The sequence below is a fragment of the Pezoporus flaviventris genome, unplaced genomic scaffold, assembly GCF_033815535.1.
Source record: "Pezoporus flaviventris isolate CSIRO_AGI_PZ_B2104156 unplaced genomic scaffold, CSIRO_AGI_Pfla_v1 ptg000693l, whole genome shotgun sequence".
Taxonomy (NCBI): Eukaryota; Metazoa; Chordata; class Aves; order Psittaciformes; family Psittacidae; genus Pezoporus; species Pezoporus flaviventris.
This window is the reverse complement of record NW_026893238.1, coordinates 1-70,610: the sequence shown is the minus strand read 5'-3', so window position 1 is coordinate 70,610 and position 70,610 is coordinate 1. Positions and strand designations below refer to the sequence as shown.

General features: G+C 61.5%; 3 protein-coding genes across 3 annotated transcripts in view; all 3 read left to right on the top strand.

Annotated features, from left to right (window-relative positions):
- Positions 1-27,893, top strand: part of LOC133264176 (ryanodine receptor 1-like) — a 29,357-nt gene extending 1,464 nt beyond the window's left edge. Inside the window, 20 exon segments of the mRNA XM_061444112.1 lie at positions 1,393-1,521; positions 2,869-2,973; positions 4,532-4,613; positions 6,583-7,889; positions 9,406-9,479; positions 10,474-10,639; positions 11,189-11,275; positions 11,935-12,126; positions 12,882-13,012; positions 14,315-14,357; positions 15,119-15,249; positions 15,961-16,021; positions 16,760-16,906; positions 21,134-21,268; positions 22,758-22,803; positions 22,806-22,913; positions 24,673-24,737; positions 25,470-25,570; positions 25,664-25,715; positions 27,776-27,893. Of these exon segments, the coding sequence (XP_061300096.1) occupies positions 1,393-1,521; positions 2,869-2,973; positions 4,532-4,613; positions 6,583-7,889; positions 9,406-9,479; positions 10,474-10,639; positions 11,189-11,275; positions 11,935-12,126; positions 12,882-13,012; positions 14,315-14,357; positions 15,119-15,249; positions 15,961-16,021; positions 16,760-16,906; positions 21,134-21,268; positions 22,758-22,803; positions 22,806-22,913; positions 24,673-24,737; positions 25,470-25,570; positions 25,664-25,715; positions 27,776-27,871 (3,258 nt within the window). The 3' untranslated portion in view covers positions 27,872-27,893.
- A 1,172-nt stretch (positions 27,894-29,065) lies between these two features.
- EIF3K (eukaryotic translation initiation factor 3 subunit K) lies at positions 29,066-36,016 on the top strand. The gene is given in 9 exon segments (XM_061444113.1): positions 29,066-29,156; positions 30,452-30,550; positions 31,489-31,502; positions 31,505-31,608; positions 34,292-34,366; positions 34,461-34,527; positions 34,901-34,978; positions 35,762-35,887; positions 35,973-36,016. Coding segments are annotated over 9 exon segments (654 nt in total). The 5' UTR covers positions 29,066-29,097; the 3' UTR covers positions 36,005-36,016.
- A 1,401-nt stretch (positions 36,017-37,417) lies between these two features.
- LOC133264178 (alpha-actinin-4-like) lies at positions 37,418-68,955 on the top strand. Its single transcript, XM_061444114.1, has 18 exons — positions 37,418-37,492; positions 45,927-46,041; positions 47,587-47,706; positions 51,799-51,885; positions 52,673-52,760; positions 53,999-54,077; positions 55,222-55,303; positions 57,033-57,118; positions 58,640-58,732; positions 59,734-59,964; positions 62,686-62,833; positions 63,732-63,882; positions 64,809-64,917; positions 65,007-65,147; positions 65,237-65,419; positions 66,558-66,692; positions 67,636-67,815; positions 68,713-68,955. Exons 1-18 carry the CDS (start codon positions 37,424-37,426, stop codon positions 68,953-68,955), a joined length of 2,340 nt encoding a protein of 779 aa, XP_061300098.1. The 5' UTR covers positions 37,418-37,423.
- The last annotated feature ends 1,655 nt before the right edge of the window (positions 68,956-70,610 follow it).

Below are 70,610 nucleotides of genomic sequence, written 5' to 3'. Positions count from 1 at the left end.
CGTGGGGCCCACGGGGACCCATAGGGACCATAGGGACCCATTGGGACCCATAGGGACCCATAGGGACCCATGGAACCCATAGAGACCCATAGAGACCCATGGAACCCATAGAGACCCATAGGGACCATAGTGCCCCATGGTGCCCCATAGCGCCCCATAGCGCCCCATAGAGACCCATGGCACCCATAGAGACGCATGGCACCCATAGAGACCCATGGCACCCATAGAGACCCATAGAGCCCCATAGCGCCCCATAGAGACCCATGGCACCCATAGAGCCCCATAGAGCCCCATAGCGCCCCATAGCACCCCATAGCGCCCCATAGCGCCCCATAGAGACCGATGACACCCATAGGGATGCATGGCACCCATAGAGCCCCATAGAGCCCCATAGCGCCCCATAGAGCTCCATAGCGCCCCATAGCGCCCCATAGAGACCCATGGCACCCATAGAGACGAATGGCACCCATAGAGACGCATGGCACCCATAGAGCCCCATAGCGCCCTATAGCGCCCCATAGCGCCCCATAGCGCCCCATAGAGATCCATGGCACCCATAGAGACGCATGGCACCCATAGAGACGCATGGCACCCATAGAGCCCCATAGCGCCCCATAGAGCCCCATAGCGCCCCATAGCGCCCCATAGAGCCCCATAGCGCCCCATAGCGCCCCATAGAGACCCATGGCACCCATAGAGACAAATGGCACCCATAGTGCCCCATAGCGCCCCATAGCGCCCCATAGCGCCCCATAGAGACCGATGGCACCCATAGAGACGCATGGCACCCATAGCGCCCCATAGCGCCCCATAGCGCCCCATAGCGCCCCATAGAGACCCATGGCACCCATAGAGACCGATGACACCCATAGAGACCCATGGCACCCATAGAGACCGATGACACCCATAGAGACGCATGGCACCCATAGAGACCGATGACACCCATAGAGACGCATGGCACCCATAGCGCCCCATAGCGCCCCATAGTGCCCCATAGCGCCCCATAGTGCCCCATAGTGCCCCATAGAGCCCCATAGCGCCCCATAGTGCCCCATAGTGCCCCATAGCGCCCCATAGAGCCCCATAGCGCCCCATAGCGCCCCATAGAGCCCCATAGCGCCCCATAGCGCCCCATAGTGCCCCATAGTGCCCCATAGAGCCCCATAGCGCCCCATAGTGCCCCATAGTGCCCCATAGCGCCCCATAGAGCCCCATAGAGCCCCATAGCGCCCCATAGAGCCCCATAGCGCCCCATAGCGCCTCATAGCGCCCCATAGCACCCCATAGCGCCCCATAGCACCCCATAGCGCCCCATAGCACCCCATAGCGCCCCATAGCGCCCCATAGCGCCCCATGGCGCCCCATGGCGCTGATGCCCGCTGGGTCCGGCAGGAGTCCATCAGTGATTTCTATTGGTACTACTCGGGCAAGGAGGTCATCGACGAGCACGGGAAGCGGAACTTCTCCAAGGCCATGGCCGTGGCCAAGCAGGTCTTCAACAGCCTCACCGAGTACATCCAGGTGAGCCCCACAGCGCCCCACAGCGACCCATAGAGACCCACAGAGACCCATAGGGACCCATAGGGACCCATAGGGACACATAGGGACCCATAGAGACCCATAGAGACACATAGGGACCCATAGGGACCCATAGAGACCCATAGAGACCCATAGGGACCCATAGGGACCCATAGAGACCCATAGGGACCCATAGGGACCCATAGGGACCCATAGAGACCCACAGCGACCCATAGGGACCCATAGAGACCCATAGAGACCCATAGGGACCCATAGGGACCCATAGGGACCCATAGAGACCCACAGCGACCCATAGGGACCCATAGGGACCCATAGAGACCCACAGCGACCCATAGGGACACATAGGGACCCATCGCGACCCATAGCGACCCATAGAGACTGACCCATAGACACGATGGGACCCAGAGATACCATGGACCCCAGGGGTCCCCAAAGACCTTGGTGGCCCTGGGATGTCCCCCATGTCCCCACTGACCCCCATTGACCCCCATTGCCCCATTGACCCCCATTGACCCCCATTGCCCCATTGACCCCCATTGACCCCCATTGACCCCCATTGACCCCCATTGACCCCCATTGATCCCCATTGACCCCCATTGACCCCCATTGCCCCATTGACCCCCATGTCCCCATTGGCCCCACTGACCCCCATGTCCCCACTGACCCCCATGTCCCCCATTGCCCCCCATGTCCCCACTGACCCCCATGTCCCCCATTGCCCCCCATTGCCCCCCACTGCCCCCCATGTCCCCACTGCCCCCCATGTCCCCATTGCCCCCCATGTCCCCCCTGACCCCCATTGCCCCCCATGTCCCCCATTGCCCCCCATGTCCCCATTGCCCCCCATGTCCCCCCTGACCCCCATTGCCCCCCATGGCCCCCATTGCCCCCCATGTCCCCATTGCCCCCCATGTCCCCATTGCCCCCCATTGCCCCCATTGCCCCCCATTGCCCCCCATTGCCCCCATTGCCCCCCATTGCCCCCCATTGCCCCCATAGCCCCCCATGTCCCCATTGCCCCCCATTGCCCCCCATGTCCCCATAGCCCCCCATGTCCCCATTGCCCCCCATGTCCCCCCTGACCCCCATTGCCCCCCATGTCCCCATTGCCCCCCATGTCCCCCCTGACCCCCATGTCCCCATTGCCCCCCATGCCCCCATTGCCCCCCATGTCCCCATTGCCCCCCATGTCCCCCCTGACCCCCATGTCCCCATTGCCCCCCATGTCCCCATTGCCCCCCATGTCCCCATTGCCCCCCATTGCCCCCCATGTCCCCATTGCCCCCCATGTCCCCCCTGACCCCCATTGCCCCCCGGGCCGCCCCCCAGGGCCCGTGCACGGGGAACCAGCAGAGCCTGGCCCACAGCCGCCTCTGGGACGCCGTCATCGGCTTCCTCCACGTCTTCGCCCACATGATGAAGAAACTGGCCCAGGTGGCAGCGGGGCTATGGGGGGCTATGGGGGGCTATGGGGGGCTATGGGGCTATGGGGGGAATGGGGGGCAATGGGGCTATGGGGGGCTATGGGGGCAATGGGGCTATGGGGCAATGGGGGGCTATGGGGGGCAATGGAGGCAATGGGGCTATGGGGGGCTATGGGGCGCTATGGGGCTATGGGGCGCTATGGGGCTATGGGGCGCTATGGGGCAATGGGGGGGTATGGGGGGAATGGGGGGCAATGGGGCTATGGGGCAATGGGGGGCAATGGGGGCTATGGGGCTATGGGGCAATGGGGGCTATGGGGCTATGGGGGGCTATGGGGGGCTATGGGGCAATGGGGGCAATGGGGGCTATGGGGCTATGGGGCAATGGGGCAATGGGGCTATGGGGCAATGGGGGCTATGGGGGGCTATGGGGCAATGGGGGCAATGGGGGCTATGGGGCTATGGGGCAATGGGGCAATGGGGCTATGGGGCAATGGGGGCTATGGGGGGCTATGGGGCAATGGGGGCAATGGGGGCTATGGGGCGCTATGGGGCAATGGGGGGCAATGGGGCTATGGGGCAATGGGGGGCTATGGGGCAATGGGGTCTATGGGGGGAATGGGGGGCAATGGGGCTATGGGGGGCTATGGGGGGCTATGGGGGCAATGGGGCTATGGGGGTCAATGGGGGGCTATGGGGCTATGGGGCAATGGGGGGCTATGGGGCAATGGGGGGATATGGGGGCTATGGGGGCAATGGGGCTATGGGGGTCAATGGGGGGCTCTGGGGCAATGGGGCTATGGGGGGCTATGGGGGGCAATGGGGCAATGGGGGGCTATGGGGCTATGGGGCTATGGGGGGCTATGGGGCTATGGGGGGCTATGGGGCTGGGGGGGGCTATGGGGGGCTATGGGGCTATGGGGGGCTATGGGGCTGGGGGGGGCTATGGGGGGCTATGGGGCTGGGGGGGGCTATGGGGGGCTATGGGGCGCTATGGGGCAATGGGGGCAATGAGGGCTATGGGGCTATGGGGCAATGGGGGGCTATGGGGCAATGGGGGGCTATGGGGGGAATGGGGGGCAATGGGGCTATGGGGGGCTATGGGGGGCTATGGGGGCAATGGGGCTATGGGGGTCAATGGGGGGCTATGGGGCAATGGGGCTATGGAGCAATGGGGCTATGGGGCTATGGGGCAATGGGGGGCAATGGGGCTATGGGGGGCTATGGGGGGCAATGGGGCTATGGGGGCCTATGGGGGGCTATGGGGCAATGGGGGGATATGGGGGCTATGGGGGCAATGGGGCTATGGGGGTCAATGGGGGGCTCTGGGGCAATGGGGCTATGGGGCAATGGGGGGCAATGGGGGCAATGGGGACATGAGGGGCAATGGGGGGAATGGGGGGCAATGGGGCAATGGGGGCAAAGGGGGGCAATGGGGGGCAATGGGGGCAATGGGGGCTATGGGGCAATGGGGGCAAAGGGGGTCAATGGGGGGCAATGGAGGCAATGGGGCTCAATGGGGTCAATGGCACTCACGGTGCCCCCCATTGCCCCCCATTGCCCCCCAGCACTCCAGCCAGATCGAGCTGCTGAAGGAGCTGCTGGACCTGCAGAAGGACATGGTGGTGATGCTGCTGTCCCTGCTGGAGGGTGCGCCCATGGCTCCGCCCCCTCCCTCCAACAGCCAATGGGCAGGGGGCACCCCGTTCCCATCAGCCATAGCGGGGGGGCAGGCCCCATGGGGCACCCAAAGGGGTCATGGAGCACCCAAGGGGTCATGGAGTACCCAAGGGGTCCATTGAGCACCCAAGGTGTCATTGACCACCCAAGGTGCCCCTTGACCACCCAAGGTCTCATTGACCACCTATGGGATCCCTTGACCACCCAAGCTGTCATTGACCACCCAAGGTGCCCCTTGACCACCCAAGGTCTCATTGACCACCTATGGGATCCCTTGACCACCCAACGTGCCCCTTGACCACCCAGTATGCCCCTTGACCACCCAAGCTGTCATTGGCCACCCAAGGTGCCCCTTGACCACCCAAGCTGTCATTGGCCACCCAAGGTGCCCCTTGACCACCCAAGCTGTCATTGGCCACCCAACGTGCCCCTTGACCACCCAAGGTCTCATTGACCACCCAACGTGCCCCTTGACCACCCAAGCTGTCATTGATCACCTATGGTATCCCTTGACCACCTATGGGATCCCTTGACCACCCAACGTGCCCCTTGACCACCCAAGGTCTCATTGACCACCCAACGTGCCCCTTGACCACCCAAGCTGTCATTGATCACCTATGGTATCCCTTGACCACCCAAGCTGTCATTGACCACCCAAGGTGCCCCTTGACCACCTATGGGATCCCTTGACCACCCAACGTGCCCCTTGACCACCCAAGGTGTCATTGACCACCTATGGGATCCCTTGACCACCCAACGTGCCCCTTGACCACCCAAGCTGTCATTGACCACCCAAGGTGCCCCTTGACCACCTATGGGATCCCTTGACCACCCAATGTGCCCCTTGACCACCCAGCATGCCCCTTGACCACCTATGGGATCCCTTGACCACCCAAGCTGTTGTTGACCACCCAACGTGCCCCTTGACCACCCAAGCTGTCGTTGACCACCCAAGGTGCCCCTTGGCCACCTATGGGATCCCTTGACCACCCAACGTGCCCCTTGACCACCCAGTATGCCCCTTGACCACCCAAGCCGTCATTGACCACCCAACGTGCCCCTTGACCACCCAACATGCCCCTTGACCACCTATGGGATCCCTTGACCACCCAAGCTGTCGTTGACCACCCAAGGTGCCCCTTGACCACCCAAGGTCTCATTGACCACCTATGGGATCCCTTGACCACCCAATGTGCCCCTTGACCACCCAGCATGCCCCTTGACCACCCAAGCTGTCATTGACCACCCAATGTGCCCCTTGACCACCCAACGTGCCCCTTGACCACCCAAGCTGTCATTGACCACCGAAGGTGCCCCTTGACCACCTATGGGATCCCTTGACCACCCAACGTGCCCCTTGACCACCCAAGGTCTCATTGACCACCTATGGGATCCCTTGACCACCCAATGTGCCCCTTGACCACCCAGCATGCCCCTTGACCACCCAACGTGCCCCTTGACCACCCAAGCTGTCATTGACCACCCAAGGTGCCCCTTGACCACCCAACGTGCCCCTTGACCACCGAAGGTGCCCCTTGACCACCTATGGGATCCCTTGACCACCCAACGTGCCCCTTGACCACCCAAGGTCTCATTGACCACCCAAGCTGTCGTTGACCACCCAAGGTGCCCCTTGACCACCCAAGGTCTCATTGACCACCCAAGCTGTCATTGACCACCCAAGGTGCCCCTTGACCACCCAAGGTCTCATTGACCACCCAAGCTGTCATTGACCACCCAAGGTGCCCCTTGACCACCCAAGGTCTCATTGACCACCCAAGCTGTCGTTGACCACCCAAGGTGCCCCTTGCCCCACCAAGGTCTCCCCGCCCCCTCCCCTTTATCCTCTCCCCTCCCTCCTCTTCTCAACCAATGCCCCCCAACCCCCCCCATGCCCTCCTCCATTGATCCCTCACTCTCCGTCCCGTCCCCCCCATAGGCAACGTGGTGAACGGCACCATCGCCCGGCAGATGGTGGACATGCTGGTGGAGTCCTCGGCCAACGTCACCATGATCCTCAAGTTCTTCGACATGTTCCTCAAGCTCCGCGACATCGTGGCCTCGGACGCCTTCCGCGCCTCCGTCACCGACCCGCGGGGCCTCATCTCCAAGAAGGACTTCCAGAAGGCCATGGACAACCAGAAACAGTTCGAAGCCGCCGAGATCCAGTTCCTGCTCTCGTGTTCCGAAGCCGACGAGAACGAGATGATCGACGTGGACGCCTTCGCCGGGCGCTTCCAAGAGCCGGCGCGCGACATCGGCTTCAACGTGGCCGTGCTCCTCACCAACCTGGCCGAGCACGTGCCCCACGACCAACGCCTGCGCACCTTCCTGGAGCAAGCTTCCAGCATCTTGGAGTACTTCCGCCCCTTCTTGGGCCGCATCGAGATCATGGGGGCGGCGCGGCGCATCGAGCGCCTCTACTTCGAGATCAGCGCCGCCAACAAGGCGCAGTGGGAGATGCCGCAGGTCAAGGAGTCCAAGCGGCAGTTCATCTTCGACGTGGTCAACGAGGGCGGCGAGGCCGAGAAGATGGAGCTCTTCGTGAGCTTCTGCGAGGACACCATCTTCGAGATGCAGATCGCCTCGCGGCTCTCCGAGGAGCGCGGCGCCGCGGCGCGCCAGGACCCGGCCGCCGCCGAGGAAGAGGAGGGCGAGGAAGGCGTCGAAGCGACGCGCTCGACGCCGGCCGCCGTCGGCCATCGTTGGTTGAGCGGCGTCTTCGGCTCGGCCGACGCGTGGCGGCGGCGGTTGAGGAGGTGGAAGAGGAGGCCGGGGAGGGAGCTGCTGCGGGCGGTGGGGAGCGGGGCCGGACGCGCGGCGATGGGCACAGCGGGGGCGGCGTGGGGGGCGATGGGAGCCGTGGGGCGGCTGCTGTGGGTCTCGCTCTTCGGTGGGGGGCTGGTGGAAGGGGCGCAGCGCCTGGCGCTGGCCGAGGTGCTGGCCGACATGCCCGACCCCACGCAGGACGCAGTGGGGGGCGCCGGGGGAGGGGGGGGCGGGGAGGATGTGGGGCGAGCCCCCCAAGAACCCGGCCCCATGGAGCAGCGCCAGGAGGTGAAGGAGGAGGAGGAGGAGGAGGAGGAAGGGGACGGGAAGGCCCCGGCGATGCCTTTTGGGGGGCCCAAGGAGCACCCGCGAGCGGCAGCGCTGGAGGCCGCTGGGGGGCTGGGGGACATCGGGGAGCCCCCCGGAGCAGAGCCCCCCACCCCAGAGGGCAGCCCCATGCCGCGCAGGAAGGGGGGGGTAAGTGTGGGGCAAAGGGGGGGGCGATGGGGATTGGGGGGGGGCTATGGGGGGGGGCTATGGGGGGTTGTGGGGTGGGGCTATGGGGGGCTATGGGGGGGGCTATGGGGGGTTGTGGGGGGCTATGGGGTGGGGCTATGGGGGTTGTGGGGTGGGGCTATGGGGGGCTATGGGGTGGGGCTATGGGGGTTGTGGGGTGGGGCTATGGGGGTTGTGGGGTGGGGCTATGGGGGTTGTGGGGTGGGGCTATGGGGGGCTATGGGGTGGGGCTATGGGGGTTGTGGGGGACTATGGGGATGGGGCTATGGGGGTTGTGGGGTGGGGCTATGGGGGGTTGTGGGGTGGGGCTATGGGGGGTTGTGGGATGGGGCTATGGGGGGCTATGGGGAGGGGCTATGGGGGGTTGTGGGGGGCTATGGGGATGGGGCTATGGGGGTTGTGGGGTGGGGCTATGGGGTGGGGCTATGGGGGTTGTGGGGGGCTATGGGGATGGGGCTATGGGGGTTGTGGGGTGGGGCTATGGGGGGCTATGGGGGGGCTAAGGGGGCTATGGGGATGGGGCTACAGGGGTCTATGGGGATGGGGCTATGGGGGGCTATGGGGATGGGGCTATGGGGGATCTATGGGGCTGGGCTCTGGGGTCTCTGGGGATCTATGGGTCAGAGCCGTGGGGCTGGGGGGATGGGGGATCTATGGGGCTGGGTCTATGGGGGATCTATGGGGCTGGGGCTATGGGTACCTATGGGGCTGGGCTCTGGGGTCTATGGGGAATCTATGTGGCAGAGCTGTGGGGCTGGGGCGATGGGGGATCTATGGGGCTGGGTCTATGGGGGATCTATGGGGCTGGGTCTATGGGGGATCTATGGGTCAGAGCTGTGGGGCTGGGGCGATGGGGGATCTATGGGGCTGGGTCTATGGGGGATCTATGGGGCTGGGGCGATGGGGGATCTATGGGGCTGGGTCTATGGGGGATCTATGGGGCTGGGGCTATGGGGGATCTATGGGGCTGGGGCTATGGGGGATCTATGGGGCTGGGTCTATGGGGGATCTATGGGTCAGAGCTGTGGGGCTGGGGCTATGGGGGATCTATGGGGCTGGGTCTATGGGGGATCTATGGGGCTGGGGCTATGGGGGATCTATGGGGCTGGGTCTATGGGGGATCTATGGGTCAGAGCTGTGGGGCTGGGGCTATGGGGGATCTATGGGGCTGGGTCTATGGGGGATCTATGGGGCTGGGGCTATGGGGGATCTATGGGGCTGGGTCTATGGGGGATCTATGGGGCTGGGGCTATGGGGGATCTATGGGGCTGGGTCTATGGGGGATCTATGGGGCTGGGGCTATGGGGGATCTATGGGGCTGGGTCTTTGGGGGATCTATGGGGCTGGGTCTATGGGGGATCTATGGGGCTGGGTCTATGGGGGATCTATGGGGCTGGGGCTATGGGGGATCTATGGGGCTGGGGCTATGGGGGATCTATGGGTCAGAGCTGTGGGGCTGACGCGTGTGGGGCCGCAGGAGGATGGGGAGGAGGAGGTGGAGGAGCCGCAGCAGAAGGAGGAGAAGGAGGAGGCCGAGGAGGAGAAGGGCGAGTGAGTGGGGCAGGGGCAGCAGTGGGGCTCAGTGGGGTGGGGATGGGGGTCCAATGGGTGCCCATGGGTGCAATGGGTGCTCCTGACCCCATTGGGTGCCCATGGGTCCAATGGGTGCTCCTGACCCCATTGGGTGCCCATGGGTCCATTGGGTGCCCTTGGGTCCATTGGGTGCCCCTGACTCCATTGGGTGCCCTTGGGTCCATTGGGTGCCCCTGACCCCATTGGGTGCCCTTGGGTCCATTGGGTGCCCCTGACCCCATTGGGTGCCTCTGACCCCATTGGGTGCCCTTGGGTCCATTGGGTGCCCCTGACCCCATTGGGTGCCCCTGACCCCATTGGGTGCCCCTGACCCCATTGGGTGCCCTTGGGTCCAATGGGTGCCCCTGACCCCATTGGGTGCTCCTGACCCCATTGGGTGCCCTTGGGTCCAATGGGTGCCCTTGGGTCCCTTGGGTGCCTCTGACCCCATTGGGTGCTCCTGACCCCATTGGGTGCCCTTGGGTCCAATGGGTGCTCCTGACCCCATTGGGTGCCCATGGGTCCAATGGGTGCCCTTGGGTCCATTGGGTGCCCTTGGGTCCATTGGGTGCCCCTGACCCCATTGGGTGCCCTTGGGTCCATTGGGTGCCCCTGACCCCATTGGGTGCCTCTGACCCCATTGGGTGCCCTTGGGTCCATTGGGTGCCCCTGACCCCATTGGGTGCCCCTGACCCCATTGGATGCCCATGGCCCCATTGGGTGCTCCTGGCCCCATTGGGTGCCCTTGGGTCCATTGGGTGCTCCTGACCCCATTGGGTGCTCCTGACCCCATTGGATGCCCCTGACCCCATTGGGTGCCCATGGCCCCATTGGGTGCTCCTGACCCCATTGGGTGCCCGTTGCCCCATTGAATCTATGGGGCACCTCCCTACCCCATTCCCATCCCCAGCCCCATTGACCCCATAGATCCCCCCCTCCCCCCCCCTTTAACCACCCCCCCTCTGCCCCATAGCGCCGAGAACGGGGAGAAGGGCGGAGCCGAGGGCGCCGAGGGGGGGCCCGATCCTGCCCCGCCCCCCAAGAGGAGCCAATCAGGGCCGAGGGTGCGCAAGGAGCCCCCCAGCGAGGGAACCTTCGAGCTCTGGGCCGAGCTCGAGGTCCAGAGGGTGAAGTTCCTGGTACGGGACCCACAAGTGTGGGTCTGGGCCCCCAAGTGTGGGGCTGGGACCCACAAGTGTGGGGCAGGGCCCTCCTAGTGTGGGAATGGGACCCCCAAGTGTGGGGTTGGGACCCTCAAGTATGGGACTGGGCCCCCAAAATGTGGGTCTGGGCCCCCAAGTGTGGGGCTGGGACCCCCAAGTGTGGGGCAGGGCCCTCCTAGTGTGGGAATGGGACCCCCAAGTGTGGGGTTGGGACCCTCAAGTATGGGACTGGGCCCCCAAAGTGTGGGTCTGGGCCCCCAAGTGTGGGGCTGGGACCCACAAGTGTGGGGCAGGGCCCTCCTAGTGTGGGAATGGGACCCCCAAGTGTGGGGTTGGGACCCTCAAGTATGGGACTGGGCCCCCAAAGTGTGGGGCTGAGACCCATAAGTGTGGGACTGGGACCCCCAAGTGTGGGACTGGGACCCCCAAGTGTGGGACTGGGACCCATAAGTGTGGGGCTGGGACCCCCAAGTGTGGGGCTGGGACCCATAAGTGTGGGGCTGAGCGGGACTCTCTATGGGGCAGAATTACCTCTCGCGCAACTTCTACAACCTCCGCTTCCTGGCGCTCTTCCTCGCCTTCGCCATCAACTTCATCCTCCTCTTCTACAGGGTCTGTGCCCCATAGATTGGGGGGGATCTGGGCCCCATAGATTGCATGTGGGGTGGGAGCACCCTGGGCCCCATAGATTGGGTTTGGGGTGGGATGGAGGAACCCTGGGCCCCATAGACTGGGGGGGGGGGGGGGTCACCCTGGGCCCCATAGATTGCTTGGGGGTGGGGTGGGGGCATCCTGGGCCCCTATTGTGTGCTCTCTATGGGGCAGCCCCACATCCCCATGGTCTGGGGGGATGTAAAGGAGTCTGGGGGGGGGGTGTGTCTATGGGGCTCTCTGTGGGGCAGCCCCACATCCCCATAGGGGTCTCTCTATGGGGCAGCCCCACATCCCCATTTTCTGGGGGGATATAAAGGATTCTGTTGGGGGTCTATGGGGGGTCTATGGGGCTCTCTATGGGGCAGCCCCACATCCCCATAGTTGTCTCTCTATGGGGCAGCCCCACACCCCCATAGTTGGCTCTCTATGGGGCAGCCCCACACCCCCATGTTCTGGGGTGATAGAAAGGCATCTATGGGGCTCTCTATGGGGCTCTCTATGGGGCAGCCCCACATCCCCATGTTCTGGGGGGATAGAAAGGCATCTATGGGGCTCTCTATGGGGCTCTCTATGGGGCAGCCCCACATCCCCTTTCCCCCCCTCCCCTCCCCCCGCAGGTGTCGGAGCCCCCCCCCGGGCCTGAGGAGGGGGAGGGGGAGGGGGAGGGGGAGGGGGGCGGGGCGGAGCCCCTCCCCCCCCGCTACGTGCTGGAGGAGGGCACCGGCTTCATGCAGCCCGCGCTTCGGGGGCTCGCGCTTGCGCACACGCTCGTCGCCTTCCTCTGCATCATTGGCTACAACTGCCTCAAGGTGACACGCCCCCTTTTGCCCTTATATGGGCAGAAACCCGCCCCTTGACCTCGCTGACCCCACCCCCCCCCCCCCGGGGGTCACATTGAGGCCGCTGCGCCCCCATTGAGCCCCATTGAGCCTCATTGAGCCCCATTGAGCCCCATTGTGTCCCATTGACCCCCATTGAGCCCCATTGATCCCCATTGACCCCCATTGACCCCATTGAGCCCCATTGTGTCCCATTGACCCCCATTGAGCCCCATTGATTCCCATTGACCCCCATTGAGCCCCATTGACCCCATTGAGCCCCATTGATCCCCATTGATCCCTATCGACCCCCATTGATCCCCATTGCCCCCCATTGAGCCCCATTGAGCCCCATTGACCCCCATTGCCCCATTGCCCCCATTGCCCCCCATTGCCCCATTGCCCCCCATTGGCCCCATTGACCCCATTGCCCCCGTTGCCCCCCACTGTCCCCATTGCCCCCATTGCGTCCCATTGACCCCCATTGCCCCATTCCCCCCATTCCCCCCATCACCCCCATTGCCCCATTGCCCCCATTGCCCCCCATCACCCCCATTCCCCCCATTGACCCCCATTGACCCCCATGTCCCTATTGCCCCCATTGCCCCATTGCCCCCCATTGCCCCCATTGCCCCATTGCCCCCCATTGCCCCCCATTGACCCCCATGCCCCCATTGCCCCATTGCCCCCCATTGCCCCATTGCCCCCATTGACCCCATCCCCCCCATCGCCCCCCTGCCCCCCAGATCCCCCTGGTGATCTTCAAGCGGGAGAAGGAGCTCGCCCGGGGCCTGGAGTTCTCGGGGCTCTACATCAGCGAGCAGCCCCCCGACGACGACGTCAAGGGCCAATGGGACCGCCTCGTGCTCAACGCCCAGTACGGGGGCTGGGGGGCACCTATGGGGCACCTATGGGGAGCTATGGGGAGCTATGGGGAGCTATGGGGAGCTATGGGGCGGCTGTGGGGCACCTATGGGGAGCTATGGGGATCTATGGGGAGCTATGGGGAGCTATGGGGAGCTATGGGGCACCTATGGGGAGCTGTGGGGCGGCTGTGGGGCACCTATGGGGAGCTATGGGGCACCTATGGGGCACCTATGGGGCACCTATGGGGAGCTATGGGGAGCTATGGGGCACCTGTGGGGCGGCTGTGGGGCACCTATGGGGAGCTATGGGGAGCTATGGGGAGCTATGGGGCACCTGTGGGGCGGCTGTGGGGCACCTATGGGGAGCTATGGGGCACCTATGGGGCACCTATGGGGCAGCTATGGGGAGCTATGGGGCACCTGTGGGGCGGCTGTGGGGCACCTATGGGGAGCTATGGGGCACCTATGGGGCACCTATGGGGCAGCTATGGGGAGCTATGGGGCACCTATGGGGCAGCTATGGGGAGCTATGGGGCACCTATGGGGCACCTATGGGGCAGCTATGGGGAGCTATGGGGACCTATGGGGCACCTATGGGGAGCTATGGGGACCTATGGGGACCTATGGGGCACCTATGGGGCAGCTATGGGGAGCTATGGGGCACCTATGGGGCACCTATGGGGAGCTATGGGGCGGCTATGGGGCACCTATGGGGCGGCTGTGGGGCGGCTGTGGGGCACCTATGGGGAGCTATGGGGCGGCTATGGGGATCTATGGGGATCTATGGGGGACCTATGGGGCACCTATGGGGAGCTATGGGGCACCTATGGGGCACCTATGGGGAGCTATGGGGCACCTATGGGGCACCTATGGGGCACCTATGGGGCGGCTGTGGGGAGCTATGGGGCACCTATGGAGCACCTATGGGGCACCTATGGGGCGGCTGTGGGGAGCTATGGGGCACCTATGGGCCACCTATGGGGAGCTATGGGGCACCTATGGGGCACCTATGGGGCAGCTATGGGGAGCTATGGGGCACCTATGGGGCGGCTGGGGGGAGCTATGGGGCACCTATGGGGCAGCTGTGGGGCGGCTGGGGGGGGGGTATAGGGTGGCTGGGGGGGGGGGGATATGGGGTCTATGGGGGGGGTATGGGGGCTATGGGGGGTATGGGGGGGTATGGGGGGCTATGGGGCGGCTGTGGGAGGGTATGGGGGGCTATGGGGCGGCTATGGGGGGGTTTATGGGGGTCTGTGTGGGTCCAGGGGGGCTCAGAACCATCCTGACCCCTCCCCCCCCCGTGTCCCCCCCAGATCCTTCCCTAGAAACTACTGGGACAAATTCGTCAAGAGGAAGGTGGGGGGGGGGCACCCCATAACGGGGGGGGGGGGAGCCCCATAACCATGGGGAGGGAGCCCCATAACTGTGTGGGGGGGGAGCCCCATAACTGTGGGGGGAGGGAGCCCCATAACCATGGGGGGAGGAGCCCCATAACTGTGGGGGGAGGGAGCCCCATAACGGGGGGGGGGAGGGAGCCCCATAACTGTGGGGGGGGACCCATAACCATGGGGGGGGACCCATAACCGGGGGGGAGGGAGCCCCATAACCGTGGGGGAGACCCATAACTAAGGGGGGAGGCACCCCATAACCATGGGGGGGACCCATAACCAAGGGGGGAGGGAACCCCATAACCATGGGGGGGGACCCATAACCAATGGGAGGGGGTCACCCCCTAACCAAGCTGTGGGGCACCCCATAACCAAGGTGTGGGTCACCCCATAACCGAGCCGTGGGTCCCCCCCTAACCAATGGGTGTGGGTCCCCCCCTAACCAAGGTGTGGGGCACCCCCTAACCAAGCCGTGGGGCACCCCATAACCAATGGGTGTGGGTCACCCCATAACCAAGCTGTGGGTCACCCCATAACCAAGCTGTGGGTCACCCCCTAACCAAGCCGTGGGTCACCCCATAACCAATGGGTGTGGGTCACCCCATAACCAAGCTGTGGGTCCCCCCCATAACCAAGCTGTGGGTCACCCCATAACCAAGCCGTGGGTCCCCCCCATAACCATGGGTGTGGGTCCCCCCCTAACCAACGGGTGTGGGGCCCGCCCCACAGGTGCTGGACAAGTACGGGGCCATTTACGGGCGCGAGCGCATCGCGGAGCTGCTGGGCATGGACCTGGCGAGCCTGGAGATAGGGGCGCAGGGGGGGCGGGGCGCGGCCCCCGACAGCTCCCTCATCACGTGGTACGGGAGAACCCCTCCCCCACCCCCCCCCATCCCCCACACCTGGTGCCCATCCCCCCCCTTCCCCATCCCCCCCCCATCCCCCAAATCTGGTGACCCCCCCCGTCCCCCCTATACCGGGTGCCCATCCCCCCCCTTTCCCATCCCCCCCCATCCCCCACACCTTCTGCCCATCCCCCATCCCCCCCCTTCCCCATCCCCGGTGCTCACCTCCCCCCCATCCCGCCCCATCCCCCAAACCTGGTGCCCATCCCCCCCCATCCCCGGTGCTCACCTCCCCCCCATCCCGCCCCATCCCCCACACCTGGTACCCATCCCCCCCGTACCCCCCACATCCCCCCCCATTACCCCCAATCCCCCCCCTCCATCCCCCACACCTGGTGCCCATCCCCCCCCATCCCCGACCCCCCTCATCCCCCCCCATCCCCCACACCTGGTGCCCATCCCCCCCCCCCCTTCCCCATCCCCCCCATCCCCCACACCTGGTGCCCATCCCCCCCCATCCCCCCCATTCCCCCCTCATCCCCCATACTTGGTGCCCATCCCCCATCCCCCCCCTCCCCCCATCCCCGGTGCTCACCCCCCCCATCCCCCATCATCCCCCATACCCAGTGCTCATCCCCCCCCCATCCCCCCCCCATCCCCCACACCTGGTGCCCCTCCCCCCCTCCCCCATCCCCGGTGCTCACCCCTCCCCCCCCCATCCCCCAGGGTCACTTCCATCGACATCCGGTACCAGATCTGGAAGTTTGGGGTCATCTTCACGGACAACGTGAGTGGGGGAGGGGCGAAGCCATGGGGCTGCCATGGGGGGTTGGGGGGCCCATAGGGATGGGGGGGTGTTCAGGGCGTTGGGACCCCCATCACTGGGTGTCCCTGGTCAATGGGGGCTGGGTGCCCTCCATCCATGGGGCTGCCCCATTGACACCCGCGCCCCACATCCATGGGGCTGCCCCATTGACACCCACACCCCACATCCATGGGGCAGCCCCATTGACACCCATGCCCCACATCCATAGGGCAGCCCCATTGACACCCGCGCCCCCCATCCATGGGGCAGCCCCACTGACACCCACAATGGGGCAGCCCCATTGACCCCTGTGCCCCCCATCCATGGGGCAGCCCCATTGACCCCTGCGCCCCACATCCATGGGGCAGCCCCATTGACACCCGCACCCCCCATCCGTGTGGCTGTCCCATTGACCCCTGCGCCCCCCATCCATGGGGCAGCCCCACTGACACCCACACCCCACATCCATGGGGCAGCCCCATTGACCCCTGTGCCCCCCATCCATGGGGCAGCCCCACTGACGCCCGTGCCCCCCATCCATGGGGCAGCCCCATTGACCCCTGTGCCCCCCATCCATGTGGCTGCCCCATTGACCCCTGCGCCCCCCATCCATGGGGCAGCCCCATTGACACCCACGTCCCCTCATCCATGGGGCAGCCCCATTGACCCCCGTGCCCCCCATCCATGGGGCAGCCCCCACTGACGCCCGTGCCCCCCCAGTCCTTCCTGTACCTCACGTGGTACATGGCCATGTCCCTGCTGGGCCACTACAACAACTTCTTCTTCGCCTCGCACCTCCTGGACATCGCCATGGGGGTGAAGACGCTGCGCACGATCCTGTCCTCCGTGACCCACAACGGCAAGCAGGTGGGGCGGCTATGGGGCGGCTGTGGGGCGGCTGTGGGGCGGCTGTGGGGCGGCTGTGGGGCGGCTATGGGGCAGCTGTGGGGCGGCTATAGGGCGGCTATGGGGCGGCTGTGGGGCGGCTATGGGGCGGCTGTGGGGCGGCTGTGGGGCGGCTGTGGGGGCGGCTATGGGGCGGCTATGGGGCGGCTATGGGGCGGCTGTGGGGCGGCTATGGGGCGGCTGTGGGGCGGCTATGGGGCGGCTGTGGGGCGGCTGTGGGGCGGCTATGGGGCGGCTATGGGGCGGCTATGGGGCGGCTGTGGGGCGGCTGTGGGCGGCTATGGGGCAGCTATGGGGCGGCTATGGGGCGGCTATGGGGCGGCTGTGGGGGTCTGTGGGATGCTGCACACGATCCTGTCCTCCGTGACCCACAACGGCAAGCAGGTGGGGCGGCTGTGGGGCGGCTGTGGGGCGGCTATGGGGCGAATATGGGGCGGCTGTGGGGCGGCTATGGGGCGGCTGTGGGGCGGCTATGGGGCGGCTATGGGGCGAATATGGGGCGGCTGTGGGGCGGCTATGGGGCGGCTGTGGGGCGGCTGTGGGGCGGCTGTGGGGGCGGCTGTGGGGCGGCTATGGGGCAGCTATGGGGCGGCTATGGGGCGGCTATGGGGCGGCTGTGGGGGTCTGTGGGATGCTGCGCACGATCCTGTCCTCCGTGACCCACAACGGCAAGCAGGTGGGGCGGCTGTGGGGCGGCTGTGGGGCGGCTGTGGGGCGGCTATGGGGCGGCTGTGGGGCGGCTATGGGGCGGCTATGGGGCGGCTGTGGGGCGGCTATGGGGCCTCTATGGGGCGGCTGTGGGGCGGCTGTGGGGCGGCTGTGGGGCGGCTATGGGGCGGCTATGGGGCGGCTATGGGGCGGCTGTGGGGCGGCTATGGGGCGGCTGTGGGGCGGCTATGGGGCGGCTGTGGGGCGGCTGTGGGGCGGCTGTGGGGCGGCTGTGGGGCGGCTATGGGGCGGCTATGGGGCGGCTGTGGGGCGGCTATGGGGCGGCTGTGGGGCGGCTATGTGGCGGCTATGGGGCGGCTGTGGGGGTCTGTGGGATGCTGCGCACGATCCTGTCCTCCGTGACCCACAACGGCAAGCAGGTGGGGCGGCTATGGGGCAGCTGTGGGGCGGCTATGGGGCAGCTATGGGGCGGCTGTGGGGCGGCTATGGGGCGGCTATGGGGCAGCTATGGGGGTCTGTGGGATGCTGTGCACCATCCTGTCCTCCGTGACCCACAACGGCAAGCAGGGGGGGTCCTGTGCCCCCCCGCTCACCATGACCGTGGGGCTGCTGGCCGTCTATGGGTTCTCTCTATGATATCTATGGGTCGCTGTGGGTCGCTATGGGTCTCGCTGTGGGTCACTATGGGTCTCGCTATGGGTCGCTATGGGTCCCTGCCCCACAGCTCACCATGACCGTGGGGCTCCTGGCCGTCTATGGGGTCTCTCTATGATATCTATGGGTCGCTATGGGTCTCGCTATGGGTCGCTATGGGTCCCTGCTCCACAGCTCACCATGACCGTGGGGCTCCTGGCCGTCTATGGGGTCTCTCTATGATATCTATGGGTCGCTATGGGTCTCGCTATGGGTCGCTATGGGTCTCTGCTATGGGTCGCTATGGGTCCCTGCCCCACAGCTCACCATGACCGTGGGGCTGCTGGCCATCTATGGGGTCTCTCTATGATATCTATGGGTCGCTATGGTCTCGCTATGGGTCGCTATGGGTCTCGCTATGGGTCGCTATGGGTCCCTGCCCCACAGCTCACCATGACCGTGGGGCTCCTGGCCGTCTATGGGGTCTCTCTATGATATCTATGGGTCGCTATGGGTCTCGCTATGGGTCGCTATGGGTCCCTGCCCCACAGCTCACCATGACCGTGGGGCTGCTGGCCGTCTATGGGGTCTCTCTATGATATCTATGGGTCGCTATGGGTCTCGCTATGGGTCGCTATGGGTCCCTGCCCCACAGCTCACCATGACCGTGGGGCTCCTGGCCATCTATGGGGTCTCTCTATGATATCTATGGGTCGCTATGGGTCTCGCTATGGGTCGCTATGGGTCTCGCTATGGGTCGCTATGGGTCCCTGCCCCACAGCTCACCATGACCGTGGGGCTCCTGGCCATCTATGGGGTCTCTCTATGATATCTATGGGTCGCTATGGGTCTCGCTATGGGTCGCTATGGGTCTCGCTATGGGTCGCTATGGGTCCCTGCCCCACAGCTCACCATGACCGTGGGGCTCCTGGCCGTCTATGGGGTCTCTCTATGATATCTATGGGTCGCTATGGGTCTCGCTATGGGTCGCTATGGGTCCCTGCCCCACAGCTCACCATGACCGTGGGGCTCCTGGCCATCTATGGGGTCTCTCTATGATATCTATGGGTCGCTATGGGTCTCGCTATGGGTCGCTATGGGTCCCTGCCCCACAGCTCACCATGACCGTGGGCTCCCTGGCCGTCTATGGGGTCTCTCTATGATATCTATGGGTCGCTATGGGTCTCGCTATGGGTCGCTATGGGTCCCTGCCCCACAGCTCACCATGACCGTGGGGCTCCTGGCCATCTATGGGGTCTCTCTATGATATCTATGGGTCGCTATGGGTCTCGCTATGGGTCGCTATGGGGTCCCTGCCCCACAGCTCACCATGACCGTGGGGCTCCTGGCCGTCTATGGGGTCTCTCTATGATATCTATGGGTCGCTATGGGTCTCGCTATGGGTCGCTATGGGTCCCTGCCCCACAGCTCACCATGACCGTGGGGCTCCTGGCCATCTATGGGGTCTCTCTATGATATCTATGGGTCGCTATGGGTCTCGCTATGGGTCGCTATGGGTCCCTGCCCCACAGCTCACCATGACCGTGGGGCTCCTGGCCGTCTATGGGGTCTCTCTATGATATCTATGGGTCGCTATGGGTCTCGCTATGGGTCGCTATGGGTCCCTGCCCCACAGCTCACCATGACCGTGGGGCTCCTGGCCGTCTATGGGGTCTCTCTATGATATCTATGGGTCGCTATGGGTCTCGCTATGGGTCGCTATGGGTCCCTGCCCCACAGCTCACCATGACCGTGGGGCTCCTGGCCATCTATGGGGTCTCTCTATGATATCTATGGGTCGCTATGGGTCTCGCTATGGGTCGCTATGGGTCCCTGCCCCACAGCTCACCATGACCGTGGGGCTCCTGGCCGTCTATGGGGTCTCTCTATGATATCTATGGGTCGCTATGGGTCTCGCTATGGGTCGCTATGGGTCCCTGCCCCACAGCTCACCATGACCGTGGGGCTCCTGGCCATCTATGGGGTCTCTCTATGATATCTATGGGTCGCTATGGGTCTCGCTATGGGTCGCTATGGGTCCCTGCCCCACAGCTCACCATGACCGTGGGGCTCCTGGCCGTCTATGGGGTCTCTCTATGATATTCTATGGGTCGCTATGGGTCTCGCTATGGGTCGCTATGGGTCCCTGCCCCACAGCTCACCATGACCGTGGGGCTCCTGGCCATCTATGGGGTCTCTCTATGATATCTATGGGTCGCTATGGGTCTCGCTATGGGTCGCTATGGGTCCCTGCCCCACAGCTCACCATGACCGTGGGGCTCCTGGCCGTCTATGGGGTCTCTCTATGATATCTATGGGTCGCTATGGGTCTCGCTATGGGTCGCTATGGGTCCCTGCCCCACAGCTCACCATGACCGTGGGGCTCCTGGCCGTCTATGGGGTCTCTCTATGATATCTATGGGTCGCTATGGGTCTCGCTATGGGTCGCTATGGGTCCCCTGCCCCACAGCTCACCATGACCGTGGGGCTCCTGGCCATCTATGGGGTCTCTCTATGATATCTATGGGTCGCTATGGGTCTCGCTATGGGTCGCTATGGGTCCCTGCCCCACAGCTCACCATGACCGTGGGGCTCCTGGCCGTCTATGGGGTCTCTCTATGATATCTATGGGTCGCTATGGGTCTCGCTATGGGTCGCTATGGGTCCCTGCCCCACAGCTCACCATGACCGTGGGGCTCCTGGCCATCTATGGGGTCTCTCTATGATATCTATGGGTCGCTATGGGTCTCGCTATGGGTCGCTATGGGTCCCTGCCCCACAGCTCACCATGACCGTGGGGCTCCTGGCCATCTATGGGGTCTCTCTATGATATCTATGGGTCGCTATGGGTCTCGCTATGGGTCGCTATGGGTCCCTGCCCCACAGCTCACCATGACCGTGGGGCTCCTGGCCGTCGTCGTTTACCTTTACACCGTGGTCGCCTTCAACTTCTTCCGCAAGTTCTACAACAAGAGCGAGGACGAGGCCGAGCCCGACATGAAGTGCGACGACATGATGACGGTAGGGGGCGCCCCACGGCGCTATGGGGCAGCTATGGGGGTATGGGGCTATGGGGGTTATGGGAGCTATGGGGCTATGGGGCTATGGGGGCTATGGGGGTTATGGGAGCTATGGGGCTATGGGGATTATCGGGGTTATGGGGCAGCTATGGGGCTATGGGGCTATGGGGGTTATGGGGGCTATGGGGCTATGGGGGTATGGGGGTATGGGGGCTATGGGGGTTATGGGGGCTATGGGGATTATGGGGGTATGGGGCAGCTATGGGGCTATGGGGGCTATGGGGCTATGGGGCAGCTATGGGGCTATGGGGGCTATGGGGGTATGGGGGCTATGGGGCATCTATGGGGCTATGGAGGTATGGGGGCTATGGGGGTTATGGGGGCTATGGGGCAGCTATGGGGCTAGGGGGCTGGGGGGGTATGGGGGCTATGGGGCTATGGGGATTATGGGGGTTATGGGGCAGCTATGGGGGCTATGGGGGCTATGGGGCTGCTATGGGGCTATGGGGGTTTGGGGGTTAGGGGAGCTACGGGGCTATGGGTGCTATAGGGCTATGGGGGTTATGGGGCTATGGGGCTGCTATGGGGGTTATGGGAATTATCGGGGCTATGGGTGGTATGGGGTCAATGGGGGCTATGGGGGGTATGGGTTCCTGGGGGCATCTATAGGGTACTGGGGGTCCCTATGGGTCTCTATGGGGTCCCTATGTGTCCCTATGGGTCCCTATGGGTCCCTATGGGTCCCTATGTGTCTCTATGTGTCCCTATGTGTCCCTATGGGTCCCTATGTGTCCCTATGGGTCCTATGGGTCCCTATGTGTCTCTATGTGTCTCTATGTGTCTCTATGTGTCCCTATGTGTCCCTATGTGTCCCTATGTGTCTCTATGTGTCTCTATGTGTCTCTATGTGTCTCTATGTGTCCCTATGTGTCTCTATGTGTCTCTATGTGTCTCTATGGGGTCTCTATGTGTCTCTATGTGTCCCTATGTGTCTCTATGTGTCCCTATGTGTCTCTATGTGTCTCTATGTGTCTCTATGGGGTCTCTATGTGTCTCTATGTGTCTCTATGTGTCCCTATGTGTCCCTATGTGTCTCTATGTGTCTCTATGTGTCCCTATGTGTCCCTATGTGTCCCTATGTGTCCCTATGTGTCTCTATGTGTCTCTATGTGTCCCCATGGGTCCCTATGGGTCTCTATGTGTCCCTATGTGTCCCTATGGGTCTCTATGTGTCTCTATGTGTCTCTATGTGTCCCTATGTGTCTCTATGTGTCCCTATGTGTCTCTATGTGTCTCTATGTGTCCCTATGTGTCCCTATGTGTCCCTATGTGTCTCTATGTGTCTCTATGTGTCCCCATGGGTCCCTATGGGTCTCTATGTGTCCCTATGTGTCCCTATGTGTCTCTATGTGTCTCTATGTGTCTCTATGTGTCCCCATGGGTCCCCATGGGTCCCTATGGGTCGCTATGGGTCTGACTTGCTGCCCCAGTGTTACCTGTTCCACATGTACGTGGGGGTCCGGGCCGGGGGCGGCATCGGGACGAGATCGAGGACCCGGCGGGGGACGAGTACGAACTCTACCGGGTGGTGTTCGACATCACCTTCTTCTTCTTCGTCATCGTCATCCTGCTCGCCATCATCCAGGGCACAGTGGGGCGCTATGGGGCGCTGTGGGGCGCTGGGGGGCGCTATGGGGCGCTATGGGGCGCTGTGGGGCGCTATGGGGCGCTATGGGGCGCTATGGGGCTGGGGGTTCGTGTTCGACATCACCTTCTTCTTCTTCGTCATCGTCATCCTGCTCGCCATCATCCAGGGCACGTGGGGCGCTGTGGGGCGCTATGGGGCGCTGTGGGGCTGGGGGGGTCGTGTTCGACATCACCTTCTTCTTCTTCGTCATCGTCATCCTGCTCGCCATCATCCAGGGCACGTGGGGCGCTATGGGGCGCTGTGGGGCGCTGGGGGGCGCTATGGGGCGCTATGGGGCGCTGTGGGGCGCTATGGGGCGCTATGGGGCGCTATGGGGCTGGGGGTTCGTGTTCGACATCACCTTCTTCTTCTTCGTCATCGTCATCCTGCTCGCCATCATCCAGGGCACGTGGGGCGCTGTGGGGCGCTATGGGGCGCTGTGGGGCTGGGGGGGTCGTGTTCGACATCACCTTCTTCTTCTTCGTCATCGTCATCCTGCTCGCCATCATCCAGGGCACGTGGGGCGCTATGGGGCGCTATGGGGCTATGGGGCGCTATGGGGCTGGGGGGGGCGTGTTCGACATCACCTTCTTCTTCTTCGTCATCGTCATCCTGCTCGCCATCATCCAGGGCACGTGGGGCGCTATGGGGCGCTATGGGGCGCTATGGGGCTATGGGGCGCTATGGGGCGCTATGGGGCTGGGGGGGGCGTGTTCGACATCACCTTCTTCTTCTTCGTCATCGTCATCCTGCTCGCCATCATCCAGGGCACGTGGGGCGCTATGGGGCGCTATGGGGCGCTATGGGGCGCTATGGGGCGCTATGGGGCTGGGGGGGTCGTGTTCGACATCACCTTCTTCTTCTTCGTCATCGTCATCCTGCTCACCATCATCCAGGGCACGTGGGGCGCTATGGGGCGCTATGGGGCGCTATGGGGCGCTATGAGGCTATGGGGGGCGCTATGGGGCTAGGGGGGCCTATGGGGCTGGGGCGTGCTATGGGGCTGTGGGGCTGTGGGGGGCTGTGGGGCTGGGGCGCTATGGGGCTGGGGGGGGGGCTATGGGGCTGTGGGGGGCTGTGGGGCTATGGGGGCGCTATGGGGCTATGGGGGTTATGGGGCTGTGGCGCTGGGGTCTGGGGGTTATGGGGCTATGGGGGGCTGTGGGGCTATGGGGCTGGGGGGCTGTGGGGGGTGGGGGGCTATGGGGCTGGAGGGCTATGGGCCTGGGGGGGGCTATGGGGCGCTATGGGGCTGGGGGGCTATAGGGATGTGGGGCGCGCTATGGGGCTATGGGGTTGCTATGGGGCTGTGGGGCTGTGGGGCTATGGGGCTGTGGGGGGAATGGGGGTATGGGGGCGAATGGGGGTGAATGGGCTAATGGGGGCTATGGGGGGGCTGTGGGGGGCTAGGGGGCTATGGGGGTTATGGAGCTATGGGGCTATGGGGGGTATGGGGCTATGGGGGGGAATGGGGGAATGGGGTCTATGGGGGGCTATGGGGGGGGAATGGGGCTATGAGGGGGGAATGGGGGCTATGGGGAAATGGGGGTAATTGGGGGCTATGGGGCTACAGGGGAATGGGTGGAATGGGGGCTATGGGGTAATGGGGGCTATGGGGCCATGGGGGAATGGGGGAATGGGGGCTATGGGGTAATGGGGGCTATGTGGGCTATGGGGTAATGGGGGCTATGGGGCTGACCCCCTTTGTGCCCCCCCAGGTCTGATCATTGACGCCTTTGGGGAGCTGAGGGATCAGCAGGAGCAAGTGAAGGAGGACATGGAGGTGGGGGGCGGACCCCAATCTATGGGGCGGGCTTGGGGGCCCTGCCCCACATAGACCCCCATTGATCCCATTGATCCCCATTGATCCCATTGATCCCCATTGAACCCCATTGATCCCATTGACACCCATTGATCCCATTGACACCCATTGATCCCCATTGAACCCCATTGACCCCCATTGATCCCATTGATCCCCATTGATCCCCATTGACCCCCATTGATCCCATTGATCCCATTGACCCCCATTGATCCCATTGACACCCATTGATCCCCATTGACCCCCATCGATCCCATTGATCCCCCATTGATCCCGATTGATCCCAATTGATCCCCATTGACCCCCATTGATCCCATTGATCCCCCATTGATCCCGATTGACCCCCATTGACCCCCATTGACCCCCATTGATCCCATTGATCCCCATTGACCCCCATTGATCCCATTGACACCCATTGATCCCCATTGACCCCCATCGATCCCATTGATCCCCATTGACACCCATTGACCCCCATTGACCCCCATTGATCCCCATTGACCCCCATTGATCCCATTGATCCCCACTGACCCCCATTGATCCCCATTGATCCCCATTGACACCCATTGATCCCCATTGACCCCCATTGACCCCCATTGACCCCCATCGACCCCCATTGACCCCCATTGACCCCCATCGACCCCCATCGACCCCCACCGACCCCCACTGCCCCCCATCGGCCCCACTGCCCCCCCATAGACCAAGTGCTTCATCTGCGGCATCGGGAGCGACTACTTCGACACGACGCCCCACGGCTTCGAGACCCACACCTTGGAGGAGCACAACCTGGCCAACTACATGTGAGGCGCTGCGGGGTGGGGGGGGCACTTATGGGGCTGGGGGTCCCCAGTGCCCCCATTAACCACTGCCCCCCCCTTCTCCCATTGGTCCAGGTTCTTCCTCATGTACCTGATCAATAAGGACGAGACAGAGCACACGGGGCAGGTGGGGATGGGGGGCAACGGCTGTGGGGTGGCAACGGCCTTTGGGGGGCTCCTATTGGTCATTGGGGGCTCCTATTGGCTATTGGGGGGCTACTATTGGTCATTGGAGGGCTCCTATTGGTCATTGGGGGGCTACTATTGGTCATTGGGGGGCTACTATTGGTCATTGGAGGGCTCCTATTGGTCATTGGGGGGCTACTATTGGTCATTGGGGGGCTACTATTGGTCATTGGGGGCTCCTATTGGTCATTGGGGGGCTACTATTGGTCATTGGGGGCTCTTATTGGTCATTGGGTGGCTCCTATTGGCCATTGGGGGCTCTTATTGGCCATTGGGGGGCTCTTATTGGTCATTGGGGGCTCCTATTGGTCATTGGGGGGCTCCTATTGGTCATTGGGGGCTCTCATTGGTCATTGGGGGGCTCCTATTGGCCATTGGGGGCTCCTATTGGTCATTGGGGGGCTCCTATTGGTCATTGGGGGCTCCTATTGGTCATTGGGGGGCTCCTATTGGCCATTGGGGCTCCTATTGGTCATTGGGGGCTCCTATTGGCCATTGGGGGGCTCCTATTGGTCATTGGGGGCTCCTATTGGTCATTGGGGGGCTCTCATTGGTCATTGGGGGGCTCCTATTGGCCTTTGGGGGGCTCCTATTGGCCATTGGGGGGTGCTAATGGTCACTAAGGGATACGGGAGGGGTTGGGGGGGGGGTTTAGGGGGTTTCTATGGGTTTTCTATGGGGTTTCTATGGGGTTCCTATAGAGGTTTCTATGGGGGTTTCTATGGGGTTTCTATGGGGGTTCCTATTGGGGTTTCTATGGGGTTTCTATGGGGTTTCTATTGGGGTTTCTATGGGGTTTCTATGGGGGTTTCTATGGGGTTTCTATTGGGGTTTCTATGGGGTTTCTATGGGGTTTCTATTGGGGTTTCTATGGGGTTTCTATGGGTTTCTATGGGTTTCTATTGGGGTTTCTATGGGGTTTCTATGGGGGTTTCTATGGGGTTTCTATTGGGGTTTCTATGGGGTTTCTATGGGGTTTCTATTGGGGTTTCTATGGGGTTTCTATGGGGTTTCTATTGGGGTTTCTATGGGGTTTCTATGGGGTTTCTATGGGGGTTTCTATGGGGTTTCTATGGGGTTCCTATGGGGTTTCTATTGGGGTTTCTATGGGGTTTCTATGGTTTTTTTTATGGCAGTTTCTATGGGGGTTTTTATGGGGGTTTCTATGGGGTTTCTATGGGATTTCTATGGGGCTTTCTATAGAGGATTCTATGGGGGTTTTTATGGCGGTTTTTATGGGGTTTCTCTGGGGTTTCTCTGGGGTTCCTATGGGGTTCCTATGGGTTTCCTGTGTGGTTCCTATGGGGTTCCTATGGGGTTCCTGTGTGTTTCCTATGGGTTTCCTATGGGGCTCCTATGGGGTTCCTATGGGGTTCCTATGGGGTTCCTATGGGGTTCCTGTGTGGCTCCTATGGGGCTCCTATGGGTTTCCTATGGGTTTCCTATGGGTTTCCTATGGGGTTCCCTATGGGTTTCCTATGGGGCTCCTCTGGGGCTCCTGTGTGGTTCCTATGGGGTTCCTGTGTGTTTCCTATGGGGCTCCTATGGGGTTCCTATGTGGTTCCTATGGGGTTCCTGTGTGTTTCCTATGGGTTTCCTATGGGGCTCCTATGGGGTTCCTATGGGGTTCCTATGGGGTTCCTGTGTGGTTCCTATGGGGTTCCTGTGTGGTTCCTATGGGGTTCCTATGTGGTTCCTATGGGGTTCCTGTGTGGTTCCTATGGGGTTCCTATGGGGTTCCTGTGTGGCTCCTATGGGGCTCCTATGGGGTTCCTATGGGGCTCCTATGGGGTTCCTATGGGGTTTCTATGGGGCTCCTCTGGGGCTCCTGTGTGGTTCCTATGGGGTTCCTATGGGGTTCCTATGGGGTTCCTATGTGGTTCCTATGGGTTTCCTATGGGGTTCCTATGGGTTTCCTATGGGTTTCCTATGGGGCTCCTCTGGGGCTCCTCTGGGCTCCTGTGTGGTTCCTCCGCCCCACTGCCTGTGCCCTGCCCCCAGGAATCCTATGTGTGGAAGATGTACCAGGAGCGCTGCTGGGATTTCTTCCCGGCCGGGGACTGCTTCCGGAAGCAATACGAGGATCAATTGGGATGATTCCCCCCCCCTCCCCCCCCAGCCCCCCAAATCCCCCCCCCCAGCCCCCCCTTTAAGTGCCTTGGCCAATGGGGGGGTTGCATTTGCCTCCATCCTCAATAAAGCTGCAGAGCATCAATGGGGCCAGGCTCTTTCTTGCCCCCCGCCCCATTGAACCCCATTGGGGGGGGGGATTTGGGATCATAGGGGGAATTTGGGGTCAATGGGGGGTTGGGGGGTTCTGGGGGGGGGTTTGGGGGGTTCTGGGGGGGATTTGGGATCATAGGGGGAATTTGGGGGTCAATGGGGGGGTTTTGGGGGGTTCTGGGGGGGGATTTGGGATCATAGGGGGAATTTGGGGGTCAATGGGGGGGTTGGGGGGTTCTGGGGGGGGATTTGGGATCATAGGGGGAATTTGGGGGTCAATGGGGGGGGTTGGGGGGTTCTAGGGGGGATTTTGGGGGTTCTTGGGGGGGATTTGGGATCATAGGGGGAATTTGGGGGTCAATGGGGGGGGTTGGGGGGGTTCTGGGGGGGGATTTGGGATCATAGGGGGAATTTGGGGGTCAATGGGGGGATTTGGGGGGTTCATGGGGGGGTTTGGGGGGTTCTGGGGTGGGATTTGGGGGTCTTGGGTGGGGATTTGGGGGTCCTGGGGTGGGGATTTGGGGGTCCTGGGGTGGAATATGGGGGTCCTGGGATGGGATCTGGGGGTCCTAGAGGGGGATTTGGGGGTCCTGGGATGGGATCTGGGGGTCCTAGAGGAGGATCTGGGGGTCCTGGAGTTGGATTTGGGGGTCCCAGAGGAAGATTTGGGGGTCCTGGGATGGGATTTGGGGGTCCCAGAGGAGGATCTGGGGGTCCTGGGGTTGGATTTGGGGTCCCAAAAACGGATCTGGGGGTCCTGGGATGGGATTTGGGGGTTCCGGGGTGGAATTTGGGGGTCCCGGGGTTGGATTTGGGGGTCCTGGGGTTGGATTTGGGGTCCCAAAACCGGATCTGGGGGTCCTGGGATGGGATTTAGGGGTTCCGGGGTGGAATTTGGGGGTCCCAGACCGGGATTTGGGGGTCCCAAGGGGGGGGTGTTTAAGGGTTCCTCAGCGAGTCGGGCGGGCTTTAGGACCCAGGGCTGTGCTTTAAGACCCGGTGGGCGTGGTCTAACCCCCCCGTGGGCGTGTCCAAGCCCCCATCCCCGGGGTCCTCCACGTTCCCATGGTGCTCCGCGGCGCCGTCACTTCCGGTCGGCCATGGCGCTCTTCGAGCAGATGCGCGCGAACGTGGGGAAGCTGCTGCGGGGAATTGACCGGTACCGGGGGGGGGAGGGGCTCCGGGGGGAGGGGGGAGGGGCGGGGGGAGGGGCGGGGACCGGGGGGGCCGGGGGGGAGGGGTCCCGGGGGGTCAAACAGCGACCGGGACCGAGCGCGGCCTACGAGGCCTGTCATGGCGGCCGCTGGAGGGGGTGAGGGGGGTCCCGTTATCCCTGCCCCATTCCCGTTCTCCTGCCCCATTCCCCACATTTCCCCACATTTCCCCATAGTTTTCCCCCAGTTTTCCACATTTCCCCCCAGTTTTCCATGTTTTCCCCACTTTCCCCCAGTTTTCCCACCACAATTCCCCCACGTTTCCCCCCAGTTTTTCATGTTTCCCCCCAAGTTTTCCACGTTTTTCCCACATTTCCCACATTTCCCCCAATTTTCCATATTTCCCCCGAGTTTTCCATGTTTTCCTCACATTTCCCCCAGTTTTCCATGTTTTCCCCCATATTTCCCCCCAGTTTTCCATGTTTCCCCCCCCAGTTTTCACGTTTTTCCCACATTTCCCCCGTTTTCCATGTTTTTCCCACATTTCCCCACATTTCCCCCCAATTTTCCACATTTCCCCCCAGTTTTCCATGTTTTCCTCACATTTCCCCCGTTTTCCATGTTTTCCCCCAGTCTTCCATGTTTTCCCACATTTCCCCATATTTCCCCCCAGTTTTCCATGTTCCCCCCCCAGTTTTCCACGTTTTTCCCACATTTCCCCACGTTTCCCTATAGTTTTCCATGTTTTCCCCACATTTCCCCCCGTTTTCCATGTTTTTCCCACATTTCCCCACATTTCCCCCCAATTTTCCACATTTCCCCCAGTTTTCCATGTTTTCCTCACATTTCCCCCAGTTTTCCATGTTTTCCCCCTAGTTTTCCCCCAGTTTTCCATGTTTTCCCACATTTCCCCATATTTCCCCCAGTTTTCCATGTTTTTCCCACATTCCCCCTGCCCCATTCCCGTTCTCCTGCCCCATTCCCGTTCTCCCGCCCCATTCCCGTTCTCCTGCCCCGTTCTCCCTGCCCCATTCCCGTTCTCCCGCCCCATTCCCGTTCTCCCACCCCATTCCCTCATCCCACCCCATTCCCGTTCTCCCGCCCCATTCCCGTTCTCCCGCCCCATTCCCTCATCCCACCCCATTCCCGTTCTCCCGCCCCATTCCCGTTCTCCCGCCCCATTCCCTCATCCCACCCCATTCCCGTTCTCCCGCCCCATTCCCATTCTCCCGCCCATTCCCTCATCCCACCCCATTCCCGTTCTCCCGCCCCATTCCCTCATCCCACCCCATTCCCGCAGGTACAACCCCGAGAACCTGGCCACCCTGGAGCGCTACGTGGAGACCCAGGCCAAGGAGAACGCCTACGACCTGGAGGCCAACCTGGCCGTGCTCAAGCTGTGAGGGGTCTATGGGGCCTGGGGGGGCCTCCATGGGGTCTATGGGGCCTGGGGGGCCTCCATGGGGTCTATGGGGCCTGGGGGGGTCTGAATGGGGTCTGGGGGGGTCTCTATGGGGTCTATGGGGTCCTGGGGGGTCTCTATGGGGTCCTTGAGGGGTCTGAATGGGGTCTGAGGGGGCCTGGGGGGGGGTCTCCATGGGGTCCATGGGGGTCTGGAGGGGTCTCCATGGGGTCTATGGGGTCCTCGAGGGGTCTGAATGGGGTCTGTGGGGGCCTGGGGGGGTCTCTATGGGGTTGTTGGGGGGTCTGAATGGGGTCTATGGGGGCCTGGGGGGGTCTCTATGGGGCCTAGGGGGGTCTATGGGGTCTCTGGGGGGGGTCTCTATGGGGCCTGGGGGGTCTCTGGGGTCTATGGGGGGGTCTCTATGGGGCCTATGGGGCCTGGGGGGTCTCTATGTGGTCTATGGGGCGTGGGGGGGGGTCTCTGGGGGGGTCTCTATGGGGTCTATGGGGCGTGGGGGGGTCTCTGGGGGGGTCTCTATGGGGTCTATGGGGCCTGGGGGGGTCTCTGGGGTCTCTGGGGGGGTCTCTATGGGGTCTATGGGGCCTGGGGGGGTCTCTGGGGTCTCTGGGGGAGTCTCTATGGGGTCTATGGGGCCTGGGGGGGTCTCTGGGGTCTCTGGGGGGGTCTCTATGTGGTCTATGGGGCGTGGGGGGGTCTCTGGGGGGGTCTCTATGGGGTCTATGGGGCGTGGGGGGTCTCTGGGGGGGGTCTCTATGGGGTCTATGGGGCGTGGGGGGGTCTCTGGGGGGGTCTCTATGTGGTCTATTTGGCGTGGGGGGGTCTCTGGGGGGGTCTCTATGTGGTCTATGGGGCCTGGGGGGGTCTCTATGGGGTCCTCAGGGCTCTGAGCTGACCCCCCCTGCGCCCCATAGGTACCAGTTCAACCCGCCTTCTTCCAGAGCGCGGTGACGGCGCAGATCCTGCTCAAGGCGCTCACGAACCTGCCCCACACCGACTTCACCCTCTGCAAGTGCATGATCGACGCCGCCCGCGTATCCGCACCCGCACCAGCACCAGGGGGCTCAGACCCACTTCCCATCCCATCCCCATCCCCATCCACTTCCCATCCACTTCCCATCCAATTCCCTTCCCCATCCCATTCACTTCCCTTCCCCATCCCATCCACTTCCCATCCACTTCCCATCCACTTCCCTTCCCCATCCCATTCACTTCCCATCCCATCCCATCCCCATCCCCATCCCATCCACTTCCCATCCACTTCCCATCCACTTCCCTTCCCCATCCCATTCACTTCCCTTCCCCATCCCATTCACTTCCCATCCCATCCCATCCCCATCCCCATCCCATCCACTTCCCATCCACTTCCCATCCACTTCCCTTCCCCATCCCATTCACTTCCCATCCCATCCCATCCCCATCCCATCCCCATCCCATCCACTTCCCATCCACTTCCCTTCCCCATCCCATCCACTTCCCATCCACATCCCATCCACTTCCCATCCACTTCCCATCCGCTTCCCTTCCCCATCCCATCCCCATCCCCATTCACTTCCCATCCCCATCCCCATCCCCATCCCATCCACTTCCCATCCCATCCCATCCCCATCCCATTCACTTCCCATCCCCATCCCCATCCCATTCACTTCCCATCCCCATCCCCATCCCATTCACTTCCCATCCCATCCCCATCCCCATCCCATCCCCATCCCATCCCATCCACTTCCCATCCCATCCCCATCCCACCCCCATCCCATCCCCATCCCCATCCCCATCCCATCCCATCCACTTCCCATCCCATCCCCATCCCACCCCCATCCCATCCCATCCACTTCCCATCCCATCCCCATCCCATCCCCATCCCATCCACTTCCCATCCATCCCCATCCCATCCACTTCCCATCCCATCCCCATCCCATCCCCATCCCATTCACTTCCCATCCACTTCCCATCCCCATCCCATCCACTTCCCATCCCATCCCCATCCCATCCCCATCCCATTCACTTCCCATCCACTTCCCATTCCCATCCCATCCCCATCCCATTCACTTCCCATCCCATCCCCTTCCCCATTCCATCCCCGTCCCATCCCCATCCCATTCACTTCCCTTCCCATCCCCTTCCCTTCCCATGCCCTTCCATCCCCTTCCCATCCCTTCCCTTCCCATCCAGTTCCCTTCCCCTCCACTTCCCACCCACTTCCCATCCACTTCCCTTCCTTTCTCTTCCCATCCACTTCAATTCCTTTCCCTTCCCATTCCCTTCCCATCCTTTCCCATCTCGTTTTCCCCTCCTTTCCCATCTCTTCCCATCTTTCCCCTCCTTTCCTACCCTTCCCCCCTTTCCCATCTCTTTCCCCCCTCTTTCCCATGGTTTTCCATGGTTTTTTACCCATGTTTTCCCATGGTTTTCCCGTGTTTTCCCACGTTTTCACATGGTTTTCCCATGTTTTTCCATGGTTTCCCATGGTTTTCCCATGTTTTCCCATGGTTTTCCATGTTTCCCCATAGTTTCCCCATGGTTTTCCCACATTTCCCCACATTTCCCCATAGTTTTCCCCACAGTTTTCCATGTTTCCCCATAGTTTTCCATGGTTTCCCCCCTGTTTTCCATGTTTCCCCACAATTCCCCATAGTTTTCCATGTTTTCCCCTCATTTCCCGTAGTTTTCCATATTTCCCCCCAGTTTTCCATGTTTCCCCCCAGTTTTCCATGTTTTCCCCCCAGTTTTCCATGTTTCCCCCCAGTTTTCCATGTTTCCCCCCAGTTTTCCACATTTCCCCTCCAGTTTTCCATGTTTTCCCCCCCAATTTTCCACGTTCCCCCCCCAGTTTTCCACGTTTCCCCCCAATTTTCCACGTTTCCCCCCAATTTTCCACATTTCCCCCCAATTTTCCACGTTTCCCCCAATTTTCCACGTTTCCCCCCAATTTTCCACGTTCCCCCCAATTTTCCACGTTTCCCCCCAATTTTCCACGTTTCCCCCCCAATTTTCCACGTTTCCCCCCAATTTTCCACATTTCCCCCCAATTTTCCACGTTCCCCCCCAATTTTCCACGTTCCCCCCCAATTTTCCACATTTCCCCCCAATTTTCCATGTTTTCCCCCCAATTTTCCACGTTTCCCCCCAATTTTCCATGTTCCCCCCCAATTTTCCATGTTCCCCCCCAATTTTCCATGTTCCCCCCCAATTTTCCACATTTCCCCCCAATTTTTCCATGTTTTCCCCCCCAATTTTCCACGTTTCCCCCCAATTTTCCATGTTCCCCCCCAATTTTCCACGTTTCCCCCCAATTTTCCATGTTCCCCCCCAATTTTCCACGTTTCCCCCCAATTTTCCACGTTTTCCCCCCCAATTTTCCACGTTTCCCCCCAATTTTCCATGTTTTCCCCCCCAATTTTCCATGTTTTCCCCCCCAATTTTCCACATTTCCCCCCAATTTTCCCACGTTTTCCCCCCCAATTTTCCATGTTTTCCCCCCCAATTTTCCATGTTTTCCCCCCAATTTTCCACATTTCCCCCCAATTTTCCATGTTTTCCCCCCCAATTTTCCATGTTTTCCCCCCCAGTTTTCCACGTTTTCCCCCCCAATTTTCCATGTTTTCCCCCCCAATTTTCCATGTTCCCCCCCCAATTTTCCACGTTTCCCCCCAATTTTCCACGTGTTCCCCCCCAATTTTCCATGTTTCCCCCCAGTTTTCCCTGACCCCCCCCCAGCAGGACGAGCGTCCCATCCGCCAGATCCTGTACCTGGGGGAGCTGCTGGAGACCTGCCACTTCCAGGCCTTCTGGGTCCGTCCCATTTGGGGTGTGGGGGGGGGGGGGACACCCCCAATTCCCGACCCCCCCGTCCCAGCCCCCCCTTTTCCATCCCGTTCTTCCCCAGCAAGCCCTGGATGAGAACCTGGAGCTGCTGGATGGCATCACCGGCTTCGAGGATTCCGTCAGGAAATGTGAGGGCTTTGGGGCCAAAAGGGGGGGGTTTGGGGTTAAAAGGGGGGATTTTGGGGTTAAAAACGGGGATTTTGGGGTTAAAAAGGGGGATTTTGGGGTTAAAAAGGGGGGATTTTGGGGTTAAAAGGGGGGATTTTGGGGTTAAAAGGGATTTTGGGGTTAAAAGGGGGGATTTTGGGGTTAAAAGGGGGGGTTTTGGGGTTAAAAGGGGGTATTTTGGGGTTAAAAGGGGGGGTTTTGGGGTTAAAAGGGGGGGGTTGGGGTTAAAAGGGGGGATTTTGGGGTTAAAAGGGGGGGGTTGGGGTTAAAAGGGGGGGGTTTTGGGGGGGGTACCCCCAAATGTGACACCCCCCCCCCGTTATCCACTTGCAGTCATCTGCCATGTGGTGGGCATCACCTACCAGCACATCGACCGCTGGCTCCTGGCTGAGATGTTGGGGGACCTCTCGGGTATGGGGGGGCAATGGGGGGAACAATGGGGGGAACAATGGGGGTCAATGGGGGTCAATGGAGGGGGAACAGTGGGGGGGTATTTTAGGGGTACCAATGGGGGTCAATTTAGGGGTAATTATGGGGGTCAGTGGGGGAGGTATCAATGGGGGGCATACCCATGGGGGTCAATGGGGGGGGATTTTAGGGGTGTCAATGGGGGGTATTTTAGGGGTACCAATGGGGGGTTATTTTAGGGGTACCAATGGGTGTCAATGGGGGGGTATTTTAGGGGTACCAATGGGTGTCAATGGGGGGGTATTTTAGGGGTACCAATGGGTGTCAATGGGGGGGTATTTTAGGGGTACCAATGGGTGTCAATGGGGGGGTATTTTAGGGGTACCAATGGGTGTCAATGGGGGGTATTTTAGGGGTACCAATGGGTGTCAATGGGGGGTATTTTAGGGGTACCAATGGGTGTCAATGGGGGGTATTTTAGGGGTACAAATGGGGGGGTATTTTAGGGGTACCAATGGGTGTCAATGGGGGGGTATTTTAGGGGTACCAATGGGGGGGCACCACTGGCTGTCAATGGGGGGGTATTTTAGGGGTACCAATGGGGGGGTATTTTAGGGGTACCAATGGGGGGGCACCACTGGCTGTCAATGGGGGGTGTAATCAGCATTACCCATAGTCCCCAATGTGTGTGGGACATTTTCAAGGTATGAATGAAGTGGGGGGGGGGGGGCTATTTTTGGGGTGTCCCCCCCCATATACCCCTGTGTCCCCCCCCCTGCCCCATAGAGGCCCAGCTCAAGGTGTGGATGAGCAAGTACGGGTGGTGCGAGGCGGAGCCGGGCCGGGTGCTCATCTGCAACCAGGAGGAGAGCATCAAACCCAAGAACATCGTGGAGAAGATCGACTTCGACAGTGAGATTTTGGGGGGGTTTGGGGGGGTTTTGGGGTGCCCCCCCCCCTCCTTTAGACCCACACGTCACCCCACATCTCCCCATAGGTGTCTCCAGCATCATGGCGTCGTCCCTGTGATGGCTCAATAAAGGGGAACCCCCCCCCCCCCCCAGGGTTGAGTTGGTTCGGCCCGGGTTGGGGGGCAATGAATGGGAGGGGGGGCCGTGGGAAAGCCACGCCCCCCTCGTGGGCGGGGCGTAAGGGTGGGGCGTAGGGAGGGGGTTAGCGTGGCCTATGGGGTGTGGGCGGGGATTAGAGGGTCAATGGGCGAATCGGAAGAGAGGGGCGTGGTTTAGTGTGACGTCAGGGGTGTGGGTGGGGTTTGGGAGGCCAAGGAGCGAATCAGAAGAGAGGGGGCGTGGTTTAGTGCACGTCAGGGGTGTGGGTGGGGTTTGGGAGGCCAAGGAGCGAATCAGAAAAGAGGGGGCGTGGTTTAGTGCACGTCAGGGGTGTGGGTGGGGTTTGGGAGCGCAAGGAGCGAATCAGAAGAGAGGGGGCGTGGTTTAGTGCACGTCAGGGGTGTGGGTGGGGATTGGGAGCGCAAGGAGCGAATCAGAAGAGAGGGGGCGTGGTTTAGTGTCACGTCAGGGGTGTGGGTGGGGTTTGGGAGCGCAAGGAGCGAATCAGAAGAGAGGGGGCGTGGCTTTGTGTCACGTCAGCGTTCCGGGCGGTGCTCAGCAGCCCAAGGAGCGAATCAGAAGCGAGGGGCGTGGCTCGAGTGGGCGGTGCTTCGCGGTCCGCCGTGCGCCTCTGGTGAGTGGGGGGGCGTGGCTTGGTGTCACGTCAGTGTTGAGGGCGGGTCTTAATGTCCCGTTGAGCGAATCAGAAGCGAGGAGCGTGGCTCGAGTGGGCGGTGCTTTGCTGGCCAATGTGCGCCACGGGCGAGGAGCGGGGGGGGGGCGTGGCTTGGTGTCACGTCAGCGTTGAGGGCGGGTCTTAATGTCCCTTTGAGCGAATCAGAAGCGAGGGGCCTGGCTCGAATGGGCGGTGCTTCGCGGGCCAACGCGCGCCTCGGGGGCGTGGTTTCTGGTCACGTCAGCGTTGAGGGCGGGGCTTAATGTGCGGATAAGCGAATAAGAAGCGAGGGGCGTGGCTCGAGTGGGCGGTGTTTCGCTGGCCAATGTGCGCCACGGGCGAGGAGCGGGGGGGGGGGCGTGGCTTGGTGGCACGTCAGCGTTGAGGGCGGAGCTTAGCAGCCCAAGGAGCGAATCAGAAGCGAGGGGCGTGTCTCGGCGTGTTCAACGTGCTCCTCGTGAGGGGCGTGGTTTAGCCCCCCGCGGTGGGCGGCGCTTAGCCGCACGTCGCGTCGCCATTGGTTAGCGTGAGGCCAGAGTGGGCGTGGCTTCCCCCTCCCTCCCTCCCGCCTCCGTGCGTGGTGGGCGTGTCCCGCGGCCGCGCGTGCGCAGAGCGGGGCGTTGCGGCGGCGGAGCGGGCGCCATCAGCATGGTGGATTACCACCGCGATCGCGACAGGGATCGCGACAGGGACGGGGATTACATGGCCCAGGAGGAGGACTGGGACCGGGACCTGCTCCTGGACCCCGCCTGGGAGAAACAGCAGAGGAAGGTCAGGAACGGGGCCTAGGGGGGTCTATGGGGCCTGAGGGGGGTCTATGGGGCCTGAGGGGGCTCTATGGGGCCTGAGGGAGCTGTGGGGCCTGAGGGGGGTCTGTGGGGCCTGAGGGGGGTCTATGGGGCCTAGGGGGCTCTATGGGGCCTAGGGGGGTCTATGGGGCCTATGGGGCCTAGGGGGGTCTATGGGGCCTATGGGGGTCTATGGGGCCTGAGGGGGTCTGTGGGGCCTGAGGGAGCTGTGGGGCATGAGGGGGGCTGTGGGGGGATAGAGGCTATGGGGGGGATATAGGGTGGCCATAGGGCGGCTGGGGAGGGATAGAGGCTATGGGGGGTGGGATAGGGCGGCTGGGGGGTGATAGAGCCTATGGGGAGGGATATAGGGTGTTAGAGCCTATGGGGGGAGATACAGGGCAGCTGGGGGGTGATAGAGGCTAGGGGGGGGGGATATAGGGCAGCCATAGGGCGGCTGGGGGCTGTTAAAGGGAATGGGGAGGGATATAGGGTGGTAGAGCCTATGGGGGAGGATATAGGGGGTCTATGGGGTGATAGAGGCTATGGGGGGGAGATATAGGGCGGCCATAGGGCGGCTGGGGGGTGTTAAAGGGAATGGGGAGGGATATAGGGTGATAGAGCCTATGGGGAAGGTATAAGGTGGCTGGGGGGTGATAGAGCCTGGGGGGATACAGGGCTGCTCTAGGGTGGCTGGGGGGTGATAGAGCCTATGGGGGGGAAGTATAGGGGGTCTATGGGGTGATAGAGCCTATGGGGGGGAGATATAGGGGGTCTGTGAGGTCCTAAAGTCAAAGGGGGGGAGCTATAGGGCAGCTGTGGGGTGTTAAAGGGAATGGGGGGGGATATAGGAGGTCTGTGGGGTCCTAAAGGCAGTGGGGGGGGCCTATAGGGTGGCTGCAGGGGGGCTGTGGGGTGTTAGAGCCTATGGGGGGGAGCTATAGGGGGTCTGTGGGGTCCTAAAGGCAATGGGGGGGTTATAGGGGATCTATGAGGCATTGGAGCCTATGGAGGGATTCCCCCTCATAGGCACTCATAGGAGTTGGTTGTGGGGTGCTCCCCCCATAGGAGTTGGTTATGGGGCGCTCCCCCCCATAAGAGTTGGTTATGGGGCACTCCCCCCATAGGAGTTGGTTATGGGGTGCTCCCCCCCATAGGAGTTGGTTATGGGGTTCCCCCCCATACGAGTTGGTTATGCAGTGCTCCTCTTGCAATAAGGGTTGGTTATGGGGCTGCCCCCCATAGTGGTTGGTTATGGGGCTGCACCCCCATAGGAGTTGGTTATGGGGCTGCCCCCCACAGGTGTTGGTTCTGGGGCGCTCCCCCCCCCAGGTGTTGGTTGTGGGGCTGCCACCCCCCAGGTGTTGGTTATGGGGCTGCCCCCCCACAGCTGTTGGTTATGGGGCTGCCACCCCCCAGGTGTTGGTTATGGGGCTGCCCCCCCACAGGTGTTGGTTATGGGGCTGCCCCCCCCCATAGGAGTTGGTTGTGGGGCTCCCCCCCCACAGGTGTTGGTTATGGGGCGCTGCCCCCCCCAGGTGTTGGCTGTGGGGCGCTCCCCCCCAGGTGTTGTTTATGGGGCTGCCCCCCCCCAGGTGTTGGCTGTGGGGCTGCCCCATAGGGAGCCGGGGGGGGGCGGGTGCTGCGGGCGCGGCTCCGCTCCCTGCCCTTGGAATGGGGAAGAGGAGAAAGGGCGGGGGGGGAGGGGCAGGGCGAAGGGCGGCGTTCCCGGAAACGGGAATTCGGGGGCTGGGAATGACCGGGGGGGAGGGGGGGTCCCGGGGGGAGGGGGGGGGGAGGGATCCAATGGGGAGGGGGGGATCCCATAGGAAGGAGTCGGCAGTGATCCCATGGGAAGGGGTCGGCAGTGATCCCATGGGAAGGGGTCTGCAGTGATCCCATGGGAAGGGGTCTGCAGTGATCCCATAGGAAGGGGTCGGCAGTGATCCCATGGGAATGGGGTCGGCAGTGATCCCATGGGAAGGGGTCGGCAGTGATCCCATGGGAAGGGTTCGGCAGTGATCCCATGGGAAGGGGTCTGCAGTGATCCCATAGGAAGGGGTCAGCAGTGATCCCATAGGAAGGGGTCGGCAGTGATCCCATGGGAAGGGGTCGGCAGTCATCCCATGGGAAGGGGGTCGGCAGTGATCCCATGGGAAGGGGTCAGCAGTGATCCCATAGGAAGGGGTCGGCAGTGATCCCATGGGAATGGGGTCAGCAGTGATCCCATAGGAAGGGGTCGGCAGTGATCCCATAGGAAGGGGTCGGCAGTGATCCCATGGGAATGGGGTCAGCAGTGATCCCATGGGAAGGGGTCAGCAGTGATCCCATAGGAAGGGGTCGGCAGTCATCCCATGGGAAGGGGTCAGCAGTGATCCCATAGGAAGTGCTTCCGGCCCCATTCCTGGTGCTGGGATCGGGCTCATCCCAAGGGATTCTCCCAGGCTGGAGCCATTCCCAGGTCGGGGCCGGTGCCTGGGGTGGCACCTTGGGAATGTTGGGAATGGGGCTGGGGGCGGCCGGAGCTGCCAACCCCTTCCCGTTATCCCTGCATCATTCCCGTTATCCCTGTGTCTTTCCCATTCCCCATCCATCATTCCCGTTATCACTGTGTCATTCCCATTCTCTATCCGTCATTCCCAGTATCCATCCATCATTCCCATTCCCCATCCGTCATTCCCGTTATCCCTGTGTCATTCCCGTTCTCCATCCATCATTCCCGTTATCACTGTGTCATTCCCATTCTCCATCCGTCATTCCCAGTATCCATCCATCATTCCCATTCCCCATCCATCATTCCCGTTATTCATCCATCATTCCCGTTATCCATCCGTCATTCCCGTTCCCCATCCATCATTCCCTGTATCCATCCGTCATTCCCAGTGTCCATCCATCATTCCCGTTCTCCATCCATCATTCCCGTTCTCCATCCATCATTCCCAGTATCCATCCGTCATTCCTGTTCCCCATCCATCATTCCCATTCCCCACCCATCATTCCCATTCTCCATCCATCATTCCCAGTATCCATCCATCATTCCCATTCCCCACCCATCATTCCCATTCCCCATCCATGATTCCCGTTATCCACCCATCATTCCCTTTATCCATCCATCATTCCCAGTATCCATCCATCATTCCTGTTCTCCATCCATCATTCCCAATATCCATCCATCATTCCTGTTCCCCATCCATCATTCCCATTCCCCATCCATCATTCCCATTATCCATCCATCATTCCCATTCCCCACCCATCATTCCCATTCTCCATCCATCATTCCCAGTATCCATCCATCATTCCCATTCCCCACCCATCATTCCCATTCCCCATCCATGATTCCCGTTATCCATCCATTATTCCCATTCCCCACCCATCATTCCCATTCCCCATCCATGATTCCCGTTATCCACCCATCATTCCCATTATCCATCCATCATTCCCGTTATCCATCCATCATTCCCAGTATCCATCCATCATTCCTGTTCCCCATCCATCATTCCCATTCCCCATCCATCATTCCCATTATCCATCCATCATTCCCATTCCCCACCCATCATTCCCATTCCGCATCCATGATTCCCGTTATCCACCCATCATTCCCATTATCCATCCATCATTCCCGTTATCCACCCATCATTCCCAGTATCCATCCATCATTCCCATTCCCCACCCATCATTCCCATTCCCCATCCATGATTCCCGTTATCCATCCATCATTCCCATTCCCCACCCATCATTCCCATTCCCCATCCATGATTCCCGTTATCCACCCATCATTCCCATTATCCATCCATCATTCCTGTTCCCCACCCATCCTTCCCATTCCCCATCCATCATTCCCTTTATCCATCCATCATTCCCTTTATCCACCCATCATTCCCATTATCCATCCATCATTCCTGTTCCCCACCCATCCTTCCCATTCCCCATCCATCATTCCCTTTATCCATCCATCATTCCCAGTATCCATCCATCATTCCTGTTCCCCATCCATCATTCCCGTTCTCCACCCATCATTCCCGTTCCCCACCCATCATTCCCATTATCCATCCATCATTTCCATTATCCATCCATCATTCCCGTTATCCACCCATCATTCCCATTCCCCACCCATCATTCCCATTATCCACCCATCATTCCCATTCCCCATCCGTCATTCCCAGCTCCGGAGCATCCCTCGGCATTCCAGGGGGCTGGAAAAGGGATGGGATGCGAAGGGGCTTCCCATGGGGCAGCACTGGGAATGGGGGGCAGAGGCGGCGCTGCCCCCCCGGCCCCATAGCGGCAATGGGCTGAGCTCCCGGATCCCATTCCAGGAGCCGGGAATTCCTCCCTTCCGGCCCAGTAAGGGCAAGGAATGAGGAGAATTCCCTCGGGAATGCCGGGGCGCGGCGCCCGGGGGGGGAACGGATCCGGTTTTCCACGTTCCGGGAATGTTTTCTGTGGGTCCTGCATGGAAAAGGGGCTCCGGAAGGAGCGGCCCTGGGGTTGGGGGGCAGATCCCTAGGGAATGGGGGGGCAGATCCCTAAGGAATGGGGGGAGATCCCTAAGGAATGGGGGGCAGATCCCTAAGGAATGGGGGGAGATCCCTAGGGAATGGGGGGGAGATCCCTAGGGAATGGGGGGGAGATCCCTAAGGAATGGGGGGAGATCCCTAAGGAATGGGGGGGAGATCCCTAGGGAATGGGGGGGAGATCCCTAAGGAATGGGGGGCAGTTCTCTATGGAATGGGGGGAGATCCCTAAGGAATTGGGGGGCAGATCCCTAAGGAATGGGGGGCAGTTCTCTATGGAATGGGGGGAGATCCCTAAGGAATTGGGGGGCAGATCCCTAAGGAATGGGGGGCAGTTCTCTATGGAATGGGGCAGATCCCTTGGGCAGTTCCCTATGGAATGGGGCAGTTCCCTATGGAATGGGGGAGCAGTTCCCTAAGGAATGGGGCAGTTCCCTAAGGAATGGGGCAGATCCCTATGGAATGGGGCAGTTCCCTATGGAATGGGGGAGCAGTTCCCTAAGGAATGGGGCAGTTCCCTAAGGAATGGGGCAGATCCCTAAGGAATGGGGCCGTTCCCTATGGAATGGGGCAGTTCCCTATGGAATGGGGCCGTTCCCTATGGAATGTGGGTCAGTTCCCTATGGAATGGGGCCGTTCCTCCCCGCTCCGGTCCCGGCTCGGCTCGTTCCCATTGGCTGTGGGGCGGGGCGGGGCGGGCCGAGCCCTCCTCTTCCTCGCCATTGGCCACAAAGGGCTTTTCCGGGCGGAAATTCCAGAGGCAGGGCTGGAATTTCGGGAATTCCAAGGAGCAGGAGAAGCTCGGGGGGGGGGGAGGGAAAAGCCGGGATTCAGCCCGGAATTCCCTTGGGAATGGGGCGGGGGGGTCCTCCGGGAGGAGGGGGTGCCTGCGGCCAATGGGGGTCAGGGGTGGCCAATGACGTCATGGCCATGGGGGTCAGTGGTGGTCATGGTGGATCCGATTGGCTCCGGGTGCATCCCAGTGCATCCCGATGGGATCCGGGTCCATCCCGATGGGATCTGGGTCCATCCCGATGGCTCCGGGTGGATCCCGATGGCTCCGGGTGGATCCTGATAGATCCCGATGGGCTCTGGGCAGATCCCAATGGCTCCGGGTGGATCCCAGTGGATCCCGATGGGATCTGGGTCCATCCCGATGGGCTCCGGGTGGATCCTGATGGATCCCGATGGGCTCTGGGCAGATCCCAATGGCTCCGGGTGGGTCCCGATGTGCTCCGGATGGATCCCAGTGGATCCTGATCCCTCCGGGTGGATCCCAGTGGATCCCGATGGATCTGGGTGCCTCCCAATGGGCTCTGGTTGGATCCTGATGGCTCCGGGCGGATCCCGATGGGCTCTGCGTGGATCCTGATGGATCCCAATGGGCTCCTGATGGATCCCAGTGGATCCCGATGGGATCTGGGTGGGTCCAGGTGGATCCCAATGGATCCCGATGGGCTCCAGGTGGATCCTGATGGGCTCCAGATGGTTCCCGATGGATCCCAATGGATCCCAATGGGCTCCGGGTGGATCCCAATGGGCTCTGGGTGGATCCGGGTGGATCCCGATGGATCCGGGTGGCTCTGGGCGGATCCCAATGGATCCCAAAGGGCTCTGGTTGGATCCCGATGGATCCCGATGGGCTCCGGTTGGATCCCAATGGATCCTGATGGCTCCGGTTGGATCCCAATGGGCTCCGGTTGGATCCCGATGGCTCCGGTTGGATCCATTGGCTCCGGGTGGCTCCGGTTGGATCCCAATGGGCTCCGGTTGGATCCCAATGGCTCCGGTTGGATCCAATGGGCTCCGGTTGGATCCATTGGCTCCGGGTGGCTCCGGTTGGATCCCAATGGGCTCCGGTTGGATCCCGATGGCTCCGGTTGGATCCATTGGCTCCGGGTGGCTCCGGTTGGATCCCGATGGGCTCTGGGTGGATCCCGATGGCTCCGGTTGGATCCCAATGGGCTCCGGTTGGATCCCGATGGCTCCGGTTGGATCCAATGGGCTCCGGATGGATCCATTGGCTCCGGGTGGCTCCGGTTGGATCCCAATGGGCTCCGGTTGGATCCAATGGGCTCCGGTTGGATCCCGATGGCTCCGGTTGGATCCCGATGGATCCCAATGGGCTCCGGTTGGATCCCAATGGGCTCCGGTTGGATCCAATGGGCTCCGGGTGGCTCCGGTTGGATCCCGATGGCTCCGGTTGGATCCAATGGGCTCCGGATGGATCCATTGGCTCCAGGTGGCTCCGGTTGGATCCCAATGGGCTCCGGTTGGATCCAATGGGCTCCGGTTGGATCCCGATGGCTCCGGTTGGATCCCGATGGATCCCAATGGGCTCCGGTTGGATCCCAATGGGCTCCGGTTGGATCCAATGGCTCCGGTTGGATCCCGATGGCTCCGGTTGGATCCCGATGGATCCCAATGGGCTCCGGTTGGATCCCAATGGGCTCCGGTTGGATCCAATGGCTCCGGTTGGATCCCAATGGGCTCCGGTTGGATCCCGATGGCTCCGGTTGGATCCAATGGCTCCGGGTGGCTCCGGTTGGATCCCAATGGGCTCCGGTTGGATCCCAATGGCTCCGGTTGGATCCAATGGGCTCCGGTTGGATCCATTGGCTCCGGGTGGCTCCGGTTGGATCCCGATGGCTCCGGTTGGATCCATTGGCTCCGGGTGGCTCCGGTTGGATCCAATGGCTCCGGTTGGATCCCAATGGGCTCCGGTTGGATCCAATGGGCTCCGGTTGGATCCCAATGGGCTCCGGTTGGATCCAATGGCTCCGGTTGGATCCAATGGGCTCCGGTTGGATCCAATGGCTCCGGGTGGCTCCGGTTGGATCCCAATGGGCTCCAATGGCTCCGGGTGGATCCAATGGCTCCGGTTGGATCCAATGGCTCCGGTTGGATCCAATGGGCTCCGGTTGGATCCAATGGCTCCGGGTGGCTCCGGTTGGATCCCAATGGGCTCCGGTTGGATCCCGATGGCTCCGGTTGGATCCAATGGCTCCGGTTGGATCCCAATGGGCTCCAATGGCTCCGGGTGGATCCAATGGCTCCGGTTGGATCCAATGGGCTCCGGTTGGATCCAATGGCTCCGGGTGGCTCCGGTTGGATCCCAATGGGCTCCGGTTGGATCCAATGGCTCCGGGTGGCTCCGGTTGGATCCCGATGGCTCCGGTTGGATCCCAATGGGCTCCGGTTGGATCCCAATGGGCTCCGGTTGGATCCATTGGCTCCGGGTGGCTCTGGTTGGATCCCAATGGGCTCCGGTTGGATCCCGATGGCTCCGGTTGGATCCAATGGGCTCCGGATGGATCCATTGGCTCCGGTTGGATCCCGATGGATCCCAATGGGCTCCGGTTGGATCCCGATGGCTCCGGTTGGATCCCGATGGATCCCAATGGGCTCCGGTTGGATCCCGATGGCTCCGGTTGGATCCCAATGGGCTCCGGTTGGATCCAATGGGCTCCGGTTGGATCCAATGGCTCCGGTTGGATCCCAATGGCTCCGGTTGGATCCAATGGCTCCGGGTGGATCCCGATGGATCCCGATGGGCTCTGGGTGGATCCCAATGGGCTCCGGTTGGATCCAATGGCTCCGGTTGGATCCAATGGCTCCGGGTGGCTCCGGTTGGATCCCGATGGCTCCGGTTGGATCCCGATGGATCCCAATGGGCTCTGGTTGGATCCAATGGCTCCGGTTGGATCCCAATGGGCTCCGGTTGGATCCAATGGCTCCGGTTGGATCCCAATGGGCTCCGGTTGGATCCAATGGCTCCGGGTGGCTCCGGTTGGATCCCAATGGGCTCCGGTTGGATCCCAATGGGCTCCGGTTGGATCCAATGGCTCCGGTTGGATCCCAATGGGCTCCGGTTGGATCCAATGGCTCCGGGTGGCTCCGCAGACCTTCACGGCCTGGTGCAATTCCCACCTTCGGAAAGCCGGGACCCACATCGAGAACATCGACGAGGACTTCCGGGACGGGCTCAAGCTGATGCTGCTGCTGGAGGTCATCTCGGGTCAGCGCCGCGCCGGACCCACAGCCCCGCCCCGGACCCATCCCAGACCCACATCCTGAACCCAGCCCCACAGCCCCGCCCCGGACCCACAGCCCCGCCCCGGACCCACAGCCCCACCCCGGACCCACAGCCCCGCCCCGGACCCACAGCCCCGCCCCGGACCCACAGCCCCGCCCCGGACCCACAGCCCCACCCCGGACCCACCCCGGCCCCACAGCCCCGCCCCGGACCCACAGCCCCGCCCCGGACCCACAGCCCCACCCCGGACCCACAGCCCCGCCCCGGACCCACAGCCCCAGCCTGGACCCACCCCGGACCCACAGCCCAACCTCAGCCCCATCCTGGACCCACATCCTGACCCCGGACCCACATCCTGACCCCAGCCCCATCCCAGACCCACATCCTGACCCCGGACCCACAGCCCCATCCCGGACCCACCCCGGACCCACATCCTGACCCCAGCCCCACAGCCCCACCCCGCACCCATCCCGGACCCACATCCTGACCCCGGACCCACATCCTGACCCTGGCCCCACATCCTGACCCTGGACCCACATCCTGACCCCAGACCCACATCCTGACCCCAGCCCCACCTCAGCCCCATCCCGGACCCACATCCTGACCCCAGCCCCATCCTGGACCCACATCCTGACCCTGGACCCACATCCTCATCCCGGACCCACATCCTCATCCCGGACCCACATCCCCATCCTGGACCCACATCCCCATCCCGGACCCACATCCCCATCCCGGACCCACATCCTGACCCTGGACCCACATCCCCATCCCGGACCCACATCCCCATCCTGGACCCACATCCCCATCCCGGACCCACATCCCCATCCCGGACCCACATCCCCATCCCGGACCCACATCCCGACCCCATCCCTGCATCCCCATCCCGGACCCACATCCCCATCCCGGACCCACATCCCCATCCTGGACCCACATCCCCATCCCGGACCCACATCCCCATCCCGGACCCACATCCCCATCCCGGACCCACATCCCCATCCCGGACCCACATCCCCATCCCGGACCCACATCCTCATCCCGGACCCACATCCCCATCCCGGACCCACATCCCCATCCCGGACCCACATCCCCATCCCGGACCCACATCCCCATCCCGGACCCACATCCCCATCCCGGACCCACATCCCCATCCCGGACCCACATCCTCATCCCGGACCCACATCCCCATCCTGGACCCACATCCCCATCCCGGACCCACATCCCCATCCCGGACCCACATCCCCATCCCGGACCCACATCCCCATCCTGGACCCACATCCCGACCCCATCCCTGCATCCCCATCCCGGACCCACATCCCCATCCCGGACCCACATCCCCATCCCGGACCCACATCCCCATCCCTGTGTCCCCACCCCACCCCCACATCCCCACCCCAGCCCCACATCCCCATCCCTGCATCCCCATCCCTGCGTCCTGACCCCACCCCACCCCCACATCCCCACTGCTCATCCCCATTCCCAACCCCACCCCACCCCCTCCCCCCGTTCCCAGCCTCCCTCCCCCCTCAGGCGAGCGCCTGCCCAAGCCGGAGCGGGGGAAGATGCGGGTTCACCGCATCAACAACGTCAACAAGGCGCTGGACTTCATCGCCAGCAAGGCCGTCAAGCTCGTCTCCATCGGCGCAGAAGGTGCCTGCCCCACACCGCCCCACACGTGCCTGCCCCACACCGAGCCCCACACGTGCCTGCCCCACACCAAGCCCCACACCGCCCCACATGTGCCTGCCCCACACCGCCCCACACCGAGACCCACACCGAGACCCACACCGAGACCCACACCGAGACCCACACCGAGACCCACACCGAGACCCATGTGTGCCTGCCCCACGCCGCCCCACACCGAGACCCACACCGAGACCCACACCGAGACCCACACTGAGCCCCACACCGAGCCCCACACGTGCCTGCCCCACACCGCCCCACACCGAGCCCCACACGTGCCTGCCCCACGCCGCCCCACACCGAGACCCACACCGAGACCCATGTGTGCCTGCCCCACACCAAGACCCACACCGAGACCCACACCGAGACCCACATTGAGCCCCACACCGAGACCCACACCGAGACCCATGTGTGCCTGCCCCACACCGAGCCCCACACCGAGCCCCACACCGAGACCCACACCGAGACCCACACCGAGACCCACATTGAGCCCCACACCGAGACCCACACCGAGCCCCACACCGAGCCCCACATGTGCCTGCCCCACACCGAGCCCCACGTGTGCCTGCCCCACACCGAGCCCCACACCGAGACCCACACCGAGACCCACACCGAGACCCACATTGAGCCCCACACCGAGACCCACACCGAGCCCCACACCGAGCCCCACATGTGCCTGCCCCACACCGAGCCCCACGTGTGCCTGCCCCACACCGAGCCCCACACCGAGCCCCGCACCGAGCCCCACATGTGCCTGCCCCACACCGAGCCCCACACCAAGACCCACACCGAGACCCACATGTGCCTGCCCCACACTGAGCCCCACACCGAGCCCCACACCACCCCACACCGAGCCCCACACGTGCCTGCCCCACGCCGCCCCACACCAAGCCCCACACCACCCCACACCGAGCCCCACATGTGCCTGCCCCACACCACCCCACACCAAGCCCCACACATGCCTGCCCCACACCGCCCCACACCAAGCCCCACACATGCCTGCCCCACACCAAGCCCCACGTGTGCCTGCCCCACACCAAGCCCCACACCGCCCCACATGTGCCTGCCCCACACCGCCCCACACCGAGCCCCACACCAAGCCCCACACGTGCCTGCCCCATGCCGCCCCACACCACCCCACACATGCCTGCCCCATGCCGAGCCCCACGCTGAGCCCCACACATGCCTGCCCCACGCCAAACCCCACACACATATGGCTGCCCCACACCGCAACACACACACACACATGCCTGCCCCACGCCACCCCACACCGCACCCCACAAACAGACATGGCTGCCCCACACCGCGCCCCACACATGGGCACCCCCCCCACACACACATGGCTGCCCCACACCGCACCCCACACATGGGCACCCCCCCCACACACACACATGGCTGCCCCACACCACACCCCACGCATGGCTGCCCCACAGCACACGCACATGGCTGCCCCATACCACACCCCACACATGGGTGCCCCACAACACACACGGGTGCCCCACACACCCCACCCATGGGTGCGCCCCACACCCATGGGGGCCCCACACGCACCCACTTAGGTGCCCCCCCACCTATGGGTGCCCCCACCACACACACACCTGGGTGCCCCCCACAGCCATGGGTGCCCCACACGCACACACTTAGGTGCCCCCCCACCTATGGGTGCCCCCCCACCCCACCCATGGGTGCCCCCCCCCCCCCCGCCCATGGGTGCCCCCCCACTTATGGGTATCCCCACCCATGGGTGCCCCCACACCTATGGGTATCCCCACCCATGGGTGCTACCTCCAGCCATGCGTGCCCCCCCCACCCATGGGTGCTGCTTGGAAGGTGCCCAATGTCAACGCTGACTCAGGGCGCACCCACAGTGACTCATGGGGAGGGCCCTGGACCTTGCCCAGCTCCAGCCTCCATGGGGCCCATCCCACCCCATAGGGCCCATCCCGCCCCATAGGGTCCATCCCACCCCATAGGGTCCATCCCGCCCCATAGGGCCCATCCCACCCCATAGGGCCCATCCCGCCCCATAGGGTCCATCCCACCCCATAGGGTCCATCCCACCCCATAGGGTCCATCCCGCCCCATAGGGCCCATCCCACCCCATAGGGTCCATCCCACCCCATAGGGTCCATCCCGCCCCATAGGGCCCATCCCGCCCCATAGGGTCCATCCCACCCCATAGGGTCCATCCCGCCCCATAGGGTCCATCCCACCCCATAGGGTCCATCCCGCCCCATAGGGTCCATCCCACCCCATAGGGTCCATCCCGCCCCATAGGGTCCATCCCACCCTATAGGGTCCATCCCGCCCCATAGGGTCCATCCCACCCCATAGGGTCCATCCCACCCCATAGGGCCCATCCTGCCCCATAGGGCCCATCCCACCCCATGGGGTCCAACCCATCCCATAGGCCCCATCCCATAGGGCCCATCCCATCCCACCCCATAGGCCCCATCCCACCCCATGGGCCCCATCCCACCCCATAGGGTCCAACCCATCCCATAGGGTCCATCCCACCCCATGGGGCCCCATCCCACCCCATAGGGCCCATCCCACCCCATGGGCCCCATCCCACCCCATAGGGCCCACCCCACCCCATAGAGGGGGCAGTCCCCCCCCACGATCCCAGTGGAGCCGTTGCCCCCCCCCCCAGATCTGATCCCTTCCCAACCTGGCTCCCTTGGGATCCCCCAGGCTCCAGGAATTCCCATGGGATGTGGGGGCTCTGGCGTCCTCCCCCCCCCCATCTCCTGCAGCATTCCCATGGCATTCCCATTGAGTGCCCCCCCCTCCCATCGGCCTCCTGCATGGATCCCCCCAGCCCCATCCCATTGGATCCCTTCCTCCCCATCCCATGGGATCCCTTCTTCCTCATCCCATCAGATCCCTTCCCCATCCCATCGGATCCCTTCCTCCTCATCCCATTGGATCCCTGCCCCATCCCATTGCATCCCTTCCTCCCCATCCCATGGGATCCCCCCAGCCCCATCCCATTGGATCCCTTCCTCCCCATCCCATCGGATCCCTTCCTCCCCATCCCATCGGATCCCTTCCTCCCCATCCCATTGGATCCCTTCCTCCCATCCCATTGGATCCCTTCCTCCCCATCCCATTGGATCCCTTCCTCCCCATCCCATTGGATCCCTTCCTCCCCATCCCATTGGATCCCTTCCTCCCATCCCATTGGATCCCTTCCTCCCCATCCCATTGGATCCCTTCCTCCCATCCCATTGGATCCCTTCCTCCCCATCCCATTGGATCCCTTCCTCCCCATCCCATTGGATCCCTTCCTCCCCATCCCATTGGATCCCTTCCTCCCATCCCATTGGATCCCTTCCTCCCCATCCCATTGGATCCCTTCCTCCCATCCCATTGGATCCCTTCCTCCCCATCCCATTGGATCCCTTCCTCCCCATCCCATTGGATCCCTTCCTCCCCATCCCATCGGATCCCTTCCTCCCCATCCCATCGGATCCCTTCCTCCCCATCCCATCGGATCCCTTCCTCCCATCCCATTGGATCCCTTCCTCCCATCCCATCGGATCCCTTCCTCCCCATCCCATCGGATCCCTTCCTCCCATCCCATTGGATCCCTTCCTCCCATCCCATCGGATCCCTTCCTCCCCATCCCATCGGATCCCTTCCTCCCCATCCCATTGGATCCCTTCCTCCCATCCCATCGGATCCCTTCCTCCCCATCCCATTGGATCCCTTCCTCCCCATCCCATCGGATCCCTTCCTCCCCATCCCATTGGATCCCATTCCCAAAGCCCCTCCGGAGCTGCTCGGAGCCCTTCCAGCCCCTTCTCCCCCTGGCTCTGCCCCCCTGGCTCTGCCCCACGGGCTCCTGCCCCATGGGCTCCTGCCCCATGGGCTCTGCCCCACGGGCTCTGCCCCATGGGCTCTGCCCCACGGGCTCCTGCCCCATGGGTTCCTGCCCCATGGGCTCTGCCCCACGGGCTCTGCCCCACGGGCTCTGCCCCATGGGCTCTGCCCCCCTGGCTCTGCCCCACGGGCTCTGCCCCACGGGCTCTGCCCCACGGCTGCTCCCTCCCGCAGAGATCGTCGACGGCAACGCCAAGATGACGCTGGGGATGATCTGGACCATCATCCTCCGCTTCGCCATCCAGGACATCTCCGTGGAGGGTGGCGATCCAATGGGATCGGGGGGAGGATCCAATGGAATGGGGGGGGCATCCACTGGGATGGGATGGGGGGATCCAGTGGGATCCAATGGGATGGGGGGGGGGGGATCCAATGGGATGGGGGGGAGGATCCACTGGGATGGGGGGGGGGGGGATCCACTGGGATCCAGTGGGATGGGGGGTGTCCAATGGGATCCAATGGGATGGGGGGTGTCCAATGGGATCGGGGGGATGGGGGGGATGGGGATCCAGTGGGATCCAATGGGATGGGGGGGGAGGATCCAATGGGATCCAATGGGATCGGGGGGAGGATCCAATGGGATGGGGGGGGCATCCACTGGGACGGGATGGGGGGATCCAATGGGATCCAGTGGGATGGGATGGGGGGGGAATCCAGTGGGATGGGGGGGGTCCAATGGGATGGGGGGGGTGTCCAATGGGATCCAATGGGATGGGGGGGATCCAATGGGATGGGATGGGGGGATCCAATGGGATCCAGTGGGATGGGATGGGGGGGGAATCCAGTGGGATGGGGGGGGTCCAATGGGATCAGGGGGGATCCAATGGGATCCAATGGGATGGGGGGGGGTGTCCAATGGGATCCAATGGGATGGGGGGGATCCAATGGGATGGGATGGGGGGATCCAATGGGATCCAGTGGGATGGGATGGGGGGGGGAATCCAGTGGGATGGGGGGGGTCCAATGGGATCCAATGGGAGCCGGGGGGGGGGGGGATCCAATGGGATCCAATGGGATCGGGGGGGGGATCATGGGATGCCCCTTGCAGAGACCTCGGCCAAGGAGGGGCTGCTGCTCTGGTGCCAGCGGAAGACGGCTCCGTATAAAAACGTCAACGTCCAGAACTTCCATATCAGGTACTGGGATAACCGGGAATGGGGGGAGTGGTACTGGGATAACTGGGAATGGGGGGAGTGGTACTGGGATAACCGGGAATGGGGGGGGTGGTACTGGGATAACCGGGAATGGGGGGGTACTGGGATAACTGGGAATGGGGGGGTGCTGGGATAACTGGGAATGGGGGGGGTGGTACTGGGATAACTGGGAATGGGGGGGTACTGGGATAACTGGGAATGGGGGGGTACTGGGATAACTGGGAATGGGGGGGTACTGGGGTAACTGGGAATGGGGGGGGTGGTACTGGGATAACTGGGAATGGGGGGGTGCTGGGATAACTGGGAATGGGGGGGGTGGTACTGGGATAACTGGGAATGGGGGGGTGCTGGGGTAACTGGGAATGGGGGGGAAAGGGAGCTGGGATCCATGGAAGGGGGTGGGTGGGATCCATGGAAGGGGATGGGTGGGATCCATGGAAGGGGATGGGTGGGATCCATGGGATCCATGGAAGGGGATGGGTGGGATCCATGGGATCCATGGAAGGGGATGGGTGGGATCCATGGAAGGGGATGGGTGGGATCCATGGAAGGGGATGGGTGGGATCCATGGAAGGGGATGGGTGGGATCCATGGGATCCATGGAAGGGGGTGGGTGGGATCCATGGAAGGGGATGGGTGGGATCCATGGAAGGGGATGGGTGGGATCCATGGAAGGGGATGGGTGGGATCCATGGGATCCATGGAAGGGGGTGGGTGGGATCCATGGAAGGGGATGTGTGGGATCCATGGAAGGGGATGGGTGGGATCCATGGGATCCATGGAAGGGGGTGGGTGGGATCCATGGAAGGGGATGGGTGGGATCCATGGAAGGGGATGGGTGGGATCCATGGGATCCATGGAAGGGGATGGGTGGGATCCATGGAAGGGGATGGGTGGGATCCATGGGATCCATGGAAGGGGATGGGTGCGATCCATGGAAGGGGATGGGTGGGATCCATGGGATCCATGGAAGGGGATGGGTGGGATCCATGGAAGGGGATGGGTGGGATCCATGGGATCCATGGAAGGGGATGGGTGGGATCCATGGAAGGGGATGGGTGGGATCCATGGGATCCATGGAAGGGGATGGATGGGATCCATGGAAGGGGATGGGTGGGATCCATGGGATCCATGGAAGGGGGTGGCCGGGCAGGGTCCTCCCCCAGGCCCCGTTCCCCCCAACCTGCCCCATTGCCGCCCCCCGTTCCATGGGGCCGCAGCTGGAAGGACGGGCTGGCCTTCAACGCGCTCATCCACCGGCACCGCCCGGAGCTCATCGAGTACGACAAGCTCCGCAAGGTGGGAATGTCACATCCCCACATTGGGAATGTCGACCCCAACCATTGGGAATGTCACATCCCCACATTGGGAATGTCGACCCCAACCATTGGGAATGTCACATCCCCCCATTGGGAATGTCGACCCCAACCATTGGGAATGTCGACCCCAACCATTGGGAATGTCACATCCCCCCATTGGGAATGTCGACCCCAACCATTGGGAATGTCAACCCCAACCATTGGGAATGTCACATCCCCCCATTGGGAATGTCGACCCCAACCATTGGGAATGTCACATCCCCACATTGGGAATGTCGACCCCAACCATTGGGAATGTCACATCCCCCCATTGGGAATGTCACATCCCCACCCCCATTGGGAATGTCGACCCCAACCATTGGGAATGTCGACCCCAACCATTGGGAATGTCACATCCCCACATTGGGAATGTCGACCCCAACCATTGGGAATGTCGACCCCAACCATTGGGAATGTCACATCCCCACATTGGGAATGTCGACCCCAACCATTGGGAATGTCACATCCCCACATTGGGAATGTCGACCCCAACCATTGGGAATGTCGACCCCAACCATTGGGAATGTCACATCCCCCCCCCCATTGGGAATGTCGACCCCAACCATTGGGAATGTCACATCCCCACATTGGGAATGTCGACCCCAACCATTGGGAATGTCACATCCCCACCCCCCATTGGGAATGTCGACCCCAACCATTGGGAATGCCAACATCCCCCCCCATTGGGAATGCTGACACCCCTCCATTGGGAATGCCAACGTCCCACCCCCCATTGGGAATGCCAACATCCCCCCCAATTGGGAATGTCAACATCCCCGCCCCTTGGGAATGCCAACACCCCCCCCAACCATTGGGAATGCCGACACCCCTCCATTGGGAATGCCAACACCCCCCCCAACCATTGGGAATGCTGACACCCCTCCATTGGGAATGCCAACACCCCCCCAACCATTGGGAATGCTGACACCCCTCCATTGGGAATGCCAACACCCCCCCAACCATTGGGAATGCTGACACCCCTCCATTGGGAATGCCAACACCCCCCCAACCATTGGGAATGCCGACACCCCCCACACACCGGGAACGCCGCTCCCGGCGCTTCCCGACGGCCCTGCCCTCCCCAGGACGACCCCGTCACCAACCTCAACAACGCCTTCGAGGTGGCCGAGAAGTACCTGGACATCCCCAAGATGCTCGACGCCGAGGGTGAGCGGCCAGCGCTTGGCCATGGGGGGCTTCGGGAGGACCTCAACCAAGGAGGTCCAACCATTGACATGGGGTCATGGAGGTGGCCCCATTGGCCACCATGGAAGGGCCGCCGCGTTGGCCAAGTCTTGGCCATGGGGGGCTTCGGGAGGACCTCAACCAAGGAGGTCCAGCCATTGACATGGGGTCATGGAGGTGGCCCCATTGGCCACCATGGAAGGGCTGCCACAGTGGCCACCTCTTGGCCATGGAGGTCTTCAAGAAGACCTCAACCAAGGAGGTCCAACCATGGAGGTGGGGTCATGGACGTGGCCCCATTGGCCACCATGGAAGAGCCGCCGCGTTGGCCAAGTCTTGGCCATGGGGGGCTTCAGGAGGACCTCAACCAAGGAGGTCCAACCATGGACGTGGCCCCATTGGCCACCATGGAAGAGCCACCTTGGTGGCCAAGTCTTGGCCATGGGGGACTTCAAGAAGACCTCAACCCAAGGAGGTCCAACCATGGAGGTGGCCCCATTGGCCACCATGGAAAGGCTGCCACAGTGGCCAGCGCTTGGCCATGGGGGGCTTCAAGAGGACCTCAACCAAGGAGGTCGAACCATGGAGGTGGGGTCATGGAGGTGGCCCCATTGGCCACCATGGAAGGGCCGCCGCGTTGGCCAAGTCTTGGCCATGGGGAGCTTCGGGAGGACCTCAACCAAGGAGGTCCAGCCATTGACATGGGGTCATGGAGGTGGCCCCATTGGCCATCATGGAAGGGCCGCCGCGTTGGCCAAGTCTTGGCCATGGGGGGCTTTGGGAGGACCTCAACCAAGGAGGTCCAGCCATTGACATGGGGTCATAGAGGTGGCCCCATTGGCCACCATGGAAGGGCTGCCACAGTGGCCACCTCTTGGCCATGGGGGGCTTCAAGAGGACCTCAACCAAGGAGGTCGAACCATGGAGGTGGGGTCATGGAGGTGGCCCCATTGGCCACCATGGAAGGGCCGCCGCGTTGGCCAAGTCTTGGCCATGGGGGGCTTCGGGAGGACCTCAACCAAGGAGGTCCAACCATTGACATGGGGTCATGGAGGTGGCCCCATTGGCCACCATGGAAGAGCCACCTTGGTGGCCAACTCTTGGCCATAGAGGTCTTAAGGACTCCAAGCTTGGAGGTGACCCCATTGGCCACCATGGAAGAGCCACCTTGGTGGCCAACTCTTGGCCATGGGGGGCTTCAAGAGGACCTCAACCCAAGGAGGTCCAACCATGGAGGTGGCCCCATTGGCCACCATGGAAGGGCCGCCGCGGTGGCCACCTCTTGGCCATTGAGGTCTTTGGGAGGACCTCAACCAAGGAGGTCCAACCATGGAGGTGGAGCAATGGAAGAGCCACCTTGGTGGCCAACTCTTGGCTATGGAGGTCTTCAAGAAGACCTCAACCCAAGGAGGTCCGACCATAGAGGTGGAGCAATGGAAGAGCCACCTTGGTGGCCAACTCTTGGCCATGGAGGTCTTCAAGAAGACCTCAACCCAAGGAGGTCCAACCATGGAGGTGGCCCCATTGGCCACCATGGAAGAGCTGCAGTCCCTGTGGGGCTCAGCCCCATTGCTCTCTCTCTCTGTGGGGCTCAGCCCCGTTGCTGTGGGTCGCTGTGGGGCTCAGCCCCGTTGCTGTGGGTCGCTGTGGGGCTCAGCCCCATTGCTGTGGGTCGCTGTGGGGCTCACCCCACTGCTCCCTCTCCCCACAGACATCGTGGGCACGCTGCGGCCGGACGAGAAGGCCATCATGACCTACGTGTCCTGCTTCTACCACGCCTTCTCGGGGGCGCAGAAGGTGAGCGGGGATGAACTGGGTTTGACTGGGTTTGAACTGGTTTGAACTGGGTTTGACTGGGTTTGAACTGGTTTGAACTGGGTTTGAACTGGGATGGAGCTGGGTTTGAACTGGGTTTGAACTGGGTTTGAACTGGGATGGAGCTGGGTTTGAACTGGGTTTAACTGGGTTTGAACTGGTTTGAACTGGGTTTGAACTGGGATGGAGCTGGGTTTAAACTGGGTTTGAGCTGGGTTTGAACTGGGTTTGAGTTGGGATGGGGCTGGGATGGGGCAGGGATGGGGCCGGGATGGGGATGGGATGGGGATGGGAAGGAGCTGGGATGGGGCTGGGATGGAGCCGGGATGGAGCTGGGATGGGGATGGGAAGGAGCTGGGATGGGGATGGGATGGAGCCGGGATGGGGATGGGATGGGGATGGGAAGGAGCTGGGATGGGGCTGGGATGGAGCCGGGATGGGGATGGGATGGGGATGGGATGGGGATGGGATGGAGCTGGGAAGGAGCTGGGATGGAGCTGGGAAGGAGCTGGGATGGAGCCGGGATGGAGCTGGGAAGGAGCTGGGATGGAGCTGGGAAGGAGCTGGGATGGAGCCGGGATGGAGCTGGGAAGGAGCTGGTAAGGAGCTGGGATGGAGCTGGGAAGGAGCTGGGATGGAGCTGGGATGGAGCTGGGAAGGAGCTGGGATGGAGCTGGGAAGGAGCTGGGAAGGAGCTGGTAAGGAGCTGGGATGGAGCTGGGAAGGAGCTGGGAAGGAGCTGGTAAGGAGCTGGGATGGAGCTGGGATGGAGCCGGGATGGAGCTGGGAAGGAGCTGGTAAGGAGCTGGGATGGAGCTGGGAAGGAGCTGGGAAGGAGCTGGGATGGAGCTGGGAAGGAGCTGGGATGGGGCCGGGATGGAGCTGGGATGGAGCTGGGAAGGAGCTGGGATGGAGCCGGGATGGAGCTGGGAAGGAGCTGGGATGGAGCTGGGAAGGAGCTGGGATGGAGCCGGGATGGAGCTGGGAAGGAGCTGGTAAGGAGCTGGGATGGAGCTGGGAAGGAGCTGGGATGGAGCTGGGATGGAGCTGGGAAGGAGCTGGGATGGAGCTGGGAAGGAGCTGGGAAGGAGCTGGTAAGGAGCTGGGATGGAGCTGGGAAGGAGCTGGGAAGGAGCTGGTAAGGAGCTGGGATGGAGCTGGGATGGAGCCGGGATGGAGCTGGGAAGGAGCTGGTAAGGAGCTGGGATGGAGCTGGGAAGGAGCTGGGAAGGAGCTGGGATGGAGCTGGGAAGGAGCTGGGAAGGAGCTGGGATGGAGCTGGGAAGGAGCTGGGAAGGAGCTGGGATGGAGCTGGGAAGGAGCTGGGAAGGAGCTGGGAAGGAGCTGGGATGGAGCTGGGAAGGAGCTGGGATGGGGCCGGGATGGAGCTGGGATGGAGCTGGGAAGGAGCTGGGATGGAGCTGGGAAGGAGCTGGTAAGGAGCTGGGATGGAGCTGGGAAGGAGCCTTCATCCCCGTCTCCTCCTCCTCCTGCTCCTGGCAGGCCGAGACGGCCGCCAACCGGATCTGCAAGGTCCTGGCCGTGAACCAGGAGAACGAGCTCCTCATGGAGGACTACGAGAAACTGGCGTCGGATGTGAGGCACCGGCACCCGTCCGCACCCATCCCATCCCCATCCCATCCCCATCCCATCCCCATCCTCATCCCATCCATCCCCATCCCATCCTCATCCCCATCCCATCCCCATCCCCATCCCATCCCCATCCCATCCCATCCCCATCCTCATCCCATCCCCATCCCATTCACTTCCCATCCTCATCCTCATCCCCATCCCATCCCCATCCCCATCCCATCCCCATCCTCATCCCATCCCCATCCCATTCACTTCCCATCCTCATCCCCATCCCATCCCCATCCCCATCCCATCCCCATCCCATCCTCATCCATCCTCATCCCCATCCCATCCCCATCCCCATCCCCATCCCCATCCCATCCCCATCCCATCCTCATCCCATCCTCATCCCATCCTCATCCTCGTCCCATCCATCCCCATCCCCATCCCATCCGCACCCAAACCCATCCTTACCCCATCATCATCCTCACCCCATCCCCTTCCCTTTCCACCCGGTGCCATTGCAGCTGCTGCAGTGGATCCAGCGCACCTCTCCCCCTCCATCCCCATTGATCCCCCTCCATCCCCATTGATCCCCCTCCATCCCCATTGATCCCCACTGATCCCCCTCCATCCCCACTGATCCCCCTCCATCCCCACTGATCCCCATTGATCCCCACTGATCCCCCTCGACCCCGTTGACCGCCGTTGCCGTGGTGGTGCCGTTGCAGCTGCTGCAGTGGATCCAGCGCACCTCTCCCCCTCCATCCCCATTGATCCCCCTCCATCCCCATTGATCCCCCTCCATCCCCATTGATCCCCCTCCATCCCCATTGATCCCCCTCCATCCCCATTGATCCCCATTGATCCCCCTCCATCCCCATTGATCCCCCTCCATCCCCACTGATCCCCCTCCATCCCCACTGATCCCCCTCCATCCCACTGATCCCCATTGATCCCCATTGATCCCCCTCGATCCCCCTCCATCCCCGTTGACCGCCGTTGCCGTGGCGGTGCCGTTGCAGCTGCTGCAGTGGATCCAGCGCACGCTGCCGTGGCTGGAGGCGCGCAGCCCGCAGCGCACGCTGCAGGAGATGCAGCAGAAGCTGGAGGAGTTCCGGCACTACCGCCGCGTGCACAAGCCCCCCAAGGTGCACGAGAAGGTGCAGCTCGAGATCAACTTCAACACCCTGCAGACCAAGCTGCGCCTCAGCAACCGCCCCGCCTTCATGCCCTCCGAGGGACGCATGGTGGCGGTGAGCCGGCGCGCTGCCGGGACGGAGGAGGAGGAGGAGGGATGGAGAGGCCGGCGTTGGGGGGGGTGAGGGGGGGGGTGTGGGGAGAAGGGGAGCATCGATAGGTGAGGAGGAGGATGGTGGTGGTGGGGAGAAGGAGGAGCATCAATGGGTGATGGGGGGGAGAAGAAGGAGCATCAGTGGGTGATGGGGATGGGGAGAAGGAGGAGCATCAATGGGTGATGGTGGGGAGAAGAAGGAGCATCAATGGGTGATGGGGATGGGGAGAAGAAGGAGCATCAATGGGTGATGGGGATGGGGAGAAGAAGGAGCATCAATGGGTGATGGGGATGGGGAGAAGAAGGAGCATCAATGGGTGATGGGGATGGGGAGAAGGAGGAGCATCAATGGGTGATGGGGATGGGGAGAAGGAGGAGCATCAATGGGTGATGGGGATGGGGAGAAGGAGGAGCATCAATGGGTGATGGGGATGGGGAGAAGGAGGAGCATCAATGGGTGATGGGGATGGGGAGAAGGAGGAGCATCAATGGGTGATAGGGGGGAGAAGAAGGAGCATCAATGGGTGAGGAGGATGATGGTGGTGGTGGGGGATGGGGAGAAGAAGGAGCATCAATGGGTGAGGAGGATGATGATGATGGGATGGGGAGAAGAAGGAGCATCAATGGGTGAATCAGGGAGAAGAAGGTGCATCAATGGGTGAGGAGGATGATGGTGGTCGGGAGAAGGAGGAGCATCAATGGGTGATGGGGGGGAGAAGAAGGAGCATCAATGGGTGATGGGGATGGGGAGAAGGAGCATCAATGGGTGATGGGGATGGGGAGAAGGAGGAGCATCAATGGGTGATGGGGATGGGGAGAAGGAGGAGCATCAATGGGTGATGGGGATGGGGAGAAGGAGGAGCATCAATGGGCGAGGAGGAGGATGATGATGGTGGGGAGAAGAAGAAGCATCGATGGGTGATGGGGGTGGGGAGAAGAAGGAGCATCGATGGGTGATGGGGATGGGGAGAAGGAGGAGCATCAATGGGTGATGGGGATGGGGAGAAGGAGGAGCATCAATGGGTGATGGGGATGGGGAGAAGGAGGAGCATCAATGGGCGAGGAGGAGGATGATGATGGTGGGGAGAAGAAGAAGCATCGATGGGTGATGGGGGTGGGGAGAAGAAGGAGCATCGATGGGTGATGGGGATGGGGAGAAGGAGGAGCATCAATGGGTGATGGGGATGGGGAGAAGGAGGAGCATCAATGGGTGATGGGGATGGGGAGAAGGAGGAGCATCAATGGGCGAGGAGGAGGATGATGGTGGTGGGGAGAAGAAGAAGCATCGATGGGTGATGGGGGTGGGGAGAAGGAGCATCGATGGGTGATGGGGATGGGGAGGAGCATCGATGGGTGAGGAGGATGATGATGGTGGTGGGGAGAAGAAGAAGCATCAATGGGTGATGGGGATGATGATGGTGGTGGGAAGGAGGGGACACCACAGCAGTGATGCCATTGCCACCATTGATTGATGATGGTGGTGATGGTGACGATGATTGATGATGATTGATGATGCTATTGATGATTGATGATGATGGTGACCATGATTGATGATGATTGATGATGATGGTGATGATTGATGATGATGATGATTGATCATGATGGTGATGACCATCATGATGGTGATGACAATGATTGATGATGATGGTGACAGTGATTGATGGTGGTGATTGATGATGATGATGGTGATGCTGCTGCTGCTGCTGAAGATGATGATGCTGCTGATGATGATTGATGATGATTGATGATGGTGATGATTGATGATGATTGATGATGGTGATGATTGATGATGATGCTGCTGCTGCTGCTGCTGATGGTGACGATGGTTGATGATGGTGATGATGATGATGATGATGATTGATGACGATTGATGAGGACGATTGATGATGATGATGATGATGGTGACGATGATTGATGATGGTGATGATGATTGATGATGCTGATGATGATGACGATTGATGATGACTGATGATGATGATGATGATGGTGACGATGATTGATGATGGTGATGATGATGATTGATGATGATGATGATGACGATTGATGATGACGATTGATGATGGTGACGATGATTGATGATGATGGTGATGATGATGATGATGGTGACGATGATTTATGATGGTGATGATGATGATGATGGTGACGATTGATGATGGTGATGATGATGATGATGGTGACGATGATGATGATGGTGACGATGATTGATGATGGTGATGATGATGATGATGGTGATGATGATGATGATGGTGACGATGATTGATGATGGTGATGATGATGATGATGGTGATGATGATGATGATGGTGACGATGATTGATGATGGTGATGATGATGATGATGGTGACGATGGTTGATGATGGTGATGGTGATGATGATGGTGACGATGATTGATGATGATGGTGATGATGATGATGATGGTGACGATGATTGATGATGGTGATGATGATGATGATGGTGACGATGATGATGATGGTGATGATGATGATGATGGTGATGATGATGATGATGGTGACGATGATTGATGATGATGGTGATGATGATGATGATGGTGACGATGGTTGATGATGGTGATGGTGATGATGATGGTGACGATGATTGATGATGATGGTGATGATGATGATGATGGTGACGATGATTGATGATGGTGATGACGCTGGGCGCGTGCCCACCCGTTGCGTGCTGCAGGACATCAACACGGGCTGGCAGCGCCTGGAGCAGGCAGAGAAGGGCTACGAGGAATGGCTCCTGAACGAGATCCGGCGCCTCGAGCGCCTCGACCACCTGGCCGAGAAGTTCCGGCAGAAGGCGTCCATCCACGAGGCCTGGACCGAAGGTACCAGCGCCGGGGGGGTCCCGTGGGATGCCTTTGAAGGGTTCTCGAAGCCCAGTGAGTTCTGCCTCAAGTGGTTCCTCCATTGCCTCTCCATGGAGCCCAACCCAACCCAATGGGTTCTCCGTGGAGCCCAACTCAATGGGTTCTCCACTGAACCCAACCCAAAGGGTTCTCCATTGAACACAACCCAACGGGTTCTCCATTGAAGCCAACCCAACCCAAAGGGTTCTCCATTGATCCCAACCCAATGGGTTCTCCATTGAAGCCAACCCAACCAATGGGTTCTCCATTGATCCCAACCCAACCCAATGGCTTCTCCATTGATCCCAACCCAACCAATGGGTTCTTCATTGAACCCAACCCAATGGGTTCTCCATTGAACCCAACCCAACCCAATGGGTTCTCCATTGAACACAACCCAATGGGTTCTCCATTGAACACAACCCAATGGGTTCTCCATTGATCCCAACCCAACCAATGAGTTCTCCATTGATCCGAACCCATTGGGTTCTCCACTGAACACAACTCAACCAAGGAGTTCTCCATTGATCCCAACCCAATGGCTTCTCCATTGATCCCAACCCAGTGGGTTCTCCACTGAACACAGCCCAACCAATGAGTTCTCCATTGATCCCAACCCAACGGGTTCTCCATTGATCCCAACCCAACCAATGAGTTCTCCATTGATCCCAACCAATGGGTTCTTCAAGGATCCCAACCCAATGGGTTCTCCGTTGATCCCAACCCAACCAATGAGTTCTCCATTGATCCCAACCCAACCAATGGCTTCTCCATTGAACCCAACCCATTGGGTTCTCCATTGAAGCCAACCCAACCAAGGGGTTCTCCATGGAGGGGAAGGGCTTTGGGCTCCGTGCTGACGGCCCCGTGTCCGCAGGGAAGGAGGCCCTGCTGCAGCAGAAGGACTTCGAGGCGGCCTCGCTCTCCGACATCAAGGCCCTGCTCCGGAAGCACGAGGCCTTCGAGAGCGACCTGGCCGCGCACCAGGACCGCGTGGAGCAGATCGCGGCCATCGCCCAGGAGCTCAAGTACGGCCCCATGGAACCCTGGGAATGGGGTTGGGATGCAAGGGACGGGGATGCCCATGGGGTTCTGACCCATAGGGACACCTTCCATAGGGGGCATTGCTCCAGCCTGGCCTTAGGTGCTCCCAAGGAAGGTTCCTCCAAGCCTTCTCCATCAACCCCGTGTCCCATCCGAGTCTGTCATTGGGAGCCAACCATCCCATGGTGGAAGGCTTCATCTGCCCCATGGAACCATGGGAATGGGGTTGGGATGGAAGGGCCCTGGGTGCCCATGGGGTTCTGACCCATAGGGACACCTTCCATAGGGGGCATTGCTCCAGCCTGGCCTTAGGTGCTCCCAAGGAAGGTTCCTCCAAGCCTTCTCCATCAACCCCGTGTCCCATCCGAGTCTTCCATTGGGAGCCAACCATCCCATGGTGGAAGGTTTCATCTGCCCCATGGAACCATGGGAATGGGGTTGGGATGGAAGGGCCCTGGGTGCCCATGGGGTTCTGACCCATAGGGACACCTTCCATAGGGGGCATTGCTCCAACCTGGCCTTAGGTGCTCCAAAGGAAGGTTCCTCCTCCCATCCAAGTCTTCCATTGGAGGCTTCCCCCCATGCCGTGGTCGAGGGCTCCATCTGCCCCATGGAACCCTGGGAATGGGGTTGGGATGGAAGGGACGGGGATGCCCATGGGGTTCTGACCCATAGGGACACCTTCCATAGGGGGCCTTGCTCCAATCCCGCCGCTCCCGTTGTCCTTCCCCATGGGGTAGCGCGGCTCCATCCATCCCTAAAGGGGGCCAGCGCGAGCCAAGGCCGTGACCGGAGCCCTTGTTGCTGCCGGGGTACCCCGGCAATGGGCTTCTCCCCATTGCATAGGGAACCCCCACACACACACACACCTTATTCCTGCCCCCTTTCCCCGCTTCCCGCCCCACTGCAGCGAGCTGGATTACCACGACTCGCCCAGCGTCAACGCGCGGTGCCAGAAGATCTGCGACCAATGGGATGTGCTGGGCTCCTTGACCCACAGCCGGAGGGAAGCCCTGGAGGTGAGCGGGATGCGTGCCGGTGGGTCCCGTCCCACCCCACGTCCCCAATGGGGCCTGGAGCTCTTAACCCCCCGTTGGCTCCCGGGCAGCAAACGGAGAAGCACTTGGAGAGCATCGACGAGCTCCACTTGGAGTACGCCAAGCGGGCAGCGCCCTTCAACAACTGGATGGAGAGCGCCATGGAGGACCTGCAGGACATGTTCATCGTGCACACCATCGAGGAGATCCAGGTGGGAAGGGCTCGGCGCGGGGTCGGGCTCATCCCCACGGCCCCCCCCGGGTGAGCCCGTGCCCATGGAACTGGGGGTGTCCTCGGCAGGGCCTCATCGCCGCGCACGACCAGTTCAAGGCCACGCTGCCGGAGGCGGACAAGGAGCGCGAGGCCATCCTGGGCATCCAACGGGAAGCGCAGCGCATCGGGGAGCAACATGGGATCAAGGGGGCCGGGAGCAACCCCTACACCTCGGTCACCCCACACATCATCAACTCCAAGTGGGAGAGGGTGAGGGGGGGCAGAACCAGCCCCTTCCATAGGGCAGCTTCATCCAGGCCTTCCCCATCGGGCCCGTTGCTTCCCGGGATCCCGACTCTTCCATGGGAAGATTCCACCCGTCCCGTGGTGGGAAGCTCCGTGGTTGAGTCCTGACCCATAGAGACCCATCCGTAGGGAAAGGCTCATCCAGGCCTTCTCCATTGAGCCCATTGCTTCCCAAGATCCCAGCTCTTCCATTGGAGGCTTCCATCAAGCCCAAAGCCCTTCCTCTCCAGGGGGGGCTCCATGGAGAACCCCTTGGTTGGGTTGTGTTCAATGGAGAACTCGTTGGTTGGGCTCAACAGAGAAGCCATTGGGTTGGGGTCCATGGAGAAGCCATTGGGTTGGGATCCATGGAGAACCCCTTGGTTGGGTTGTGTTCAATGGAGAACTCATTGGTTGGGCTCAATGGAGAAGCCATTGGGTTGGGGTCCATGGAGAAGCCATTGGGTTGGGATCCATGGAGAACCCCTTGGGTTGGGCTCAACGGAGAAGCCATTGGTTGGGATCCATGGAGAACCCCTTGGGTTGGGCTCAACGGAGAAGCCATTGGGTTGGGATCCATGGAGAACCCCTTGGGTTGGGCTCAACGGAGAAGCCATTGGTTGGGATCCATGGAGAACCCCTTGGGTTGGGCTCAACAGAGAACCTCTTGGGTTGGGATCCATGGAGAACCCCTTGGGTTGGGCTCAACGGAGAAGCCATTGGTTGGGATCCATGGAGAACCCCTTGGGTTGGGCTCAACGGAGAAGCCATTGGGTTGGGATCCATGGAGAACCCCTTGGGTTGGGCTCAACAGAGAACCTCTTGGGTTGGGATCCATGGAGAACCCCTTGGGTTGGGCTCAATGGAGAACCCCTTGGGTTGGGATCCATGGAGCACCCATAGAGACCCGTTCCATAGGGTAAGGCTCATCGAGGCCTTCTCAATTGAGCCCATTGCTTCCCAAGATCCCAACTCTTCCATGGGAACCTTCCACCCATCCCATGCTGATGCCTTCCGCGGCCCCATCGCCCCCATTGTCCCCCTCCCTTCCCCACCGCCCCCCTCCCTGCCCCATTGCCCCCCATGCCCACGGCATTCCCGTATCCGGGCTCCTCCGGCGCAGGTGCAGGCGCTGGTGCCCCGGCGGGACCAGGCTCTGCTGGAGGAGCAGAGCAAGCAGGAGTCCAATGAGCACCTCCGGCGGCAGTTCGCCGGGCAGGCCAACATCGTGGGGCCCTGGATCCAGACCAAGATGGAGGTGAGGGGCAGGAGGGTTCCTGGGGGCTGGAATGGTGCTGGGCACCCCCAAGTGGGAGCAGGTGGAGCCTTGGTCCAGATCTGGAAGTGGTGATGGTGGTGATGGAGCCAGGGAGGTTCTCCAGGTCCATAAGGGATGATGATGGTGATGATGGAGCCATGGAGGTTCTCCAGGTCCATAAGGGATGATGATGATGGAGCCATGGAGGATCTCCAGGCCCATAAGGGTTGATGATGGTGATGGAGCCATGGAGGTTCTCCAGGTCCATAAGGGATGATGATGATGATGGAGCCATGGAGGATCTCCAGGCGCATAAGGGTTGATGATGGTGATGGAGCCATGGAGGATCTCCAGCTCCATAAGGGATGATGATGGTGGTGATGGAGCCAGGGAGGTTCTCCAGGTCGATAAGGGATGATGATGATGATGATGATGATGGAGCCATGGAGGTTCTCCAGGTCCATAAGGGATGATGATGATGGAGCCACGGAGGTTCTCCATGTCCATAAGGGATGATGATGGTGATGATGGAGCCAGGGAGATTCTCCATGTCCATAAGGGATGATGATGATGGAGCCATGGAGGATCTCCAGGCCCATAAGGGATGATGATGATGATGATGGAGCCATGGAGGATCTCCAGCTCCATAAGGGATGGGAAGTGATGATGATGATGGTGATGGTGATGGTAATGATGATGACGATGATGATGATGGTGACGATGGTGATGATGACGATGATGATCGTGATGATGATGATGGTGACGATGGTGATGATGACAATGATGATGATATGATGATGACGATGATGGTGATGGTGATGATGATGGTGATGATGATGGTGATGATGATGACGATGATGGTGATGATGATGGTGATGACGATGATGATGATGATATGATGATGGAACCATGGAATCCCCCCCTCCCTGCCCTCTGCACGCAGGAGATCGGCCGCATCTCCATCGAGATGCACGGCACACTGGAGGACCAACTGGAGCAGCTCAAGCCCTACGAGCAGAGCATCGTGGACTACAAACCCAACCTGGAGCTGCTGGAGCAGCAGCACCAGCTCATCCAGGAGGCTCTCATCTTCGACAACAGGCACACCAACTACACCATGGAGGTCAGCACCCCGGCCCGCCCCACAACCACCCGTGGGGCCCTTGTTGTCCGCATCCCATCACCACCTGTGGGGCCCATGGTGTCCCCATCCCTATCCCATAACCACCCGTGGGGCCCATGCTGTCCCCGTCTCCATCCCACAACCACCCGTGGGGCCCATGCTGTCCCCATCTCCATCCCACAACCACCCGTGGGGCCCATGCTGTCCCCATCTCCATCCCATCACCACCCATGGGGCCCATGCTGTCCCCATCTCCATCCCACAACCACCCATGGGGGCCCATGGTGTCCCCATCTCCATCCCACAACCACCCGTGGGGCCCATGGTGTCCCCATCCCATAACCACCCGTGGGGCCCATGGTGTCCCCATCTCCATCCCACAACCACCCATGGGGCCCATGGTGTCCCCATCTCCATCCCATAACCACCCGTGGGGCCCATGCTGTCCCCATCTCCATCCCATCACCACCAATGGGGCCCCATGGCCTCACCCATGGTGTCCCCATCCTGTCGCCACCCATGGGGCCCTGTGGTGTCCCCATCCCCATCCCATTACCACCCATGGGCCACATGGCCCCATAGCCTCACCCCATGGTGTCCCCATCCGCACCCCATCACCACCAATGGGGCCCCATGGCCTCACCCATGATGTCCCTACCCCATAACCCCCAATGGGGCCCTGTGGCCTCACCCCATGGCATCGCCATCCCCACCCCATAACCACCAATGGGACCCCATGGCCTCACCCCATGGTGTCCCCATCCCACCCCATCACCACCACCAATGGCCTCACCCCATGGCATCCCCATCCCATACCCCCAGTGGGGTCCCCTGGATTCACCCCATGGTGTCCCCACCCCATAACCCTCACCCCGCGCTGCCCCCCCTGCCCCACAGCACCTGCGGGTGGGCTGGGAGCAGCTCCTCACCACCATCGCCCGCACCATCAACGAGCTGGAGAACCAGATCCTGACCCGCGACGCCAAAGGCATCAGCCAGGAGCAGCTGCAGGAGTTCCGCGCCTCCTTCAACCACTTCGACAAGGTACCGGCGCCGCCGGGGACCACTGGGGGCCATTGGGGGCCCTTGAGTTCCATCGGGTCCCATCAGATCCCATTGGGGCCCATTGGGTGCCATTAAGACCCATTGGGGGCCATTGGGGTCATTGAGTCCCGTCGGGTCCCATCAGGTCCCATTGGGGCCCTTGAGTCCCATCGGGTCCCATCAGATCCCATTGGGGCCCATCCAGTGCCATTGAGACCCATTGGGGGCCATTGGGGTCATTGAGTCCCGTCGGGTCCCATCAGGTCCCATTGGGGCCCTTGAGTCCCATCGGGTCCCATCAGGTCCCATTGGGGGCCCTTGAGTCCCATCGGGTCCCATCAGATCCCATTGGGGGCCCTTGAGTCCCATCGGGTCCAATCAGATCCCATTGGGGCCCATTGGGTGCCATTGAGACCCATTGGGGGCCATTGGGGTCATTGAGTCCCGTCGGGCCCCATCAGGTCCCATTGGGGCCCATTGGGTGCCATTGAGTCCCATTGGGTGCCATTGAGACCCATTGGGTGCCATTGGGGTCATTGAGTCCCATTGGGTTCCACCAGGTCCCATTGGGGGCCATTGGGTGCCATTGGGGTCATTGAGTCCCATTGGGTTCCACCAGGTCCCATTGGGTCCCATCCGGTGCCATTGGGGGCCCTTGAGTCCCATCAGGTCCCATCAGGTCCCATTGGGGGCCCTTGAGTCCCATCGGGTCCCATCAGGTCCCATTGGGGCCCATTGGGTGCCATTGAGACCCATTGGGGGCCATTGGGGTCATTGAGTCCCGTCGGGTCCCATCAGGTCCCATTGGGGGCCCTTGAGTCCCATCGGGTCCCATCAGGTCCCATTGGGGCCCATTGGGTGCCATTGAGACCCATTGGGGGCCATTGGGGTCATTGAGTCCCGTCGGGTCCAATCAGGTCCCATTGGGTGCCATTGAGTCCCATTGGGTGCCATTGAGACCCATTGGGGGCCATTGGGTGCCATTGGGGTCATTGAGTCCCATTGGGTTCCACCAGGTCCCATTGGGTCCCATCCGGTGCCATTGGGGTGCACTGGGGGCCATTGGGTTCATTGAGTCCCATCGGGTCCCATCAGGTCCCATTGGGGCCCATTGGGTGCCATTGAGTCCCATTGGGGGCCTTTGGGGTCATTGAGTCCCATTGGGTGCCATTGGGCCCATTGGGTGCCATTGGGTCCCACCAGATCCCATTGAGCCCCACTGGGTCCTATCAGGTGCCATTGGGGCGCACTGGGGGCCATTGGGGGCCATTAGGTCCCATCAGATCCCATCAGGTCTCACCAGATCCCATCAGTTCCCAACAGATCCAATCAGATCCTACCAGGTCCCACCAGATCCAATCAGATCCTACCAGGTCCCACCAGATCCAATCAGATCCCACCAGATCCAATCAGGTCCCACCCAGGTCCCACCAGATCCAATCAGATCCCATCCAGGTCCCACCAGATCCCATCCAGGTCCCCCCAGAGCCAATCAGGTCCCACCAGATGCAATCAGATCCCATCCAGGTCCCACCAGGTCCCCCCAGATCCAATCAGATCCCACCACATCCAATCAGGTCCCACCAGATCCAATCAGATCCCATCCAGGTCCCCCCCAGATCCAATCAGATCCCACCACATCCAATCAGGTCCCCCCAGATCCAATCAGATCCCATCCAGGTCCCCCAGATCCAATCAGATCCCATCCAGGTCCCACCAGATCCCATCCAGGTCCCCCCAGAGCCAATCAA

Excerpts from the sequence above, each read along its gene's own strand:
- LOC133264178 (XM_061444114.1), top strand. The coding sequence starts at position 37,424 with ATGGCCCAGGAGGAGGACTGGGACCGGGACCTGCTCCTGGACCCCGCC. Across the intron at positions 57,119-58,639 it reads CCTTCTCGGGGGCGCAGAAG|GCCGAGACGGCCGCCAACCG; the intron begins GTGAGCGGGGAT and ends TGCTCCTGGCAG. Across the intron at positions 65,148-65,236 it reads ACACCATCGAGGAGATCCAG|GGCCTCATCGCCGCGCACGA; the intron begins GTGGGAAGGGCT and ends TGTCCTCGGCAG.